This window comes from Hordeum vulgare, chromosome 7H (genome assembly GCF_904849725.1).
Source record: "Hordeum vulgare subsp. vulgare chromosome 7H, MorexV3_pseudomolecules_assembly, whole genome shotgun sequence".
In the NCBI taxonomy this organism is placed as follows: domain Eukaryota; kingdom Viridiplantae; phylum Streptophyta; class Magnoliopsida; order Poales; family Poaceae; genus Hordeum; species Hordeum vulgare.
In genome coordinates, this window is record NC_058524.1 from 566,940,404 (window position 1) to 567,012,492 (window position 72,089).

The following is a 72,089-nucleotide window of genomic DNA, read 5'->3' on the forward strand; positions in this document are numbered from 1 at the left end:
AATTTGTGATGGACTAGTTGGAGCACCCCTGCAGGGTTAAATCTTTCGGAAAGCCGTGCCCACGGTTATGTGGCAACGTGGAAACTTTGTTTAACACTGGTTCTAGATAACTTGAAGTTAACTTAATTAAAACATGCCAACTGTGTGCGCAACCGTGACTGTCTCTTTCGTGAGCTCCTGCTCCGATCGAGGACATGGTGGGGTTATGTCTGATGTAGGTAGGTGTTAGGATCATTCATTTGATCATCTATAGTTCACGTCCGCTATGCGTAGATCTTTCCCCTCTTATTTCTTGTACTCGTAAGTTTAGCCACCAAATAAATGCTTAGCCGCTGCTGCAACCTCACCAGTTAACCATACCTCACCCATTAAGCTTTGCTAGTCTTGATACCTTTGGAAATGAGATTGCTGAGTCCTGTGTGGCTCACAGATTACTACAACACCAGTTGTAGGTGCAGGTAAAGGTTACTTGACGCGAGCGCGTTGATTGTTCATTTGGAGTTGCTTCTTCTTCTTCTTCTTCATCGATCTAGGATGGGTTCCAGGCCGGCAGCCTGGGATAGCAAGGATGGACATTGTTCTTCTTTTCTCGTTTGTTTTCGTCCGTAGTCGGACCCTGCTCTTCTTCATGATGATTATGTATTGTACTGATATGACTCTGATATAGCTTGTGGCGAGTGTAAGCCAATTATATATATATATATCTCTTCTTTTCAGCACATGTACTTGTAATGATATCCATTCTTGCGACACGACGAGATGCGCTTCTATCCCTGACGAGGCCTTCGTGCCAAATTGAGGATAGGGTTGCATATTGGGTGTGACAAGTTGGTATCAGAGCAGTACCGACCTGGGAGCCCCCTTGATTGATCGAACTTGGCCGAGTCGAGTCTAGTGAAAAACTGCTTTGAGTCTAGTTATATATCGGAGAGTAGGATTCTTTTTTCTCCTCTTCTATGCTCTGGTGAGGAATCTTGACGTAATAATTTAATTCTACTCCTCTTCTCACTCAAATTTTTTTTAGGATCACGCGGATATTTTTGGAATCTATATGATGCCGATGTGACGGAGTTCTGTCTTGGTGCCTCCTATCTACTATGAGTTTCAAGGGAGTTGAGCTCCAGGGGATTCTTGAGCACATCGTTATCATTCAGATTTCTTAGTATCTCAGAACGAAGGATGTTCGTAATTGCTTCAATACTAGTAGTGGCGAGATAACCCCGATGTCCCCAGTACTGGTGCAGATTGTTCGGGAGTACTGCCATACTTTGTATCATTGTGATCACGAGGGTCTGTAGTAGATGAAGGTCCGAGATTCTGGTCGTGTATTAACGGATGTGATACAGGTGACGGGTTAGTATAGGAGTTGTGTGATATTACTCCGTGTATCCGTGTACCAGATTGCATGACCAGATATTTCGGGAATTCATAGGTGGGAATTCAAGTAGTTACTTATAGGATAATCTTCTAACAAATGCATGATGTTAGGTTGGGGTTCGACATCTAGTGGATTCCTGTCCACGAAAATATCGGACGGAATCTTTCTCAGGAGTTTGTTCTGGCTTGTTTCATAAGCCTCACCCTTTGTTTTGTTGGAATATGGTAATCCAAGTTGCTTCGATGTCAAGTGGTGTTTCAGATCTTTTCTAAGAGGTGTTCTCATATTTTTATGTGAGAGTGCAAATTCTTTTCCTCAATCAGTTGTCTTATCAATTCTTGTCAACCGGAGTCATCGTATCAATTCCATTCAACCGGTATGTTTCTCTCCATGTGAATTCATTCCTCTCCAATTTTGCAAGATCATTCTCTCATTTTATTCCGGAGTTCATCTCATCTAGCCCAAGTTGTATTTATTTTTTCCCCACCCTCCCGCCCTTTTTCTTAGTGATTCAATTTTTATCCAGGGGTTTTCTTTTCATTGTGCTTCTGCTGCTTGTTCTTTTCTCTCTTATCCGGTGATTCATTGTGAAGATTCTCAGGAGATTCATGTCATATTTGTTCATTCTTGTCTTCCTTATCAGTGAATTTAATTCAGTTATCCATGGTCATCATATCCTTTTCAAACATTAAATTCTTTCCTATGTTGGGAATTCTTATGAGCCTATCTTGTTATTCATTCCTCTCTCTTTCTATCCGGAGTGTTGAAGATATTTCAGAAGTCCTGATTCTTGATCCTTCAGTTATTTCGAGGTGCTAACCTCATCTAGTTCTCTTATACCGGTGCAATTTCTCTCCCTCTGAGCAATCTTTTCAACGATGGTTTCTTTGAGTGGGCCCATAACCCACATGTTTTTCCCAGGATCTTATATAGCTCTGTAATCTTTCCAGAGGTCTTTAATTCTTTTCAACTATGACGTAAGTATGAATTTCATCAGTCTTATTACTTCTTCAAGATCTATTTGTATTAATTCTCATATTGGCTCAACCTTTCATTCTTCTTTATTCCGGAGTGTCTCATTAATTCTTGGTGGTGTTGTTCTCGTCATCATTCTTAGCTTGCAATCCAAAGGAGTGTTTCTCTCGATTCTTTGTCCATTTTTGTAAAGACTAGCATCTCAGCTTCGTGTATCCTCTCATTTGTTGTCAATCATGAGTAATCCCTTTCGTGCTATCTGGTGCTTCTCTGAGTTGTTTTTATTTCTCGTTCCTCCAAAGGCCATCATTTTAGAAGATTCTTCGTTCTCAGCTTTCAGCTTTCATCCTCAAATCTTCTCAATTGTTGCCTCTTCGTTCGTCTCTCATTTCTACCGGTGCCTTATTCAAGTTTTCTGTTAGGTGGATCATGATCTCTTCATTCTCATGTGTTTCCATGCATTCTTGGAATTCCCATTCAATTGTGAATTCTTACCGGTGCTTTCTTCAATCATACTTCAAGTGGTGCTTATCTCCCTATCTCTTCAAGATTCTTTCAAGAGGAATAAGTGGTATGCTAAATCCGTTGCTTGTCATCAATTAAACTTGATGAAGGATAAGCATAACATAATTCTTATTCTTGTTCATAGTAATCTGAATTCTTCTTCCGGAGGGCTCATGATATCAATTCTTTTCTCAAGTGCCTATCTTTCTTTTCCGGAGTTCCAAGTTCTTTTAAGTATCTCTTTGTGAGGCTTCATCTAAATTTTGGCAAGGTCATAATATTATTCTTTTCTACCTTCATATCATTGCGTCATTCATTTGTATACGGAGGTCCTTCATGGTGGTTCATCAAGGTTTCAATTCATTCTCAAGTGTTCTTTAAGATTCTTGTTGGAGAACCTCAAGTATCCTTTCTCTTGCATTTCCAAGTGCATTTTTTCTTCCTTTATCCTTTGAGGTGGTATTATAGCATTCTTGTTAGTGTAGGAGCCTCGAAGAGATATCCTTTCAAGAATGAGATAATTAAACCCACCAATCCTTTGATCATGAGATTATTCTTAACCCATGATTCCTTCATTGAGCTATCTTGGTTTGGATTTTACCTAAAGCTTTTCCTATGGATTGTTGCTATTATGGTGCTTGTCTTTAATCTAAGTTCTCAATGTATCCTCTTGGTGTAAGAATTGCTCATATCTTGTTTCTCCCAATCAATCCTTGTTTCTTTTAGTGGTTGGTTGTCACCTCATATTTGTTGAGATGATTTTCACAAGCCCACTACTATCTTGTTCTTTTCGTTGTTGGTTTTCCAACTACTAAGTCAATTCTCTGTCCGGAGGCTCTTCAATTCTATTGTGATGATAGTTGTCATTCTTTTGCTTCATTCTCTTCTTCCGCTTGAGCTAGTTCATATTCTCTTGTTCCGGAGGCATTGTGTTGTTGCTGTTTTGGGTCTATTATGTTGTTCTATCAAGATCATGGTGTTCCCTTGCTCTATTTACTTGTTTGTTATGAATATTATCTAATTCTCCTATCTTTTCGAATTTTTTGTCCCTTTTTCCTACCGAGGTGCTGCCGAAATTTTCCGTGAATTCTTGCTTCTTTCTCATATCATTCCTCATCTCCTTGCAACCTTCAAGGATCGTTGGTTTCACTCGTTTGTCAAAGAAGAGATTAAGTTTTTACCTCTTGTTCTTTCTCATCCTCTCCCCCATTTCATTCTTGGATCTCGGGGCGAGATCCTCTTGTAGTGTAGGAGAGTTGTGAGAGCCCGAGACCGACGTTCCAGAAGATTCCCCCCTTTATTCCGTTTTCGTCGTGTGTCTATTTTCTTTTGTAGCATCATCATCGCATCATGCGCATCATCAACATTGCATCGGCACCCCGTTGCCGCCAGTTTTCAAAACTTGCATCGTTGTTAGTTGCCGGTTCTCGTCGTTGTTCGTTCTGAGCCCGTCCGCACACGCACGCGCCCACGACATCGTCAAAAGCCTGTTTTAAAAGTGTGTTGAAAACCTTCTCTGATCGGGGTGAAACTTGGCATGCGGTCGTAATTAGTTCTAGCTAGGCCGCGTGTCGAATTTCATCGCGATCGGAGTCCGTCTGGAACCCGAATGGTCGACCGTAGCGGCACCGTATTCGGTCTATCGTCGGACGTTTGCCGGTGTTTTAAAATACATTGCCGGGCCGCCCGTTTCCCTCTCATCTCCGGATAACTACTCTACACGGCCACTTAACCATTCCCGCGTTCGGAATTATTCGTATCCGACCGCGCGGTTGGATCCGGAACGAAATTTTGGTTAACCTAGCCCCCCTTTTGCCTATAAATAGACCCCCGTGCTTATTTTAGACAGCCCCTCCTTCCACCTCGGGATCCATGCCAACTACCCCCGAAACCCAAGCCTCCCGCACCCTCTCTCTCCTCCTCCTCGCGCCGCCGGGCCTGCCAGGCCCGAAGCCGGCCCTCCCAGGCCCGATCTGGGCCGAGCCTCGTCGGCGCCCGTGCCCTAGCGCCTCCTGCTGCCGCAACCAGGAGCGATCTCCGCTGCTCCTCGTCGCGCCTCCTCGTCGGAACGCCACCGGAGGGCCTCGCCGGAGTTTGACCCTGCCTGCCCTCGTCGCCCCGCCGCCGTCCCTGGCCTCGCCGGAGACCGCCGGCCAACTGCCGGCCTCGCCTTCCCGCGCTGCTCCCGGGGTCCTCGCGCCTTCCTGCTCTTCGCGCCGTCGCGCCTCACCTCCGAGCTCGCCGCTGCCTTGGCCTCGCCCATCCGGCGACCGGACCTCACCGGAGGCCGAGCACCCGCCAGATCCGGCCGGCCTCGCCTCGATCCGGCCACAGGAGCCGCTCACACCGAGCTCCCTCCTCGATCCCGATCTGGATCGGGAGGAGCGGCTCGCTCGCCCGCCCTAGCATCTCGCCCGTGGGCCTCCCACGTGGCCCAGTTGCTCTGCCTCACCCATGCCGAGCTGGCACAACACGCCATGGCCCAGTAGCCACCGCCTCGGCCCAGCTCCGCCCCCGCAGCCAGGCCGGCCTCCTCCTCCCTCGACCCAGCTGCCGGCCTGGAACCTCTTCACCACGCCGGCCCATAGCGAGGTGAGCCTATTTTCCCTCGCCCGAGGCGAACGTTAGCTAATATGCGCCCTAGTTTCGGCCCGATAGCAGATAGGCCCGGTAGGTTATTATTTTTAGGGATTTTCGGAATTAATTAAATTCCAGAAAAATAGACGAATATTATTTTGCCCGTATATTTTATTCCATAAGTCGGATCACGATGATTTAGATATGGATTTCGTGTATTTTCTCGCGTAGAATGCGATTCCACAACTTGTATATTTGTTTGACGACGTTGGGCGTGCCGTATGCATAGATTAACGTGATGTCCTAAGATGTTTGTGTCCTAAGAATCACGTGAACCTATTTGTTTTGCTGTTTAACAACCAATTAAATGTGTTAGTTCAGATCTGGACAGAATTGTAAATTAACATGTGAGGTCGTCTCGGAGGTGCTATATGTCATTTCCGACCTCATTTAAAATGCCTAGATAGGTAGATTAATTGTGCTTCACCTCTTGCCATGTTTAACCACATTTAATAGTGTCGTGTATCTAATCGGGATAGAACTAAATAATTAAACGTGGAGTTTCGTCAATATGCAACTCGTTGCATATTGAACTTCACTTAATGTGTAGTGTTTGTTTGTGTGAATTGTCATGCCGTGACTTGCATGTATTCAGCTGCTCATGCATCATTTGTGTTGTGCATCGTGTGGTGAATTTCGTGTGTTGATTCTTGTTTCCGGTTTCCTTCGTCTCGATAGAGTTCCGCAAGCGTGTCGGATGTGAGGACCCGTTCGACTACGTCGGTTCGTCTGCTTCACGGAGGCATTCTTCTTCCAAGCAGGATCTCAGGCAAGATGATCATTTCCCCACATACCATTACTATCATTGCCATGCTAGTATTACCGTTTCTATCGATTATGTCTCGTTGCCTACCACATGTTAAATATCAGCCTCTCAACAATGCCATGAATACCTTCAACCTGTTCAACCTAGCAAACCACTGATTGGCTATGTTACCGCTTGCTTAACCCTGTGTTAGCGTTGCTAGTTGCGGGTGCAGTTGCTTCCATGTGAAAACATGGGTTCCTTGTTCTATCACCCTATTAAATGCTATTTAACTTAATGCACCTATATACTTGGTAAAAGGTGGAAGGCTCGGCCTTTCTAGCCTGGTGTTTTGTTCCACCTTTGCCCCCTTAGTTTCGGCTACCGGTGTCATGTTCCATAATTGAGCGCTCCTAACACGATCGGGGTTGTTATGGGGACCCCCTTGATAATTCGTTTTAGATTAAAGCTGGTCTGGCAAGGCCCTACATTGGCACTATTTGCCCAACATAATAATTTGATAATACTGAAATGCATAGGGAGTTAGCGCTACCCGAGGAGTAATTCTACATAATACAAGGAGGGCCAGTGCTGATGGTGGTGGTCCAAAAACAGAGCACTGTGTGGGGCCACCGCGAGGAAACTCAAGGTTTGGCACTCATACGAGTAGCTTATCGGTCGTGTCTTGAGAACGAGATATGTGGCTCCTATCGGGATCGTCGACACGCCGGGCGATCTTGCTGGATTAGTTTTACCTTTGACGAGATATATTGTGCATCGGGATTCCGGTGATGCTTTGGGTAATCTCATAGTTGAGGTTTTCCACTAGGGAATCCGACGAGATCGCAAGCTTCGTGATTGAGGATTTCTATGCGGCTTGTGGTAATTTGTGATGGACTAGTTGGAGCACCCCTGCAGGGTTAAATCTTTCGGAAAGCCATGCCCGCAGTTATGTGGCAACGTGGAAACTTTGTTTAACACTGGTTCTATATTACTTGAAGTTAACTTAATTAAAACATGCCAATTGTGTGTGTAACCATGACTGTCTCTTTCGTGAGCTCCTGCTCTGATCGAGGACACGGTGGGGTTATGTCTGACGTAGGTAGGTGTTCAGGATCATTCATTTGATCATCTGTAGTTCACGTCCGCTATGCGTAGATCTTCCCCCTCTTATTTCTTGTACTCGTTAGTTTAGCCACCAAATAAATGCTTAGCCGCTGCTGCAACCTCACCACTTAACCATACCTCACCCATTAAGCTTTGCTAGTCTTGATACCTTTGGAAATGAGAATGCTGAGTCCCCTGTGGCTCACAGATTACTACAACACCAGTTGCAGGTACAGGTAAAGGTTACTTGACGCGAGCGCGTTGATTGTTCATTTGGAGTTGCTTCTTCTTCTTCTTCTTCGATCTAGGATGGGTTCCAGGCCGGCAGCCTGGGATAGCAAGGATGGATGTCGTTCTTCTTTTCTCGTTTGTTTTCGTCCGTAGTCGGACCCTGCTCTTCTTCATGATGATTATGTACTGTACTGCTGTGACTCTGATGTAGCTTGTGGCGAGTGTAAGCCAATTCTATATATATATATATATCTCTTGTTTTCAGTACATGTACTTGTAACGATATCCATTCTTGCGACACGACGAGATGAGCTTCTATCCCTAACGAGGCCTTCGTGCCAAATTGAGGATAGGGTCGCATCTTGGACCTGACAATTACCTTTATTGCCTACAGTCCTAGAGGTTATTTTTTGCTAAATTGCTTCAATTATAAAGCTTGGTCTGTCTTCACAGTCACCCTCCCGCCTGGTCACATCAAACAGCATCAATGTCGGCTGCTACAATTCTCGGGCTGCATGAATGTGGCGTGGGAAGCAACACATTCATTGGAGAGAAAGCTCGGGAGAGGCGGAAGAGGGTTTTGGGTGGGTCCGAGGTGTCGTCCACCTGCAAAGGTCCTGATTTTTTTGTCGTCCTGTTCTTCTCATCCTTTTGTAACATTTGTTACTTGTACGGTTTTTGGCCCGGTTTTCCTTATAAACTGGTCATCTTGTTTAGGTTTTTATCCGATTTCCTATAAACTGGATCACTCTCTTGGCATAATGGCCACTTTGAGTAATATATTCAGGTGGAGGGACTCCTCCCCTGGTGATTTATCAAAAAAATGGCATCAATTAAAATAGCACTCCGGCAGAACAATTTGTAGGCACTAGAGCATGCTTATAAAATTCCATACGCTAGAACAAAGGGAAACCGTTTTGTCAAAGAAATGGTGCAAAAGTTGTATTAGTTCATGGAGTAACCACAACAACATCCTATCAATCCATGAAGTAACCACAATAATAACATCCACTGAAGAATGGCTGGGCATGAAGCGATCTGAATAACCGAGAAAACAACATAAAGCTCTCTCGATACCCCACAAACAACTTTTATGGAACAAACATAATTAGAATTAGAAAAAACAAGGGAGCATAAAATTATGAAGCTAGATTTATGGGAAAGATACTAGATTAGAGCATTATTCGGACTCTACCAACATTGTTGCATTACAAATTCTCTGCAAAGTAGCAACTCTGCAAAAATTGACATCTGAATAAGCACGAAAATAATCGTATGACTAAGGACAGGTGCATGCCCCACATAATGAGGGCAGACTATATCAGCACACATAAACATACTCATCCAAACATGCAAATGAAAGAAACTAGACTCATGAAAGAAATACTGAGGAGCAGGAGTAGCATCTCGGCCCGTGTTACTTTCCATCTCAAGCTCCTTACATGTCATACCAAGATGGCCTAATGCTCCACACCTTTTGCATTTATGTTTTCTACCGATTCCACCTTCATTGTAATTCTTTATCCTCCTAGTTCTTGGACATCCAACACTCTTGGTAAGTTTGTGAGGGATCATATCATATCCAGGATTTTCCTTGGGCCATTGGGACATGCCCCTAATTGGCATGAGAATTCCCTCGTATGCTGCTCGAAACGTTGCCACTCAGAAGCACTCATCAACATAAACCTCTAGCTTAGCTTTTTGGAGAATATGAACCGATGAACATGTGTACATGGTTTACCACAAATCTGCCATCTCCTACAAGAGCACTCGTTTTTCTCCAAGTTAACGGTGTGCCTCCGTCCATTTCCTGAAATCTCAGCTATATATGGTGATGCTCTTGCTTCCAAATAATGCAACCCCTTGCTTTTTCAGATTCAATTCCTTTATCACACTAGGTAGTATGTAACCTAGGAAAGCTTTGGCAACGACTCTCCTCTTCTCGAACAATATCATTATCATTTCCCTAAGGTTGTCCAAAAGCTCAACAAGTGCAAGTTGTTTCACGTCCTTAATCCAATTGTTGAAGACCTATGCCAAATCTATACCTAATAATAAAGCGGCTATTGCTTCCGTCGGAAAACCCACCGCGGTATTTTTATAAAAAAAAAATCCTGTAGTTTTTGTTATTCAACCCGCGCTCCATCATTTATCTGCAACGTAAAAGGAAAAAATGATTCGCTGCAAAAATTATACCCGTACGCGTCGCCTCCTCCCGTCAACCTGGGCCACCCTGGCCTGTGCCTAGGCTGCCGCCACACCACTCGCCGCCGCGGCTGACCTCAACCGCCACCGCTGCCGATCTTAACCCACCCGCCTCCGCGGCCGTACCTCTCCCCGCTCACTGCCCCCGTTGTGACGCTCGAGCGCATCGCGTCGACCCTGGTCCACCCTGGCCTGTGCCCAGACCGCTGCCACAGCACTCGCCGCCGCGGCCGACCTCAACCACCACTGTTATCGATCTCAACCCACCCGCCTCCGCGGCCGTACCTCTGCCCGCTTGCTGCCCCCTTTTCGGCGCTCGAGCACAGCTTCTGGATCAAATCAACGCGACAGCTATAGTGAGTGGGGATGACGCGTCTGCTCGATGCAGAACGGTGGCGGCGCGGCGGAGCGAAGTACTTGCAGGTGGAGGCGGGCCTCCATGGCTCACACGGGGAACTCCAAGGTTATGGCACGGCAACGGCGACTCCTTAATTATGGCCAGATAGAGGCGCCTAACCCTTGCTCCCCTCATCGTATCCCCTCCTCCGGCAGGAACTCATCATCTGGTGAGATCCCCTCCCCATTCCTCCAACCGTGTGCCAAGCACCGGCAAGAAATTTTGTTTTGTGGGGATTTGTTTGCTGATGAATGAATGTATTGAATGTAAGATTGTATTGTTGTAGAGACAGAGAATGGAACACCACCTTCAGTTTGTCATCTGATCCCACATTCTCTACCCCATGAGTGAAATAAGATAACAGTTCATTGATCAATTCACGTAACCTCTTTGTTTTGCTTTGCTTGTCCCGCTCAATTTCTCATCATGATAGAATTAACAATGAACGGGTTGATTTCTCAACAAAATAGGATAGGACTGACTACATTAGTTAGTTAGCTTATTATTTTAATAAATCAAAATGATTATAAAAAGATTAAAAACATGTGGTATTTTTTTTCTCCTGTTGCAACGAACGGGCCCTTTTGCTAGTTATTGCTAACATACTCAACTTTTGTCATTGCTAAAAAATTACTTCTTGTCCACACATGGCCAATTTCATCTGCTTCATGAACCATACCCAAATTTCTGTATTTTCTTTCTCAAATATTCCAAATTTTAACGGAAACATCCAACTATGTCCATCTGCACCAATTGCGGCTGCCAATTGTCGGGTGTATTTCCCACTAAGAAAAGCTGCATCAACCGCCAAATATGATCTACACCCTGCTAAAAGCCCATCAATGCATGGCTTAAATGCAATGAACAACCTATCGAAAACATGCACAATTGCACCTTTACTATTGGTAGTTGTTTTTATGTCTATCTCAAATATACTTTCAGAATTGGCTGCCAACAATTCTGCTCTAAAGTTCCACAACAACTAAAAATTCTCCTTATATGTACCTCCTATGATCCGCATCATGTGCGAGGGGGTGTTGACAACTCAATTTTCACACCGAACCTTACTAGTTTTGTCTTAGAACGTCTATCAAACAACTCAACTATCTCTAATTCACACATCAATGCCATGGTTTTATCTCCCGCTCCATCCCAAATGGTCATCCTCGGATCAGTAGACCATTTGAATTTCTCCTCTTCAACCTCCTTCATCTGCGCCACAGGTAAGCCCGGATCGACCATGAAATCCCATATTTTGCTCCTTCTGTACACCTGTTTGTTGTCTACAATCGTCATGTAAGACTGGACATCTATTTCCACCTTGTATTCGCCCATTGAATCGTCTCTGAAACACACAAACACATCAATTTTTTAAAATTTGTTGCACTTGCAATGAAAATCATGGAAACAAGAGGGAAACCGTACCTTCTACTGTTGTGATGTGGTGGCAGCAAGGTGGTGCAGGTAGAGGAGTCGGGCACTGTCAAGGAGGTTAGGGCTCCTCCAACCGATGGCAATGGAGACGGGACAAGGCAGAGGAAGGCGATCCCCTCACCCACTCAGCGCCGGTCGTCATGGCCGCCGGAGATGAGAGGGCGAGGGGCCGGGGCGAGGGTGGAAGAAGGGGTCAGATAGAGGCGGCAGGAAGCCAATCTCAACAGAGAGGCCAGTCCAGAAAGTCTTAGCACGTGGAACTAAACTACATAGTCATACTGTTTGATTATGTGCCCATGACTACCTGTTGGGAGGATAGGGTTAGCTCCTGGCGGATAATTTTGGAATAAGTACTAACAGGCTGCCAACGGTTTGACTAACGGAAAAGGATTGACAACCACTCCCTCCGTCACGGTTTAGAAGACGTGCATGAAAATTCTCTAGAACCTAGGTGGTTATTAATTGACTGTGAAATGAATTAAAAAAATAGTATTCACACTACACATGCATATAAAAATAGTACAACGAAGTACTAATTACTCCCTTCGTCCCGAAATATATGACGTTAAAGGGTTTGCTGTGTAAATTTTTTAACACTACCAACATTTTCCACTTTCCAGAAATGCCCTCCCACCACCGCTCGCTTTCTCGTTCCCCTCGTTCACTCTCGTTCCCCTCTCACCCACCCCCTGTCGCTCCCTCCAGATCCACGCCGTCGCCGGCCTTCCCTCGCCGTCGTCGCTGTCCTCTCCTCTCAGTCGTCACCGGCCTCTCGTCACCTTCCTTTCCCCCAACCACCGCGCACCCTGTTTCCTCCCACCGTGCACCCCGTTTCCTCCCACTGCTCACCCTGGTCAAAAGTTTGATTTTTTAGGCGCCGACGACGAGCTTCTTCCTCGACGGAGTAGATGGCGGACGGTGCTGGTGGAGAAAGACTGCTAGCAGGAGGGGCACCTCGTTTCTTCCTCATCTTGAATCTAGCAGCAGGAGCAAGACTGCTGGTGGAGCAAGACTGTTTGCAGATCCGGAAGGCGGCGTGGCTTGCAAGAAGGTTGGTGGGAGGTTGATGGAGAGGCTGCTAGCACGAGGGTCCAGCGCGCGCTGCTGGTGCTGGGTCTGGTGAGGGTCCAGCGCGCGCTGCTGGGTCTGGAGCCGCAGTTTGACCGGCCGTACCTGTTGATGCCCGCCGTGCTCCGGCCGTGCGTGTACCGCCCCCCGCGCGCGCCTGGTCCCGGCCGTCGGGGTGCTCGCGGCGTTCGTGGTGTCCGGGCTTCTTCGCACTGCACGGCGGGCGAGGCACCCCATCAACAGCTGGTGGGCGAGGCACCAGGGGTGGTGGCGCCTGCCGCGGGTGGTTGCCACCCCATCAACAGCTTCCCCACACCGCAGGTGCAAAGCTCGCCCTAACTGAATTTTCATGCTTGCCCGTAACTGAATTTGCATGCTTGCCCGTAACTGAATTCCGTGTCTGAATTTGCATGCTTGCACCCCTCTCTTGTCAGCAGCCTCCGCGGCATCGTCGTTGTGATTTCTTCCCAGCAGCCTCCGCGGCATCGTCGGCTACCGGGTACGCTTGCACCCCTCTCTTGTCCTTGTGATTTCATCGTCGTTGCAACAAGGATTGATATGAATGGTGCATGTTAATTTTTGAGCTTAGCACATCAACACACTGCACACTGTACCTTGCTCGACAGCACACTGCCAATTGCTGATATGAATGTCCAGCTTAGCACATCATATAGTACAGTCTACCTTGCTCGACAGCTCGACAGCACACTGTACCTTGATTGATTTGGTAAGCTTACAATTTGAATGTCTAGCCCAAGAAGATTTGGTAAGGATTGATATGAATGCTCTTCGCTCCCAATTTGATGCATGCCCAGGAAAATTGTTGGAGGGCTCCTCTCTTTGCTGCATGTCTGAATTTGCTGCATGTGTGAATTTGGTAAATAAACCAACCATTTTGCTGCAGCAGTACTCCTCTCTTCTCTCCATACAACAGTAGTTGTAGACCTGTTTTGGAGTAGTGTAGGAGTAGTGTAAGAGTAGCTTAGTTCCTTATTTTCTCTTCTCTTATTTCCAAGTACCCCTCTTGTGCCCTCCATTATTTTAATTTTCTTTAATTAAAATTAAACTAGAAGATTTTCTTTAATTAAAATTAAAATTAAACTTGAAGAGTCCAAATGATCATAAAAATGAGAAAATTCAAAAACTTATCATACAAACAAGGAGTTATACACACGAGGAGTTCAAATGATCATACTCCACATGAGCTCATAATCACAAGGATGCAACACAACAAGAGAATGTCTCATCACAAAATACAACAAGGAATATAAATGATCACAACAAGCCTCATCTCACTCCTCAAGCATCTCAACAAGCCTCATCTCACTCCTCAAGCATCTCAAGAAGCCTCATCTCAAGCATCTGAACAAGCGTCATCTCACTCCCAAAGCATCTCAACAAGCCTCATCTCAAGCATCTCAACAAGCCTTGTCTCACTCCTCAAGCATCTGAACAAGCGTCATCTCACTCCTCAAGCATCTGAACAAGCGTCATCTCACTCCCAAAGCATCTCAACAAGCCTCATCTCAAGCATCTCAACAAGCCTCATCTCACTCCTCAAGCATCTCAACAAGCGTCATGTTAAGCACTAGTGAACTCTCTAAATTAGCCCTAAATTGTGTAGGGCATTTGCATACACCTCTCGAGGGCATGAAAGCCGTAGAGGTAGAATTCCAAGATTCTCCAACCTTTCTTTGTTCACATGGGGTATTTTATACTCATTGCCACCAGCATTGTTCAAGATCTCTATCATGCAAGCCTGTAGAGATAGGAAAACTCTGTTCAGTTTGTAAACCTCGTAGTCTTCAAATTCTCCAACACTCCATTAATTAGATCTTGAAGTGTTTTAGGGCTCAGGCAATCTGTCATAGATTGCAATGAGTTGAAAAACCCAAGGTCAAGCGCATTCAAGTCAGGACTGTTGGAGGGATGTTGTATTATTCTGACGTCCATTCCAGTTCTTGAAACGGCTTCTAAAAACTCTGGGTCAGTAGGCAGTATGTGGGGCTTAGCATTGTCCTGTTGTATATAGATTGTCTGCCCAACATCACTTTCAAGCCAAACAACTTCTATTGCTGCCAAGACGTTCTCTATCAAGAATTCCCGCATCACCTTTCTGTCGACTTTTATTGATTTTGTCTCTATTGTGCCTCTAGGTCTATTATCACTTTTCCTCTGAGCTGGAACTTCTTTCACGAATGGCCAAATACCAATTTTCCCAGAGAACATCACATTTCCTTCACTATCCCATCTTGGCCTAGCAACTGCCGTCAAGAACATGATTTTTCCAATACAGTTGCTGTTTTGTATAGTTCTTGTAGGCTCTTCCTCCCCATCCAAGAGATAATAGTTCTTGTTTCTCTTTGTCATATAAAACCATTTCTCATCAATATGGACAATGTTGTGCATAGATTTGAATTTAAGCCTTGGTGTTTCTATCGTTGTCTCATCAAGCATTGACAAACAGAATTTCATCCTACTAATCTTATTCTTGTCCTTCAGAACAGGCTTCACGGTATTTGTATGTCTCTTTATGAGCTTCAGCTTGAACTTCCTATGAAGTGTGCTAGGGCTGCAACCGAGTTGCCAAGCTAGTGATCTTATAGTCGACCTCTTGTTCAGTGGTATTGTTGGGATCTGCTCTAGGTTGATGTTCTTTGGCTTTCTTCCACATCTTCCCTTTTTTTTGTTGGAAACATCTACCTCCAAACCATATGCAATTTGCTTCATGGCCTTCTGCCAAACTCTTTGTATACTCCTCACATCTACCTTAAAAAATTGTGCAACGTCTTTCTTGTCATTTCTCTTGAACTTTCCGCCTCTACTCATACACAATGTATGCAGTGCTACATAAGCAGCATATTTTTCCTGGTCGCTGAGGGTTTTCCTTTTTGTAACTCCTTGCTCAACAACTGTAACAGCCAAGAAAAATATTAGTCCCACTGAAATTCTACTCTCCAAATGGTACCAGAATCATGCTACATAGCCAACGGGATGAATAGAAACAAAACAGACCAGCATTGACACTATGTCGTTCATTGACTAACGCCACATACCAGCATTGGATTTGCATAGTCAAGTGTAAATGAGTTCAGGCTTCAAACTAATCCAGTTCATGTTAATACGCCACAGCCCAGCATTGGATCTGTACCTTGCTCGACACCGACTGCATCATGACCGGGATCAATGCCCTCTTCTTCTTCTTCCATGTTGATACCATCTTGGAGTATGTCTTCTTCTTGGGCTGGAGTACAATTGAGATCAAACTCCATGCCTTTGCCCTGATTATGTCTCTGCTTTTTCAGCTGCTACCTCTTCTGGACCATGGAGTTGGACCTGCTGGACCTGGAGCCTGTTCATATACTGCCACAATGTAAGTTCATGCAACATCAAGAACTGTAGTACTCCAACATCATGTAACTGTACTCCTGTCATGAAAATGATGTTGCATGATGTTATACTCCACTGAGTAAAAGTGATTCTGTTCCTGTAGCACTGCATCATGTAACCATACTCCACATCATGTTACTCCAGTACTGCCTATGGAGCAGTAATGCACTGATTTTTGTCATGCTCCAACATCATGCAACTACTCCAACATCATGCTCCAGTACTAATTTTTGTGATGCTAAGATTTGTTGATACAGCCTCAACATCATGCTACTAAATTGCTCGTGAGCAGGACGTGGAGCCGGCGGTGATCTGCGGTACCTGGAGCTGGAGCTGGCGAGGCCCTAGGAAGGTGGAGGCGATCTGCAGCAGGGCGTTGGCCAGGAAACCTCGAGGACAGGAGGTGGCTTGGTGCTGGCCAGGTCCTCTCCGACACAGGGAGAGGCGATCTGCAGCACGGCGCTCGCGAGATGGGAGGGGGATATACTGGGCGGCGAGATGGGAGGGGGATATACTGGGCGGCGAGATGGGAGGGGATCTGTTGGGCGGAGGTGGGCGTTGGAGGTGGGCGGCGCTGGAGGTGTGCGCTGGAGGTGGGGGGCGCTGGAGGTGGGGGCGATGGAGGTGGGGGGCGATTCAAAATTGTTGTACAGTACGGTTTTTTTTTTAGTGTAACGATTCGCCCTGTAATGAATCTGAGGGGTAGACATGTCTTTTGGGCGATTTTGAGGGGATGTCTTAAAACTCCCCAGCGTCATATATTTCGGGACGGAGGGAGTGGAAGCTAGGAATAAATACAATGCACCTTAAACCTTGTCTTTTGTGGAAATGCACCTAAATTTAACTATGCCTTCTAAACCGTGACGGAGGTAGTAACATAAGTGCTATTTTGCCAATGAAAAATAAGTGACAGGTTGCGGTTTGACTAATGAAAAAGGATTGACAACCAACGGAAGTGTTATTTTGCCAATGAAAACAGAGAAGGAGTTCATTTTTTATAGTAGTACTTTGACAAGTTTGGTTTCTGGTAGTGGTATTTTGGCTACTGTCTCGTTGTATGACTAAGGACAGGTGTGGTATTTTGGCTACTGTCTCATTGTATGACTAAGGACAGGTGCATCCCCCCCACATAATGCAATCGCTCATACATCACTGCATACTGCCGAGGGCAGACTATATCAGCACACACAAACATACTCATTCAACATTCCTACCTACAAAAACATCCTCCTTTTGGGCCTCAGATACGTCAAACCTTTCTTCAGGCCCGGCATAGCAACCTGCTGCTGCTGCTGCTGCTGCTTGCCCCTCTTCTCCTCCCTCAACTTCTCTCTGCCTGCCGCCTCAGCTTGCTCCTGCCTCAACCTCTCCATCTCCTCTTCCATGGCCGTCTTCTCCTCATTATGCCACCTCCCGCGGTCGAGTAAGGAGGTGTCGCTGTCCTTCACAGAGAAGAACATGGGGCCCAACTCCGCCAGCCATTGCGGCTCAACTGCACTGACACACTGCATATAGTCCTTGGTTGTCAGGACAAGCTCGTGGTACACGATGTAGTCAGGGGTGTAGCCGAGACCGTAGAGGGCGCTGCTGGGATGCAGGTGGCACGGCACCCCATTCCGGCAATTGATATACTCTCCAACACCCTTCAACCTTGCAGAGTTCTGGAAGTACGCTGAGCAGATGGCCTTCCTCACCACGTCCCATTCCATATGGCATGATGTCAGTGGGATCTTCAAGGTCTTCAGTATGTCCAGCAGTTGAGATCTCACTTCCCGAGCCTTTTGAAGACCTTTGACATGGAGGAAGTGATCATTGCACCAGTCTCCCCTATACTGGTTCAATTCCCATTGCAGGTATACATTGAGGAGTGTCAGATGGTCAGACTCTGGGACAAAGAACTTCTCCCTTGCAGCGTCACTCTCCTCCTCTCGATCTTTTGGACGGAAGAATGCTGATGGCACTGAGAGCATGGATACAATTGTCAGTACTTCATCGATGCACCCCAGCTCGTTCCCCATGAGAAGCATCTTTGCTAAAGTTGGGTCCAATGGGAACTCCACCATCTTCCAGCCTAGATTTGTAAGGCCACCAACATTGTTCAAGGCGCCCAGCAGCCAGAGCTGGTACATGGAGTTGAGGATATTCTCCTGGGGGGGTGGGTCCATGAAGTCGAAATTGAGCAGGTTTTCGACTTTGAGGGATTTCAGTAAGAGAACCACGTTCGAAAGGTTGGTCCTTTGGATCTCTGGCACAGGGTTAGGGAGCATCTCATTCTGGTAAGCTGATTCGGTGAAGAGCCTGTAGCATGTGCCAGGACCAGTTCTTCCTGCACGCCCTGCACGCTGGTCTGCAGCTGCTTGACTACATGGAAAAACCTGAAGAGCATCCATGCCCATCCGTGGATTGTATACCTTCATCTTTCCATACCCAGTATCGATGACATAGAAGATACCATCCACTGTCAGGGACGTCTCAGCGATGTTGGTAGCAACAATGCATTTGCGAGTGCCCTCTCCTGCTTTCTGAAAGATCTTGGCCTGCAAGTCAGCAGGCAACTGCGAATAGATGGGCAAGATTGAGAGCTTCGGTACAGCCTTGGTGGATGAAGATATTAGCTGCTCCATGCGCTCAGCAAGCGCATGGCAAGCAGACTCAATCTCCTCCTGCCCGGTCATGAAGATGAGGATGTCACCAGGGCCACTTGTTATGTGGATTGCAATGGCCTGCTTCACTGCCGCTTCCACATAGTCTTCACATGGCATTTTGTTGAACAAGATATTTACTGGAAATGTCCTTCCAGGTATGTGAAATACGGGCGCGCCACCAAAGAATTTTGAGAATTTATCTGCATTTAGTGTTGCAGATGTGACAATTAGCTTAAAATCCCGTCGACGTGCAGCAACCTTCTTCAATATACCAAACAGAACATCAGTGTTCAATGATCTCTCATGTGCTTCATCCATGATGATAACCCGATATTTGTCCAGGTCAGAATCCTTCAAGGTTTCACGGAGAAGCACTCCGTCTGTCATGTACTTAATTTTTGTGTTAGGGCACGTGACATCCTCGAACCGAATGGCATATCCAACTTCATCTCCAAGAACAGTCTCCATTTCTTCGCTGACACGCTGAGCAACACTCATGGCAGCCACACGTCTTGGTTGAGTGCAGCCAACAAGGCCAGTTCTGGTGTATCCATCCTCATGCAGATACTGAGTCGGCTGGGTAGTCTTCCCAGAGCCAGTTTCACCAATGACCACAACCACTTGATTTTCCCGCACAACTCCTAGCAGGTCATCCCGGACAGTGTATATGGGGAGATATTGCCTTTGTTGAGAAAGAGATTTTGATTTTGCGAAATCACTGACAGCTTCTGCCTTTTCCTTCAAGTGTTGTGAAAATTTCAGCTTATGTTTGAAGTCAACATCACCTTGGTCACCAACAACTGCAGTATCAGCATCAATCTGCTCGGCGGTTTTCTCAACACCCAGAATACGTCCTAGCTTAGATCCGGCAAGCTCCCAGAAGCGTTGTCTTGACTTGTTCATACTCTTCTTTTCACGAAATTCCCTAACTAAAAGAGAACCCTTGCGTGCAATAATAGCCATGTCTGATGTTGGGTCCTTGAGTGGCATTACAGGCTCTGCTTGCTTTGTGAACACAACTCGTCCATCAAGGAATGGGGGTCTCGTGTCATGAACAAGCAGTATAACTCGACGCTCATCCTCATCATCAAATTCCATCTGCACCTCTGTTCTTCTAACAGCTCCAGATCTGAACAACTGCCTGTTCTCCCACTGAGCATTCTCAGCGGTTATCTGTGACAACTTTTTGCTCTGAGCAAGAGTCATCAGACTTCCATCTTGGCGAGTCAGCTTCTTGGCCAATTTTGTTTTCTTGTTTTGAAAGGAACCATCATCTCCTAGATAATTACCAGCGTTGGATATAGTGCTGTGTTCTTCGCAGTCATACCATGTGCGGTCAGCATTGTAATCCATCTCTTGCATCATCTCCTCAGTGATCTTATAATTTCTGTCAGCTGTTGAGGGCCTTGTCCCAGCTTCAGTGTCCTTGCATGAGCAAGAAGGACCTTTTGAGGAGCCAGAAGGGTGTACAGGGGCAGGAAAAGAATATGCATTATCCCAAGGGGATGCTGCAGAGCGTGGTGTAGTGTCACCCAGCCAAGGAGACAGTAATGGTGCATCAGGGGATGCTGCAGCCAGCATAGGAGATCGTGCCGGATGTTGCCATCGGGAGCCACGTCGATCGTAGCAGTACTCCTGACGAGGTGTATCATCCCACTCCCATCGACGACAACCAGCTGGATGCTCGTGCCTACTTCTCTTGTTGGGGGTGAATGCAGCCTCCACTTCCTTGTTGGGACGAGGCATGACCACGCTGCTGCCTTGTGATTCTCGTTTCCTCTTCGCAAGGACGTCCAAACCTACAGCGGAGCTCCTTGATCGACGCGGGTAGGTGACCCTATCCTGCTGTTTCCGCAAGATCAGACCACCCTGCATCGCGCTACTGCTATCCTCCTGCCCTAGGACAGTCACCATCCTCATCGCGCCCGCCTGAGGAGGCGCTGGGGGCATAATGCAGTGCATTTTCTTCCTGGAAATGAACTGCTGTCAGATCTGAGACCGGTTTGGAAGAAGAGGGATTCGATTGTTCTCGGCAGCGAAAACAACCGAACAAATGAATCCAAGCAAGCTAGGGCTTTCTCACCACCAAACAAAGTCAATCGCGTCCGGGACGGCCGATAGGAGGAGCGCGAAGACGAGTTGCCCCTGCGAACGCGGGCGAAACGGCTCCGGCGAAGACGGCGATGGCGACGGCGATGGCGACGGCGACGGCGACGGCGACGGATTTCGCGAGCTGGGATTGATTTTGGTGGGTTGGGGTTGGGGAGGGAGGGGGGGTTATTTGGGCCGGCTTGGCTGTAGCGTTACCGACTCGAACTCTTTATCGGAGCAGTTTCTTTTTCCATTTCGCACTCGGTAAGGTCTGAGTTTGTCTTAAAGAAAAAAAATCGGTAAGGTCCGAGGCTTTTCTTTTCTCCCACATAATAATTATTAAAATATTGGTGTTTTTTTTAGGACAGTACTCTACGTAGCGCGCCGACGTTAGGTTTGGTCGGTCGGCCCCGAGCCTTCCGATATTTCCTTGTTTTAGTCGTCTGATCGAGCTTTCCCACGCGTTCTTTTTTCCTCCTCGCGCAAAAATCTTGTAGTGTCTCATCGCCCTTCCTCCCCTGGCCTCCTGCTTGCAGCTCCGCCCACTGACTCGTTGTCGCCGCTCGCCGGAGCAGCTCGTTCGGCGCTTGCCGGAGCGTCTCGTCGGCGTGGCGGGTTGCCCCGTATGGCTCTTGTCGGTCGCCAGTCCTCGTCGCCCCTTCCTCCCCCGCAATGGATGAGCTCTCCGCGGCCCTTGAAGCTCGCCGCCGCTCGCCATGGAGCGGTTGAAAGAGGGGATGCAGCTCAGCATGTCGTCGGTTGTAGCAAAATGAAACATCGATTGTAGCGAAAATCGCGATGTCGTGTACGATGTAGCAAAATGCGACATCGATGATAGAAAAATGCGGTGTCGTCTGTAGCAAATTTCGATGTTGGTTGAAGCATGTAGCAAAATTACGTCTTCGGCCATGGACGCAACTTCGCCGGTCATGGCGCAGTTAAGAGAGGGATACAGCTCGCCATGTCATCAGTGGTAGCAAAATGAAACACCAGTTATAGCAAAAATCACGACGCCATGTGCGATGTAGCAAAATGCGACACCGGTGATAGCAAAATGCGGTGCCGATTGTAGCAAATTTCGACATCAGTTGTAACAAAAATGATGATGACCGTGGTGCCCGTGGTGACCATGCAGCTTCACCGGACCGTCGTTGCATCTCTCCTAGACGCATAGGCTGGGCGGCAAGCGCCGACGACGGCGAGCTCGCATAGGTTGGTGCAGACACGAGGGGAGGTTCCACATGGCCATGGCTCCCGATGTTGTGGGAATGACCGTGACAGTAGAGGAGTAGGCTGGTGCAGGCGCGAGGGGAGGTTCCTCGTACTAATACGTCTACTAGTAAGCATGCACGTGCAACGCACGAATAACCGTACATAAAAAATTCCTTGTTCATAATTAGCAAAAAAATCATACATCCAAGGCAATGAACATGGTGAATTTCTTCGTAAAGAACATATGAGATATTTATTGTATGTATATTCCCTCCGTTCCTAAATATAAGTCTTTTTAAAGAATTCTATGCACTACATACGGATGCATATACACATGTTTTAGAGCGTAGATTCACTCACTTTGACCTATATGTGATTTATATTAGAAATTTTAAAAACACTTATAATTAGGAATGGAGGGAGTAGTCTATATAGAATCATTTCCATAATGTTTATTTTTTCTAATGCAAATAAAAAATAGAAATTACATTTCCATAATCATCAACTCTTCAGGCCCATACATCAAGCCAGGGCAGGCCGACACCCACCCCCGAAGCCCACACCCACCCCCGAAGCCCACTACAGCCGTCCCAACAATCCTCCTCAAAATGACCAAACCACCCCCACCTCCAATACCCTCCACTACACGCACGCCCGTAATTACCTCGAACCTCCAGCCCCGTTTTCGTCATCACACCGGCACACTCCGCTGTCACATGCCGGCGGCTTCCACAACACTCACACCACACACACACTCGCACAGCAGCTTCCACAACGCAGCACTGGGCGGCGGCTAGGGTTCTACCACCTCCAGAGCCCCGATCCTTCCTCCAATCCAACCCAGCCCATCGTCCATGTCGGCGGCCTCCTCCTAGATCCGATCTCCGCGACGACGACCCCTCGCAGCTCCTCGTCGCCGCCGCCGCCGCCAAGAAGGCCGCCGAGCCCAAGGCCGTCGCCCCGTCCCTGGCCAAGCCGGCCTCCAAGCAGCCCGCCAAGACCCCGCCGCCCGGTGAGTGCACCTCGATTCGCCCTCTCTCCGATTCGATTGCTGGATTCATGTTTCGATGCGAGCTTCCATTTCTGTTGCTCATGGTGCGATGTGGTTTCTGTTGCAGCGGAGGACGCGAGGGGCAGCCGTGGGGATGTGGCCGGGCGCGGGTTCGGCCGGACCGGCCGGAGGCGCGACCATGGCGACGCCGACGCCAACGACTTCGAGGGCGGCTACTGTTTATGCAACTATATATATGGAAATGCTAAAAACATTTAGATGCCTAGGTTACCTTGCTAAAATATATGGAAATGCTAAAAACATGGTACACTTTCTGAGCTATGACATGCAACTCCTCACTGACATTGGGAAATAGAAAAGGAAAACAATGTTCAAAATTATTTACAAGAATATACGGGAAAAAATAGATTTGCATCTTACAACTGAGTATCAAGTGGGAAAATTGAGTATCAAGTAGTTATTTGTTTCAATGGCACTTGAGTTTGGATGTTGCACTATTATTCTAGGACGGTGTTCTCTTTTTTCATGATATGGTTTCCTTATGCAGGTGCACAAGAGAGTGCCGTGTGGTGTGCACAGTGGAGAAGTCGTCGCCCAACATCACCAGCAAGTCTGTCAGCATGCGGCCGACGCTCACTCTGACACTCACTCTGACACGGCCTGCCCTGCCCCTTTGGTGGCTTCTTCTTCGACTACATCATTGGTAAGCCATTGGTCCCCCATCAACGGATTTAATATGCTTGGTTTTGGTCTAGTTTTTTGAATCTTTGTGACACTTTTGTTTCAAACACCAATTGAATGCCAGTTAGTTGTATGCAATGGCATTGATTTTTTGAACGGCGGAGACACTTTCGTTGAACTGGTGGTTGAATGCCTGTGAGTGGCAGGCACAAAGGGTGTGGGTGACGGCTGTCGCAGCTGGTGTTTGCAGTGGTATAACCCTGCATGTTTCCTGTGTAGATGTCTTTGCACTTTTGGTGGTTTTGATAATTGGTTGTCCTCTTTATGTGCTGCCCGCCAAGCTTGAGTATTGATATGCTATCATGTTGTCATGAGGAGTCCATTGGAGACTCTAGAACCATAAGAGATCTTTCTTTCTCTCATGATTAGAAAACACAGTTATTACTAGTCATGTGTGATTGCATTTATGATGCATCGACTCAAGAAATAAAAGAGATCTTTCTATTTTCTGAAGTCAATCTCAATTGTTCACCTATCCTTTTATACATGAGTAGAAGTCCTAATAAGAGAAAACAAACTATGGTACCTAAACAGTAGTAGATATCAATATCAATATCTGAGCTATAACGATTACTTGATCTTTATGGCATGGACGATGTGTTTGACAACACTATTAACTTGTAAGGTCTGCTTGTTCTTGCTATATATTGCATGTGCTAGATAGCTCCTATCCAAACTTGTAGAAGTCTGCGTCAGTAGCACTTATACTTAATTTTTAAATTCTCTATTTTGTTATGTGGGTTGATGACACCAGTTAATCATGCTCTCTCTCTCTCTCTGTGTGTGTGTGTGTGTGCGCCCAGGAAGTGGCATGGACCCTCAGCTATCGCGAAGTTTGATCTTGTGGAGGGCGAGAATATCGATTGATGGATGTATGGAGCTTGTAGTGCCACTTGGTCCTAACTGGTAAGTTGGTGGTGTGGAGTGTTGTCTCATTAGTTGTTTGTTTTGGCACTATATAGTAGTGAACTCCAGTAGCACCCATACTTAACTTTTGAATTCTATTTGGTTTTTCTTTTATTGATGGGTTAAGGCCAGTAGTTGATCTTTGTTCTCTCTCTCCGCTCAGGTTGTGGTGTGGTTCAGCTCCGGCTACATCACCATAAAGGACATGGTGGTCACCGGCATGCCCATCAAGATCGTCGGCGTTGCCGCTCTCACGGTCCTGCTGCCAACGCTAGGTAAGTTTACCTGCTTACAACTTAGTACTAATTACTGTTGATTGACCCAAATCAAATTAATAAATCCTTCATTAACTTAGCACTAATTACTGTTGATTTATAGAAGATGATCCCATCAAGCTTTTTTTCTAGCTTGGTCCCTGCTAGTAGAAGTAGATCATAAGGTGTCTATCAGTCTGGAACATCAGCCCAGTAATTGCGTTTGAAACTACTCGCGTCACGTTGCAACTACATTGAGCAAATGGTACGCGTCCATGGTACGCACGCTGGTTAGCTTGCAGACTACCATATTGGTTGTGCATGCTACTTCTTTTAAACCGATGTGCATGCTACTTTGAACTCGCGTCGAGATTGAACTGATGCTAGTATAGACATTGCACTTACTGTTTGTTTCTAAGCCGCCGTTGTTTGGTCCAAAGAAACTTGCACTTACAGTTTGAAGGGTTCCCGCAGTTAAGATTGATGTAATTTATATCTGGTTTCATGGCATTATAGTAAAATAATTTCTGATTTTTTCAAACGGGTATAAAATGTTATCATGTCAGTAGAAATTACACAATACACACCAACAATGTACTTATCAGAAATTAGTAAGCATGCACATGCAACGCACGTCTCAAAAAAAAGGGTTCATATGGTATCATAGTAAAATAATTTCTGATTTTTTTCATACGGGTACAAAATGTTATTATGTCACTCAAATTGTATTTTCAAAATTGTGACATATTTGTGATCCAACACACCTATCATAATCTATAGTAAAACATATTTGAGTTTTTTATCGAGCAATTTATCGGTGTCTTATATAAAACAATATGATTTTTATATAAAACAATATGAGAACGTGCGTAACATACGATCCAGAAACATGTCTCCGCACAAAATTCACGACCACACAATAATTGTTCCAGAAATATATTTTAAAAACCAGGACTAAGCACGTCTTGATGGTCCATCTTTTGAAGCAATGAAAGTCCATCTATAGATGCGATCTATGATGCTTCCTTCAATGTATGGGATATTGTTTTGAGATTCATTTTCTTCATACTTTAAAATATGCACCAAAAAGCGCTTCCTCAGTTCAAAACAGTCCTACATCTGCATTAGACAACATTGTTATAACAAGTTTGTATGTGCAATGTGTATACAAATAAGCATGGTGTAAATACTCACCTGGGGTATAGGAAAATATAGCTTTCCATCGCACAATGAGTGCATGTAGTTAAAAACCAAATACCCCGACAAGGCACTACATGTATGAAATAAACACATAATGTGCGTTGAATGAATGAATTATTTAATATTATAATGCATTAGAAAGATTCATACCATTGTGAGTTTGTTGGAACAAGCGGAACTATACATTCCCGTTTAGAGATATCGTCCTTGAATGCAGGGATTGCAACTTGGAGTGCGAGGTTTAGGTTACTGACCACGGTTTTAAGTATATTCTTCCCCAAAGTAGGTATTGGTATCGGATCAAAAATTGAGATAACTTTTTTATCCAGACAAACAATAGAAACAACCCAAAAATATCCCAAGGCAATAAAATCTGCAATGATGCATACATTTATAAATACATCAAATATTAATTTAAACCAAATAAACCAGTGTTATAAATGAAAAATTAAAATCTTACCATATCACACAGTGAGATATGATACTCATTGCTGTCAGGCCAGCTATGAAGCAATCATTTAAACGTAGCACTGTCCATATTTTCATGATGACTTGGGTCTCGTGCATAGTGGAAAATGGACTAAAATAAAAATAAGAAAACAATAGTGCTATGAGAAAAAAATGTAAAACGCAATTATAGTAACTTACACAAAAGTTTAGATCCATGTAGTGAAATGGAATGTCTCTGAGAAGGTGGACTTCGTGGCGCGCTAGTATCCGCACAGCCATGTTAAAGCAATCAATATTCATATATTCATCATTGTTTAATATGTTTTTTATTTGTCTCAACTTTAAGCTGATAGGGTAAGGATCAGAGCTTTTCACCCATTCGCTCCTGTAAAATCAAAATTTTATCAATTATAATGACATCAGAGTAATTTATTAGAATACAAAATGAACTAAAAGAACATGGCTTACTCTAGTAAAGCGTCATCATCAACCATACTGATGAACAAGCACAGTTCGTCTATTAAGTCATCGTTTGTTGGGTTGACAGACGGTGAAAGGATATATGACTGTGAGATGAGCTCAACATCCAATGATGTATTCGATGTTTTGAGATTTTGAGGGGGTCCATCCAGAATCATACAATCCGTGGGATCTATATTGTTTTCGTCATCTTCCATGTCTCGATTTCTTATATTATCATCATTCAATTCCGAGTCCACTAAAATGACAGCTAGTTTTGTTCTAAAATCTGTCATATGATCCTATTAAAATAGAAATAAGAGTTAAGTAATGATACAACATAGAATAAGTATTACATAAATTTTACCTACGTAGGAGTGTCAGACAAATCATTTCCAGTGAAGTACTCCATAAAATTTATCATCCGGAGACCACAAGATGACCTATATATGATTATAGAAATTAAATATATCCAATATCTTTTTATCAACTTTATAAGTGTTTTATATAAAAATGATTTTATAGAAATTAAATTAAATTATAGATATTTAATAACTGTGGTTATCGTGCGACTAGATTTGGTTAGGGTGTGGTACTTATCCATCTGTTTTTCTCCATAAAGGCTGTGCCGTGCATTGCACTGAAGTTGACCCACCACAATGATAGCAAATGTCGTATGCTGCTGAGGTGCTTTCCTCTATGAGATGTTTGTTTGTTTGCAGGACATGCTTCCCTGTACCTAATAATAGTGTAAGTGTAGACTATTTATATAATGTCTGTGTCCTACACATGTCTACTCTTTTTAACAAAAACAATGTTTCCTCTGCTCAATGATCATCAGATTTTCCAACGCATACTCTATCTGGCTCTGAGAATGAGTTCAAGCAAGATGAGCGACCATTTGCACGGGTAATGGTGATTCTCCAAAACTGTCTTTTTATATGTTGTATTTAGAAATAGAGTTTAAGATATTCCTCATATATGTAAACATAGAATTCTCACTTCTACTAATTGTAGTTATTCTAGAACCTGAGACGACAAAGGATCACATTCTTACAACATATGTCTTAATATTAATGGTGCAGATATCGTGAAGGAGAAGGAGGTGCCGAAAGGGGATGGGAGCAACAAGTTTGATTCGAAAGAGGTATACCCATCTGTCTGCAGACTGCTCTTAATACATTCTTCCCTTGGCCATGCTGTAATGTTTACGTCTTTCCACTTATCAAATTTTAGTTCAATTTGAAGTGATGCATATTGGAATACATTTTCTAGTCTTTCAAACTGTTGCATGAATAAATGACAACGTATTAGCATCACAACCGAAGAATAACAGAAATCGTCTTATCAAAAGATGGTGCAGTGGGACTAATAACTAACCATATCAGTGAGGTCTTTGCGGTTCATTCCTGGGCCTAGCGAGTCGAGCACCTGGATACATCGCACCCCGGTATTTATAGCTGCTAGGTACCAATGAAAGTCTTTAATGTTTACTGGAACATATATATGTAAATAGAGTTTTTGTTAGTTTAGGTCCCATCTGTAGAAACATTCATCCATGATTGAATTCATAGTAATATGTAAGGAACTAAGACTCACCATATCATGTTCCAAATAAGTTGTAGCTCTGTCTAACACCCATCTTAGTGTGTCATCCCGTATAAACTTAAATTCCTTTATCAGCTTAGAGATGCATGCATTCTCTAAGAACACACTTCCACTTGTCCTCATCTTTAGATGCTCTTTAGCACTTATGCAATGTATGTATGCGTCTATGATCTGCAATATGAAGTGCACACCTTGGTTATAGGACAAAATAGAAACTCATGTTCAAATAGCATCGTCTCGTCATAAAGCTACATATACTTACTTCGTCGCCAAGAAATTCTCCGGGGAATAAAATACGTTCCAACTGTCTTCTTTGGAGATTTGAGTCGTCAATGCTCACTAAAGTTCTTTTATCATTTGGTTCAGACATGATATTTTCAATCAAGGACCAATCATCGCCGGTGCAGGCGTAATCTATCATGATGGAAGTAATAACATTTATTAATAACGAGGAAAACAAATATAGCAAAACCAGGGCATAGAAAGATTTGTCCGTGCCTTCTGGAGCCACCACGTAGTCTTGTGCCTTCTTAGGTTTGTTATGCAGTCGGATAGGCTTCCATGTCTGTGCGGGCATTGGCAGCTTGTCCCCTATAATTTCTGCCCCTTCCTTGTCGGACGTTTGTTCTAATTCTTCATCCCCACATGCCTCCATTTGTTTACTTGTTTCGTTGTCTGTTAATTCCTGAGAGCAACATTACAAAGAATCATTTGTATGCAAGATATAATAGAATTAGAATTAGAACTATTCGGGACATAGTTGGAATTGAAAAGATACCTCTATCACTTCGGAGAGTTCAGAATCAGTCGACTGCGTGCTCTTATTTTCCTCCAATTCATCTTTGCCGACTATTCCATTTGAATCTGCCAGCTTATCCCCTATAGTTTCTGCCCCTTCAGTGCCCCATGTGTGTGCTAATTCCTCGTCCTGAGCTTGATGCATTTGTTCACATGTTTCCTTGAAGGTTAATTCCTGAGAAAAGTTGACTTTCGCATTAGAACTATTTATTTAGGACATAGTTGAAAAAGAAAAGATGACTTTGCCACCTCGGAATGAGTGGACTGTGTGCTCTTTTTTTCTCCTCATCTTTGTCGGCTCATACATTTGAATCTCCCAAGTTGTCCCCTATAGTTTCCCCCCCTTCAGTGTCGAACGTTTGTGCTAATTCATTGTCTTGAGTAGGCTGCATTTGTTCACTTGTTCCCTTCCTTGTTAATTCCTGAGAGCAACATTACAAAGAGTAATCCCTATGCAGAATATAATATAATTAGATTAGAACTATTTGGGATACTTTGAAAAGAAAGCATGCATGTGTCACTTCGCAATCAGTGGCATGTGTGCTATTCTTTTTATCTACTTCATCTTTGTCATTTATTCCACTCGATTCTTCCTTGCTTAATAACTCAAACACACAATAATATAATATAATATTATGCAGTATGTAGTACATATAAAAGAGAGAATATTATGAAGGTGAGTAAACAGTTGTATATTTGATATCATAGCACAAGTTACATATTGTTTTGTCCCGCCAGAATAACAATAATAATGACATGTGAAAGTACAATAATGACCTCATTAATATGTATGTTTTCTGTATCATCCATGATGGCTTTTTGTTCTATTGTCTTTGATGACTCGGGGTTCACATCCTCGTCTTTGGTTATCATGCCTTCAATCTGCATATTTTCTGCATGCTCGTCCTTGCCTTCCTCGTCCATGTTTTCCTGAAAACCAAAGCATATATTAGTATTAGTTCCTCGTCCATGCTTTGTTTAGAAATGAATCGTCCGTGCTCACTAAATGTCTTTGTTTGCTTGGTTCGGTTTTGATATCTTCTATCACGGACCAACCATTGCCAGTGCAGGAATAATCTGTCACAATGCCCATAATAACATTTAATAAAAATAAAAATAATAATATTTAGCAATAGGACATTGAAGGTTTTGTTCTATGCCTTGGGGATAAACCACATAGTCTTGTGCCTTATTAGGCTTGTTATGCTGTCTAATATGTTTCTTTATCTGCATAGGCATTGTTAGCTCGTCCTCTATAATTATTTTTTCTGTGATTTTAAGCTAACACGATATTTTAAATAATAGAAACATTTGTACCAGCTGAAATATATGGATCTTCTATAATGGTATCATAGTGTCTTTTCGAAGACAGGGATTTGTATTAAACATGCTGTCATTTGGCACCAATTTTGCAGTGCATAAAGCCATTGGTAAGAATCCTAATGTGCAGTGTCTACTAATTTCTTGGATAAAACATGTGTGTTGTTACACGGTATCCTGTAGGTAACAAATTAGATTATAGGTCATGGTGTCCTATATGTAAAAAATTAGAGTTGTAACTCGACTTGTTTGGTGTTACTATTATTTAAATTCAATAGCTTAATATATGTGGTTATCCAGAAAAACTGATGGTGAGCTTATCTCAGAATTTGAATGCATGTATATAATATGAACCCGACCCGCATAGAGAACTACCGTTCCTATATTTTTGGGATATCTACATGTGTTTCAACGGATCCGTAGAAATCGGTCATTCTTTTGCATCACACGTAGTTAATGGCTAGCCAAATTTTGTGTATATATTAATGTATACAACATACTATTTTATGTATACTCCATACGTAATATCATTCTTTATATAGTATACACATACTACTTAGAGGTTGTACGTAAAGCTTGCCTTACATTTATTTGGTGGAGACCGGCTATCAGCGTATAAAAAATTTATGATATACTCCATCAATTATAATATATATAAAAAGTTTAATACTGTAGACTCCATACTAATTGAAAAGGGAAATACTCCATACTTTTTTGAAAATATATACACTGTACTCTCTAAAAAAGGACATCACATCCGTTTTATGGCCATACTACGTCTCTTTTTTCATATATTATGTGCCACTTTTTGAATATACTCTTTTTTGGATGAATATACTACTCATTTGGATCCAAAGAAAAAAGGTTATATGGTTTTTTGGAACTAATAAAATTGTATACTCTAGTTTCAAAAGGAAATACACATATACTCCATACTAAATTTTATAATATACTCCATACACTACAACTAAGAGCAGTATGTACTCTTCCTTACCTGTGTACTTGAGACGGTGCAGCCACCAGGGCAACGACGGTGTGGACACTGGAGCTAGGGCAGCGCACGGGGATGGGCCGATGTGTCCCCGTGAAGCCGCCACCGGTGCGACGACGGCGTGGACATCAGATTTAGGGCAGCTCGCCGGGACGGGCCGAGGTCTCCTCGAGACGGCACGAGCAGTGGGGGCAAGGACCAGGAGAGTGGAAGAGAGGTGGAGGAGAGAGATCCGAGAGAGGGAAGGTCCAGGAGGGGATCAGGGAATGAGATTGTGGACTGTCGCGTCGTGGGAAGGAGATCGTGGACTGCGGGATTGTAGGGAGGGAGATCCAAACTTGTTGGGACCGTGGACCTTTTTCTTTTTTTATACCCCATGCTTTTCCTTTTTCTTTTTTATTATACCCCACACATATAGAATTGATGGAGTTTTTTCGTAATACATTTTAATATAGTAATATTTGTTTCGGCTCATCGGATCGTTTCTTTGATTTTCTTATGTGCTCATTGTTATACATTTTTATATACAAAAAAATTATATTTTTTTATACAGAAATACAATTCTTGTATCATTTTGTCTTTGCCAGTTAGTTAATGGACCCTCAGTGGTCGTGCTGGACAGGAGTTTTCAGGGAAGTACTTTCGGTTGTTCGAGGAAAACGGAAACCATCAAGGTGAGTTTCGTAGCTATGTTTTATTATTATTGTTGCTGATCGTGTGTAAAAAGAAAAAAATGTAATTAGAAGAGATACCCAAATCGATCGCCGCTATGACTCTGGTGAAACATTTTCTTTAACGAGGGTACTTTGGGTTTCGCTTCGCCCTAAGTGACCATCACAACAGGAAAATGTGATGGCCCAAAATTGTAGCCGAAATCAGTTATACTAAAATCGAGCGCAATCGCTTGGTGATGGCCCAAATATAGATAATGAGCGAGTAAATAGCAAAAGCCAATAATTATGATATGTACATCATCTTATTAAGACCACAACATATTAACTTTGTGTGCCCCCTCTTCATGTGATGTGTTGTTTCTTTCTCCTCTTTCTCGCTTAATATGCACGTCGACGCTGAATCTGTCGTATACCTCTTCCATAATTGTTTTTCTTCAACTTGTCCGCTGACATCCCGAACTTCCCTGAAATATTTGAAAACATCAGCAGAACAACACCTTCTGCAAACAATAGATTAATTTTAACGCTCAAAAAGATGCACATCAGTTCAAAACCTCAGCGGAAGAACACAACATCATACATTTAGCTCATATTATCTAAAAAACATTTAGGTTGCGTTTGACAACAAGTTTTTTTTAAGTTTTCAGTGCATACTGCGTTTTTTTTAATATTTAGGATCATAATATACTTGTTGAACCAATCTGTTTGGCAGCATACATTTTTTCAACATTTAGGCTCATAATATACTTGTTGAACCAATCTGTTTGGCAGCAGGTTTTTTTTCAAGTTTTCAGAGCATATTGCTCAAAACAAATTCTCTGGTCAAAACTTTGATAGACAAATACCCATCAAACACATGTAAAAGCTCAAAAATATTGGTACCAAGCAACTGCAGTATTACTTGCCCGTCCATGAAAAAACTATGGTTCTTATAAACCACAGTTTTGTAAAAACTTTCCTGCCAAACTGAGCATTAGCTTATTTAATTCAAAAATTTGTGTAGCAGTTGAGAACATTAGCAGGAGAACATACTGCGTTTTTTTAAATATTTAGGCTCATAATATACTTGTTGAACCAATCTGTTTGGCAGCATACATTTTTTCAACATTTAGGCTCATAATATACTTGTTGAACCAATCTGTTTGGCAGCAAGGATTTTTTCAAGTTTTCTGAGCATACCGCTCAAAACAAATTTTGTGGTCAAAACTTTGGTAGACAAATACCCAGTAGCATACATTTATATCAGAGGGGGATCAGATGCATAAGCAGAGCAAGGCTCTTACCTTTTGCTGGATGGAAGAAGATACTCTTGTGTTACCTGATGGGGAACGTCGCATGGGAAACAAAATTTTCCTACGCGCACGAAGACCTATCATGGTGATGTCCATCTACGAGAGGGGATTTTCGATCTACGTACCCTTGTAGATCGCACAGCAGAAGCGTTAAGAAACACGGTTGATGTAGTGCAACGTCCTCACGTCCCTCGATCCGCCCCGCGAACCGTCCCACGAACCGTCCCGCGATCCGTCCCACGATCCGCTCCGATCTAGTGCCGAACGGACGGCACCTCCGCGTTCAGCACACGTACAGCTCGACGATGATCTCGGCCTTCTTGATCCAACAAGAGAGACGGAGAGGTAGATGGGTTATCCGACAGCGTGACGGCGCTCCGGAGGTTGGTGGTGATCTAATCTCAGCAGGGCTTCGCCCGAGCTCCGCAGAAACGCGATCTAGAGGTGAAACCGTGGAGATATGTGGTCGGGCTGCCGTGGCAAAGTTGTGTCAAATCAGCCCTAAAACCTCCGTACATATACGGGGAAGAGGGGGAGCCTTGCCTTGGGGTCCAAGGACCCCCAAGGACTTCGGCCGAGCCAAGGGGGGCAACCCTCCCCTTTCAAACCGAGTCCAACTAGGTTTGGAAGGAGGAGTCCTTCCCCCTTTTCCCACCTCCTCTTTTTTTTTTTCTCTTTGATTTTCTTCCTATGGCGCATAGGGCCTTCTTCAACTGTCCCACCAGCCCACTAAGGGTTGGTGCGCCACCCCCAAGGCCTATGGGCTTCCCCGGGGTGGGTTGCCCCCCCGGTGAACTCCCGGAACCCATTCGTCATTCCCGGTACATTCCCGGTAACTCCGAAAACCTTCCGGTAATCAAATGAGGCCATCCTATATATCAATCTTCGTTTCCGGACCATTCCGGAAACCCTCGTGACGTCCGTGGTCTCATCCGGGACTCCGAACAACATTCGGTAACCAACCATGTAACTCAAATACGCATAAAACAACGTCTAACCTTAAGTGTGCAGACCCTGCGGGTTCGAGAACTATGTAGACATGACCCGAGAGACTCCTCGGTCAATATCCAATAGCGGGGCCTGGATGCCCATATTGGATCCTACATATTCTACGAAGATCTTATCGTTTGAACCTCAGTGCCAAGGATTCATATAATCACGTATGTCATTCCCTTTGTCCTTCGGTATGTTACTTGCCCGAGATTCGATCGTCAGTATCTGCATACCTATTTCAATCTCGTTTACCGGCAAGTCTCTTTACTTGTTCCGTAATACAAGATCACGCAACTTACACTAAGTCACATTGCTTGCAAGGCTTGTGTGTGATGTTGTATTACCAAGTGGGCCCCGAGATACCTCTCCGTCACACGGAGTGACAAATCCCAGTCTCGATCCATACTAACTCAACGAACACCTTCGGAGATACCTGTAGAGCATCTTTATAGTCACCAAGTTACGTTGCGACGTTTGATACACACAAAGCATTCCTCCGGTGTCAGTGAGTTATATGATCTCATGGTCATAGGAACAAATACTTGACACGCAGAAAACAGTAGCAACAAAATGACACGATCAACATGCTACGTCTATTAGTTTGGGTCTAGTCCATCACATGATTCTGCTAATGATGTGATCCCGTTATCAAGTGACAACACTTTCCTATGGTCAGGAAACCTTGACCATCTTTGATCAACGAGCTAGTCAACTAGAGGCCTACTAGGGACAGTGTTTTGTCTATGTATCCACACATGCACTGTGTTTCCAATCAATACAATTATATCATGGATAATAAACGATTATCATGAACAAAGAAATATAATAATAACTAATTTATTATTGCCTCTAGGGCATATTTCCAACAGTCTCCCACTCGCACTAGAGTCAATAATCTAGTTCACATCACCATGTGATTCCAACGAATCCAACACCCATATAGTTATGGGGTGTGATCACGTCTTGCTCGTGAGAGAGGTTTTAGTCAACGGTTCTGAAACTTTCAGATCTGTGTGTTCTTTACAAATCTTTATGTCATCTTATAGATGCTGCTACTATGTGCTATTCGGAAATACTCCAAATATCTACTCTACTATACGAATCCGTTTCACTACTCATAGTTATTTGGATTAGTGTCAAAGCTTGCATCGACGTAACCCTTTACGACGAACTTTTTAACCACCTCCATAATCGAGAAAAATTCCTTAGTCCATCAGTTACTAAGGATAAATTTTGACCGCTGCTAGTGATTCAATCATGGATCACTCTCTATACCTCTCAACAGACCTTGAGCCAAGGCACACATCAAGTGCGGTACCCAGCATGGCATACTTCAGATTCTACGGCCAAGGCATAGAAGACGACCTTCGTCTATTCTCTTTATTCTGCGGGGGTCAGGTTTTGAGTCTTACTCTAATTCACACCTCACAACGCAACCAAGAACTCCTTCTTTGCTGATCTATTTTGAACTCCTTCAAAAACTTGTCAAGGCATGCATCTTGTTGAAACTTCCATTAAGCGCTTTCGATCTATCTCCATAGATCTTTGATGCTCAACGTTCAAGTAGCGCAATCCAGGTACTCCTTTGAAAACTCCTTTCAAACAACCTTGTATGCTTTACAGAAATTCTACATTACTTATGATCCACAATATGTCAACCACATATACTTATCAGAAATTCTATAGTGCTCCCACTCACTTCTTTGGAAATACAAGTTTCTCATAAACCTTGTACAAACCCAAAATCTTTGATCACCTCATCGAAGTGTATATTCCAACTCCGAGATGCTTGCACCAGTCCATTGAAGGATCACTGGAGCTTGCATACTTGTTAGTATCTTTAGGATCGACAAAACCTTCTGGTTGTATCACATACAATGTTTGCTCAAGGAAACCGTCGAGGAAACAATGTTTTGACATCCTATGTGCAATATTTCAAAAAATAATGCAACAACTACTAACATAATTCTAACAGACTTTTAGCATCGCTACGAGTGAGAAAGTCTCACCATAGTCAACTGTTTGATCATGTCGGAAACATCTTTGCGACAAGTCGAGCTTTTCTTAATAGTGACTGATCACCATCATCGTCTGTCTTCCTTTTAAAGATCCATCTTTACTCAACAGTCCTATGACCATCAAGTAGTTATTCCAAAGTCTACACTTTGTTTTCATACATGGATCCTCTCTCGGATTTCATGGCTTCCAGCCATTTGTCGGAATCCGGGCCCACCATTGCTTTCTCCATAACTCGTAGGTTCACTGTTGCTTAACAACATGACCTCCAAGACAGGGTTACCGTACCACTCTGCAGCAGTACGCGACCTTGTCAACCTACGAGGCTTGCAGTAACTTGATCCGATGCTCGATGATCACCATCATCAGCTTTCACTTCAATTGGTATAGGCGCCACAGGAACAACTTCCTGTGCCCTGCTACACACTGGTTGAAGTGATGGTTCAATAACCTCATCAAGTTCTACCACCCTCCCACTCAATTCTTTCGAGAGAAACCTTTCCTCGAGAAAGGATCCGTTTCTAGAAACAAACACTTTGCTTTCGGATCTGCGATAGGAGATGTACCCAACTGTTTTGGATATCCTATGAAGATGCATTTATCCACTTTGGGTTCGAGCTTATGAGACTGAAACTTTTTCACATAAGTGTCGAAGCCCCAGACTTTCAAGAAACGACAGTTTAGATTTCTCCAAACCTCAGTCTATACTGTGTCATCTCAACGGAAATACGCGGTGCCCTATTTAAAGTGAATGCGGTTGTCTCTAATGCATAACCCGTAAACGATAGTGGTAATTCGATAAAAGACATCATAGCATGCACCATACCAAATAGTGCGTGGCTATGACATTCAGACACATCATCACACTATGATGTTCCAGGTGGCATGAACTGCGAAACAATTCCCACATTGTCTTAACTGCGTACCAAAACTCGTAACTCAGATATTCATTTATATGATCATATCGTAGACAGTCTATCCTCTTGTTACGACGAACTTCACTCCGAAACAGAATTGAACTCTTTCAATATTTCAGACTTGTGATTCATTAAGTAAATACTCCTGTATCTACTCAAATCATCAGTGAAATAAGAACATAATGATATCCACTGCGTGACTTAGCACTTATTGGACTGCACACATAAAAAATGTATCACTTCCAACAAGTTACTATCTTGTTTCATCTCAATGAAAACAAGGCCTTGCTCATGTGGTATGATTTGCATGTCACTAGTGATTCAAAATCAAGTGAGTATAAAGATCCATCAGCATGGAGCCTCTTCATGCAATTTATACCAACATGACTCAAGCGGTAGTGCCACAAGTAAGTGGTACTATCATCATTACCTCGTATCTTTTGGCACCAATATCATGAACATGTGTAACACTACGATCGAGATTCAATAAACCATTGAAGGTGATTATTCAAGAAAATAGAGTAACCATTATTCTCTTTAAATGAATAATCGTATTGCAATAAACACGATCCAATCATGTTCATGCTTAACGCAAGCACCAAATAACAATTATTTAGGTTTAACACCAATCCCGATGGTAGAGGGAGCGGGCGACGTTTTGATCATATCAATCTTGGAAACACTTCCAACACGTATCGTCACCTCGCCTTTAGCTAGTCTCTGTTTATGTCGTAGCTATCATTTCGTGTTACTAATCTCTTAGCAACCGAACCGGTATCCAATACCCTCGTGCTACTAGGAGTACTAATAAAGTACACATCATGTATATCAAATATACTTCTTTCGACTTTTGCCAGCCTACTTATCTACCAAGTATCTAGAGTTGCTCCGCCTCAGTGACTGTTCCCCTCATTACAGAAGCACTTAGTCTCAGGTTTGGGTTTAATCTTGGGTCTCTTCATTAGTGCAGCAACTGTTTTGCCATTTCACGAAGTATCCCTTCTAGCCCATGCCTTTCTCGAAACTTAGTGTTTTACTAACCATCAACTATTGACGCTCCTTCTTGATTTCAACTTTCGCAGTGTCAAACATCGCGAATCACTCAAAGATCATTGTATCTATCCTTGATATGTTATAGTTCATCACGAAGCTCTCACAGCTTGGTGGTAGTGACTTTGGAGAACTATCACTATCTCATCTGGAAGATTAACTCCCACTTGATTCAAGCGATTGTCGTACTCAGACAATCTGAGCACATGCTCAACGATTGAGCTTTTCTCCTTTACTTTGTGGACAAAGAATCTTGTCGGAGGTCTCGTACCCCTTAACAAGGGCACGAGCATGAAATCACAATTTCATCTCTTTAGAACATCACTTATGTTCCGTGACGTTTCAAAACTTCTTCGGCGCCTTGCTTCTAAGCCATTAAGTATTTTGCACTGAACTATCGTGTAGTCATCATAAACGTGTATGTCGGATGTTCACAGCATCCACAGACGACGCTCGAGGTGCAGCACACTGAGTGGTGCATTAAGGACGTAAGCCTTCTGCGCAGCAACGAGGACAATCCTCTTCAAAGTTTGCTACTATCAACTTTCAACTAAATTTTCTCTAGGAACATATAAAAACAGTAGAGCTATAGCGCAAGCTACATCGTAATTCGTAAAGACCATTAGACTATGTTCATGACAATTAGTTCAATTAATCATATTACTTAAGAACTCCCACTCAAAAAGTACATCTCTCTAGTCATTTGAGTGGTACATGATCCAAATCCACTATCTCAAGTCCGATCATCACGTGAGTCGAGAATAGTTTCAGTGGTAAGCATCTCTATGCTAATCATATCAACTATACAATTCATGCTCGACCTTTCGGTCTCATGTGTTCCGAGGCCATGTCTGCACATGCTAGGCTTGTCAAGCTTAACCCGAGTGTTCCGCGTGTGCAACTGTTTTGCACCCGTTGTATGTGAACGTTGAGTCTTTCACACCCGATCATCACGTGGTGTCTCGAAACGAAGAACTGTCCCAATGGTGCACAGTCAGGGAGAACACAATTTCGTCTTGAAATTTTAGTGAGAGATCACCTCATAATGCTACCGTCGTTCTAAGCAAGATAAGGTGCATAAAAGGATTAACATCACATGCAATTCATAAGTGACATGATATGGACATCATCACGTGCTCCTTGATCTCCATCACCAAAGCACCGGCACGATCTTCTTGTCACCGGCGCCACACCATGATCTCCATCAACGTGTCGCCATCGGGGTAGTCGTGCTACTCATGCTATTACTACTAAAGCTACGTCCTAGCAATATAGTAAACGCATCTGCAAGCACAAACGTTAGTTTAATGACAACCCTATGGCTCCTGCCGGTTGCCGTACCATCGACGTGCAAGTCGATATTAACTATTACAATATGATCATCTCATACATCCAATATATCACATCACATCGTTGGCCATATCACATCACAAGCATACCCTACAAAAACAAGTTAGACGTCCTCTAATTTTGTTGCTGCATGTTTTACGTGGTGACCATGGGTATCTAGTAGGATCGCATCTTACTTACGCAAACACCACAACGGAGATATTTGAATTGCTATTTAACCTCATCCAAGGACCTCCCCGGTCAAATCCGATTCAACTAAAGTTGGAGAAACTGACACTTGCCAATCATCTTTGAGCAACGGGGTTACTCGTAGTGATGAAACCAGTCTCTCGTAAGCGTACGAGTAATGTCGGTCCAAACCGCTTCAATCCAACAATACCGCGGAATCAAGAAAAGACTAAGGAGGGCAGCAAAACGCACATCACCGCCCACAAAAACTTTTGTGTTCTACTCGAGATTACATCTACGCATGAACCTAGCTCATGATGCCACTGATGGGGAACGTCGCATGGGAAACAAAAATTTTCCTACGCGCACGAAGACCTATCATGGTGATGTCCATCTACGAGAGGGGATTTCCGATCTACGTACCCTTGTAGATTGCACAGCAGAAGCGTTAAGAAACGCGGTTGATGTAGTGGAACGTCCTCACGTCCCTCGATCCGCCCCGCGAACCGTCCCACGAACCGTCCCGCGATCCGTCCCACGATCCGCTCCGATCTAGTGCCGAACGGACGGCACCTCCGCGTTCAGCACACGTACAGCTCGACGATGAACTCGGCCTTCTTGATCCATCAAGAGAGACGGAGAGGTAGATGAGTTCTCCGGCAGCGTGACGGCGCTCTGGAGGTTGGTGGTGATCTAATCTCAGCAGGGCTCCGCCCGAGCTCCGCAGAAACGTGATCTAGAGGTGAAACCGTGGAGATATGTGGTCGGGCTGCCGTGGCAAAGTTGTGTCAAAACAGCCCTAAAACCTCCGTATATATAGGGGGAAGAGGGGGAGCCTTGCCTTGGGGTCCAAGGACCCCCAAGGACTTCGGCCGAGCCAAGGGGGGCAACCCTCCCCTTCCAAACCGAGTCCAACTAGGTTTGGAAGGAGGAGTCCTTCCCCCTTTTCCCACCTCCTCTTTTTTTCTTTTATCTTTGATTTTCTTCCTATGGCGCATAGGGCCTTCTTGGGCTGTCCCACCAGCCCACTAAGAGCTGGTGCACCACCCCCAAGGCCTATGGGCTTCCCCGGGGTGGGTTGCCCCCCCCCCCCCGGTGAACTCCCGGAACCCATTCGTCATTCCCGGTACATTCCCGGTAACTCCGAAAACCTTACGGTAATCAAATGAGGTCATCCTATATATCAATCTTCGTTTCCGGACCATTCCGGAAACCCTCGTGACGTCCGTGATCTCATCCAGGACTCCGAACAACATTCGGTAACCAACCATATAACTCAAATACGCATAAAACAACGTCTAACCTTAAGTGTGCAGACCCTGCGGGTTCGAGAACTATGTAGACATGACCCGAGAGACTCCTCGGTCAATATCCAATAGCGGGACCTGGATGCCCATATTGGATCCTACATATTCTACGAAGATCTAATCGTTTGAACCTCAGTGCCAAGGATTCATATAATCCCGTATGTCATTCCCTTTGTCCTTCGGTATGTTACTTGCCCGAGATTCGATCGTCAGTATCCGCATACCTATTTCAATCTCGTTTACCGGCAAGTCTCTTTACTCGTTCCATAATACAAGATCCCGCAACTTACACTAAGTCACATTGCTTGCAAGGCTTGTGTGTGATGTTGTATTACCGAGTGGGCCCCGAGATACCTCTCCGTCACACGAAGTGACAAATCCCAGTCTCGATCCATACTAACTCAACGAACACCTTCGGAGATACCTGTAGAGCATCTTTATAGTCACCCAGTTACGTTGCGACGTTTGATACACACAAAGCATTCCTCCGGTGTCAGTGAGTTATATGATCTCATGGTCCTAGGAACAAATACTTGACACGCAGAAAACAGTAGCAACAAAATGACACGATCAACATGCTACATCTATTAGTTTGGGTCTAGTCCATCACATGATTCTGCTAATGATGTGATCCCGTTATCAAGTGACAACACTTGCCTATGGTCAGGAAACCTTGACCATCTTTGATCAACGAGCTAGTCAACTAGAGGCCTACTAGGGACAGTGTTTTGTCTATGTATCCACACATGCACTGTGTTTCCAATCAATACAATTATAGCATGGATAATAAACGATTATCATGAACAAAGAAATATAATAATAACTAATTTATTATTGCCCTAGGGCATATTTCCAACATTACCCGCTCACCCGCTTCTTCTTCTCATTCAGTAAGCCTGCAAATGAAAAACAATTAATGTTAAATGGAGGAGTAGTTACATATACAATAACATATTCATATATGCAAATAAATGATGGAATAACGCACCTCCCTCATCTCTCTAAACATCTCTATAGACAATGTTCTTGGTGCTTTTCCCAGATTTATCAACCTCCTTGTTTGGCTTGGCCAAAATCCGTGTCGTCTCCCTCGACACCCCCCTTGACAATGCAACATATAGCTGACCATGTGAGAATACTGGCTCAGGAAGGTAAATACCGACATTTGGGATTGTTTGACCCTGCGCCTTGTTAATTGTCATTGCAAAACTCAGGCGGATGGGGAACTTTTTTCTTTTAAGTTTGAAAGGAAGTGAGATGTCCTCCGAGGGCGACATAGGGATCCTAGGTATGAACACCCTCTTTCCAGCATGCTGACCACCAACAATCTCTGCGTCGATTGCATTATCCTGGTAGGCTCTAATCATAAGTCGTGTTCCATTGCATAGGCTATTATATGGGTCGAGGTTCCGTAGCAGAATGACCGGACAATTGACCTTTAATCTCAATACATTTGGGGGCAAGCCATTTGGTGTGATCGAGTTTAGAAAATCAATCGTGTAATTATTCTGCAAGTCATCCTCGATTGAGTCGAAACTATGGTATAGCTTTTCTTCGCCCGGAAACCTGGAGATCATTTTGTCATTCAGGTCATCGACATGATCGTTCTTGGTCGAAAGAATAGCACGTGTGCTCATGTACTCTCTCGATTTAGCATTGGCATGCAACGATGGGAAGACATCTTCGATGAGCTTGTTGATAGCTTTCTCATATCCTCGGTATAGCCAATCACAATGTCGTTAGGGAGAGCACATAGTCGTCACCAATTGGCTCTTCTGTACCATTGCCGATCCTCACGAGGTATTCGGAGAACCAAGGATCAGCCTGTGCCTGCATATTGCGCGTGAGGCGTATCTTGCGGATCTTCTCCCACAGATAGGATCTTAGAAGTGTAGCATCTATGATTTGTGCTCTTGTCCCACGTGTCACAACAGGAAGGACCTGCCTGAAATCCTCACCAAAGACTACAACCTTTCCCCCAAATAGCAAAGGACATCCCATTATATCCTGAAGTGATCTATCAAGCGTCTCAAGTGCTTGACGTTTTTTCATAGCAACCTTGTCCCAAATAATCAATGACACCTGTTTAAGCAACTCCGTTGTACCACTCTGCTTAGTGAAACTACACATGCTGTTGTCGGTGAGCTTGATTGGAATTTTGAACCTGGAGTGTGCAGTCTGTCCTCCGGGCATTATCGACGCCGCTATCCCTGATGTAGCAGTTGCGATCGCTATCTGGCCCATCGAACGCACCTTCGCAAGCAATGCCTTGTATAAGTATGTGTTGCCAGTGCCTCCTGGAACGTCAACAAAGAATATCTGACTTTTTTGTTTCATCACATGATCCATTATGTCATTGTAACCAGCAAGCTACTCATTGTTCAAACTGCTAAATATATCTAGGTGTTCTTTGTCCACACTGATTTCCCTCTCCTCTGTTACCTCTTTGTACTCACCGTCATAAGAACCATTAGTGTCAAGCAAATTCGGAAGTCCATAGCCTACAATATCCTTCCCCATGGATTGCAACATATCCCTATCTCTGAGGACCATCTGCTCAAGTGCTGCATCATTGGATTGATTACGACGGTAATTCTCAGACATCGATGCTAGATGTTTGTCCCATAGCTGTCGGATTTGTGTTACCTCACAAAACACCAGTATAGTTGCAAATAACCGTCTCAGGGCAGAAGGCATGTGAAATGTGGCTGCCTCCGTCATGCAATCATCGAGAGTTCTATCGTGCTCAATCAGGCCTAAGTGCTCACATGCCTCCCTGAAGGAACTGCATGGATTGCCATCTACAGTTTTTAAAGCATCAAATGAAGTGGCACCTCAGACATGACTTAGGAGCACACGCAAGTAGTATCTTTCTCCTTCAACAGGTGTGCATACACAAGCCTTCCAATTTGTAATCTCTTAGTTTTTCTATTCTGCCACTTTTTTTTCCAGGTATCCATCTATAATGTTCTCGAAACTCTCTGTACAATAAGTTCCGTGCTACTGGAAACTTCTGGTTCATCTCAAAGTATTCTGTAAGCATGGACTTGGAAGAAGACGGTCGTGCTACAACATCTTCCAGATTTTCACAAGCTTTAAATGCAATTGTATGCATATTTGGCAAATGAAGCTCGAGTTGCAGCACAGATGGACTGACACCAAACAGTTTAAAACGAAAAATCCTGTATATAGCCTCTGGAGGAGATACATAGCGTGCATCCCTATATTGTCGGATTTCATTGATGATTCCACCATCATTGATGACATCTTGCTCGCATGCAAAGGATGTACGATCATGCCCTTTATAGATGTACTTAAAAAAGTACTTAACTGCCTTGATGCTGGAGCATGCTTCTACATTAATGTGGCAGTTGTATCGCATAAGCAGAGAAGGGTTGTAAGGGACCACCCACCTATTGTCCAAATCTGCTCCTCGGATCCTAATTCGCTGCCCATCGTCCCTCCTCCTGTAGATGGGATATGAGTCTTTCCCTTGTTGCGTGGCATCACAAAAATCTCAGGGGTAATGGAACCGACATTGTCCATCAATCATGCAGGGGCAACTTTTTTTCAACTCACCACATGGTCCGTGCAACATGTGTTTGACGACCAAATCATGTAGAATGGGGTGTTTCTGTTTGTCAGGTATCTCTGCACATATCACCCGATCATAGTCATCTGGTGTCGCTAACTTGCTTTTTTGCTTTCATGATTAGAAGTATATGCTCATGCGGGAGACCTCGCTTTTGAAACTCGATGACATGTACATAGGCTGCGACTTCTCCGAAATGCTTCCCCTTAGTTAGTAAGTTCATCATATCTCGCTGTTTAGCACTGTATACTCTTGCCACCAGGTCTGGACGGTCCTGCGGCATTTGTCCAGGCAACAGTTCCTCGGTTATCTCCTCTCAATATGGATTGCAAGTCATCATGATAAAATAATCCGGTTTACCCGACCGCTGCACTATTGCCATAGCATCCAAGAACCTCCGCTGCATGTCACGATCACCACCAGGAAATGTCTCTGGAAGCATGATTCTTTTGCCAATTCGATCACCGCGTGACTCACCGGCAACGACGGTGTCAACAAGACCCTGTAATAGCATACCAGGTTATACTCAAAGCATGGAACATCCACCACATAGTTGTATTATGATGTATTACAATAAACACAAGCACATTATCTGGTAGAGGTCAGCGCGGATGACCTTCTGATTTTCCGGCTTTGAGTACCAGTCAAGCCGCATAGTCCCAATCTTAATATACATGTCAATAGCCCATTGTTGGAAAAGGCGCCCCCCGAAGAAGACGATGTTAAAAAGCTTCCTCCTGACTTGTAGCTTGAAGCAGTAGTATTCCCTTGCACTAACAAATTTCCTTGATTGTGTTCCATTGACTTCATTGTCAGCAAAATCCTCATCTGGGTTATCCTCATTGTCATCTATAAGATTAAGAACATAAATATCAGTATGGTGGTTTTACCTGTAATGGTCGACAACATACAAATTGGATATTTAGCAATGATGAATGATACGTGAAGGTAAATCATGGGCCGTGGCTTCATGCGGTGTAAAATTCCCATATCGTTCTATTTCTCTATTTAAGTTCCCCTCTGATAGGTGTTGATGAAAACACAACTTATGACCGTCATTCAGAAATACACCAGTATATAAATTAATAGTGAACATCATACCTGTATATAAATCAGGGGCTTGGTTTACATGTGGCATAGGATTATCCGCTTCTCGCGATGCACCATTCCCATCTTGTTCTCTTTCTCTAATCAAGTCTTTGTCTGATAGATATATGCATGAAAACATTAGGTTTCTTCATCATTTGACAAAAGTAGGTATTTATATAAATTAGGAGCGAGCATCATACCCATATGTAAATCAGAGGCTTGGTTTCCTTGGGTTGCAGACATATGCATGGAATTTTGGGTCGTGTCATCCTGTTGCGGAATATATGGAATGCAACGATTCCAACCAGTCTCTCCACGTGGGAAGAATAGTGGATATGACAATGGGTCGTAGCACCCATAGTATGCTCTAATATATAGTGGCCGGTTTCCTTTTTTCGCATGCACGACAACACTCCTGTCGAAGTAATTTTGTGGGTCACTCCCTTCAACCCATATGGCTGCCACTCGGGAGGTCGTTGGGGCATTGTACCTTCGCTGATCCAACTTGATATCCGTGTTTAGTGAGATTTTGTACTCATCTAGATTTGGAACCGACCCAAGGCTTCTGAAAGTTTGTGCATACGGGTTACGCTCTAGTATTCCCAGAATCTTTCGTATGAGGTCTATATTAAGATCTGGAGACCTATTAGTCCTGTGAACCAAGTTTTGATCTGTATCATAAATATAGAGTTGCAAATGCCGAGGGCCATTATCACCCGGCACCAGATCGTCAAGAGCGTGGTACAACCCACCACACGCACGGAATGTATATACGCCAGTTCCTGCTGCAGTGCTTACTCGACGATCAAGGGTGACTCCTAGACTTGTGAATGAGAAGTGCGAGTTGAAATACCGTATATGCTCTCTAAAATATTTAGCATCCTCATCATCTTGACTTGTGAACAACCGTTTCAATTCTTCTAGAACATCTGGAGTAAATAATCCGACTTTTCCTTTTCTGCAACAAAATGTCGGGCCCTCGAATGGAAACCGCAATGCCCCACAGTGGCGAAAGTCCGCAACCTTTCTTAGGACATGGTTCTTTGTAGGTAGGTTTCGGTATATGAATTCATCAGTACTTGCTACGGGTACTGCTCGTTTAGTATGACGTCCATCTTGGAACGATTCAAAAGCAACATCTAGAACAGAAGACACAAGTATCACATCATTAGTAAACACTTATAAAATTCACACTTGAGGGTGCTAAACAATAAGGAAATACATAATGGACACACCTTGACCCATATAAATTCTAGCTTCTTCATCAGGCTCATGGTATGCACGTTCTCCAGTATGCAATGGTTCCAAGCAGTCTAGCAGGGAATATATTGGTCAGACAGAAGTATCTAACTTATGGTTGACGACCTTTATATGTGAACGCAAGTATGTGTTTTACCTTGTAAACTGATATGTTCAACAACGGGCTCAAAATTCCATATGGATCATCATTCTGGTCCTCACCTGGTAGAAAATCACAAGATCATTAGAGCATAAGAATGTCGCGATATCCCATTACAGGTTATTAGTGTTTTGAGTACCACGCGAAGCCGGTTCAGCAGGTCTTCTCGTATCATTAGACGGCCTATTTACAGGTTGATTGGATCCGTTTGAAGGTTGTATACCTGAATATACGATAGAGAACCCAGATTTACGCCAAAATAAATCATGTTGGCCACATGCAAAATGATTATATCTCTGAACTAACCCGCATATTCGATTGTGGAATCTTTACCATGTAGTATGCTCAATTGGGGTACATGAACCCCTGAATTTTGGGTGAGAGGCCCTGCATGCACAATAAATTTTCATCCAGAAGATGATTACAGCCACGATCTAATCGAAAGCCAAAATGTCATGAACAACATAACAAAACCAGTTAAATATACCTTGTGCAATATCTCTGATGATGCTCCTAGTTGGTTGAATTAGCCGGCCTAGAGGCACAACAATAGCTATTTCTGAGCTTCCATGTCGTTGTTGCCTCTGATACGCATCATTCCTACGCAACCAATTGGAATCTTCCTCGTTTGTTAAATTAATCTCTTGGTTATGAGGGACGCGTTCCTGAGATGAATTTTGCATACTTGATAAGCCTGCGAGAAAATTTCAGCACGACATCAGTAAACATTGGTTTGGACATGTTCGATGAGCCAAGAACACACAATCAATATTACATGGTAACCCACAAACCTATAACATCACATGTCAGCCTTTGTAGTTGGGTGACACCGGTTTGACCTGTAGATGGTGTGTGTGTGACACAGTGGTATCATCGTTCAGGAGTCGACTTGCAGTCTTCCTCTTTTCACGGGATATGCGTTGTCGTTTTAATATCTCACCACTGTTTCGTGCATATCGCTCCCTGTCCCTTTGCCTCCTCAACTCCTTAGAGTCTGCATACAAAGGTAATTAGTATGAACACATAGGATTGTATCTACTGTTTTGAGCATCATTACCAATGGGCATGGCAACTGGGTTTGTGTTTCATTTTCTTGTTCAGCTTGAAGTTGTCCACTGAATGCATCATCCACATTGTGCGAATAATGTTCGCCAACCATTTGCCCCTGCAGCTCAATCGGGTCCACATCTATGGCACCTTAGTGTTAGTTTGGTGCATGACATCTCATCAGTTATATGAACAAAACATAGGCATGCAATATGAGGGCATTTTTACCTCGGGACATAGACACGGGCGTATTTGTTTCATTTTGCTGGTCAGTAAGCATTGGTGTTGAACCAGGTTTCTTATCATGGGCCTCACGACGTCTCTTAAGAATGTCATCTTTATTGCGTGCATAATACTCTCTCTTCCTCTGCCTCTTTAATTCTTTAGGGTCTGCATAAATACACACCGCAAGTTGGGACATAAGCAACAATAATAACATTATTAGAATTTAGAAAAGGTTGATGATAGTTACCCAAATTTTGGTTGTTACTTATGTCCTGAAATGGGGTGCGCGCCCCCGCACCGTTGGAATCTGACATATCTTAGCCTTCATATGAATATTGATGTCATTTAATTTTGAGAAGCATGATTAAAGTTGTTAGATAATTGCAGTAGCCAAAACAGTAACCATAAACAACATGAAATTACTATGGTCTAATTTAAAAATATAATAATCATGCCACAAATTGTTTGGATTGTGGCTTTAATAAAAATAATGATCCGAAATCAATGGATATTACTTCTTTTGGCCCTAATCACCTGAACTGTATGAGAGCTGAGACTTCAGAAGTTAGGACATTGCTTGCAGATCTTTCTAGAAGAAAGTAACACTGAAAAAGAAAAGATAATCAGGTGATCACCGTTTTTTAATATTTTTTTATCAAACCCTTGTGTTTATAAGACTGGGCGAGATGGATGTACCAGAAAGTTCTTCACAGGGTCTCTCTGTTCGAGCTTTTTTTGTATTGTAATCCGTGCCTTCTGGAGCGTACACAAAATAACCTGCTACAAAATGTTTTATTATAGATTATGATACGTGCGTTGTATTGCAACAGTTGTCCATGCAAAGGATCTAAAAGCTGGGAAAAATTAACCTGAAGAAGTTTCTATCAAAATTAACTACAACGATGACACAAGAAAGGTAAGCTGCTACAAAACACAGATAGTTCCAAAAACCAGTGTATCCCTATCGGATACCGTATCCGATACTGATTCTTTCCCCGGTGCTCCCACTCCCTTGACCCCCACTATCCTGTACAATTCTATCTAATTGAAGGCTGCTGATACCCTTTGGCTCTTGGTTCTTGCTTTTGTTAGAATCATGGATAAGAGTCAATAAGCAGTTATATTAGGATCATTCTTCTCTTTTCCATGTTGTAACATTTAGATCATTTCACTTATCGGATTTTAATTCCATGTGCTTGGATGCATATTTGAATAAATCCTCCAGTCCTTGTAGCTGTTGCACAAGCGACGAATAATAAAAATAAATCTTATGAAAAACTACTAACAGTTGCAGCGTGGGTCCTTGTGGTGCATTGCCGTGCCTAGTGAGTCAAGCACATGGATTATACTTCCATGGTCTTGTTGTGCTTTCGGGTGTTTCATAGTTCAGTTTCTTGATAGTTGGGCATTGAAGTAACGGGATCTATAATTTATATTCTTATAGATCGTCTTGTGTTAATGGTTTCAGCTTGCAAACCCAAGGTTTCTGATTTCTCTCACCTTTTGTTCTGTCGAATTATGCAGGAAATCAATGATATATTGATGTCCATGAATGTTCAAAAGGTCGAGATTAAAATGGCTAATTTCTTGCAATCATGGGCTGGAGCCATCACTCTGTTGGTTACTGGCCTAGCGCAATTGAAAGGCTACCCTTCACGCAAGAGTTTCTCCCATAGTATCATTCTTGCTCCTCAGATCAAACCACATGGATTTTATGTAGACAGTGACATCTTTCAGCTCATCTGTGATGAGTATGATGAGCATTACCAAAATTACGGTTATGCTAACCAATTTCCCCAGATGGTTGCTCATAATACTATGACCGAAACAGGTACCGCTTCCTGGCACCTCTCTACATGAAAACTGCTCTATGATATATTTTCAGTAAATCAACTTCATTTCGGTTCTTCTTTATCTATGTAAAGTTCATTTAGAAGCTGGATCAATACTCCTCTCTACATAATCCTACTTTCTTCATTTATTTCTAGTTCATCGGTGTATTCTTCTGCATTATTTATTGAGAAGAAGTTTGTTACAACTGTAGCCATGGTCAAAATGATAACCATTTTGTTTGTTGGTATCTTTGCAAATAAAAAAATGCGTTCCTTTAATTTGGTATACTTGTTTTTCTGTAACCTATCATCATTTGTTTCTCTGTTCGTACCAAAAAATGCAAGATAACTCAAACTGTGCACCTGTGCTTCCTTTTTGAATCTGTAGCCGCGTTTCGTCGCCTAGCGTCCCTGTTGTCTACCTGGCGGATGGACTCCAGGCTGCTCGCGGCAACAGTTGGCGATGGCGACGCTGCTCGCGGCAACAGTTCGCGACGGCGACGGAGGCGGAGGCGGAGGGGGAGGGGGAGGCGGAGGCGGAGGCGACGGCGATGGTGCAGGACAGGGCGGGTGGCTGCGGCGTATGGTGTGAGGAGGACGTGTTAGTTGCCGTTAATTGTGGCTAAATTTCTGTAGTTGATTGGCTCGATTTTTTTTTTGCGGGGAGGTGCAATTGTTGGATCTATTTTTGTTTGCTCGCTGTAGGATGGATGGTGGAGGTGGAGCACGGTCAGCCTTTGGTGAATTTGCTAACTGCACACCATCGTGGTGCATGGATGGTGGAAGGCCGTTAGATTGCAATTTGTTGACTAATTGTGTGGGGGTGATTGATGTTTGTTTTTTTGGATTTAATAAGTGTGTGTATTTAGAAAAGTTCTCGTTTACTTCTTTATTAATAGTATAGATGCAACGGACTATACCTCGAAGGGAAGTACCATGCATGCACCACGGTCGGTATCCATATGCTCCCCCTGGTTTCTCAGCCTATCCCCAGCCAACACAACATGCCTACGGAATCATGCTACTGGACATGCACATAAATCTGAATCTGATGGTGCAAAAACCGGACAGAAACAACACGGTTAACTACGCGGCAGGTACTATTACCATGCATGGGCTTAATCCTTAATACAATACTTCGTATAAATATAATACAACACGCACCCCGACACTGACAGCGCAGCCAGGATCCATCATCGTAGCCCGCCTTGCATTGTGATTTGAGGCACTGTGGCAATTATTTAGACCATGGTTAATAGTACAGCCAGCTGCTGGATATATGATATTGACATATCATCTATAGCCAAGTTTATAGCCTACAAGTACAATAGGTAGATGTAAATAAGTGCTACTTTATTGATACAAGGCCCATCATCCTCTCCCACAAAGTGTCTAGGAGCACGTGTTACAGCCGGTTGTTAGTTTGTATTCCGCTTCTCTTCTCTCTCCTCTTCTCTCTCTTCCAACTCATCATAAATATATTATTTTAAGTCTTACAGCCCGCCTACGTCATCCTATTGTACTTGCTCTTAGTGCATCGATCCGTGATGCTGATGATAGGGGTGCTGCGGCGACGTCATGCTGCTGTGCTGGTGCTTGTGCTGCTGGGAGGGCAGCGCGCCGTAGCCGGCGAAGGTCACCTGGCCCTGCTGCATGGAGTGGGACATCTGGGAGAGGTCGTCCGGGAAGCCGCCACCATGGAAGGAGGCCGCAGGGTTGCTGTGGTGGTGGTGATTCCTGGTGACGCCGCTGCACTGGTCGAGGTGCGAGTCGCAGGGCTCGGAGCGCTTGCCGCTGTGCTGCTGCTGCTGCTGCGACGAGGGCCGGTGAGCCTGGCCGTGGACGCCGTGCTGGCTGCCCTTGTCGTGCGGCGAGTGCTTATGGACCTGCCTCATCTCCAGGTTGTGAATCTCCTTCATCGTTGGCTTCCAGAGCCTCACCCTCGCGTTGATGAACAATATTGGCAGCAACACATAACTCCCTCCTATGTGCATGCATGGTACTTCCCTCTGAGACATAGTCCGTTGCATGTACTAGTGATTAAGCGCCAAGCCGTACGGCGTTGCTGGCTGTAGTAGAAACGCCAGCCACACTGGTGTTTATGACCTGGCTGGAAACGCAATGGTAGACTAGGGTTGCGGTGATGGCCCGAAACGTCACAATAGTATGGCGTTTTACAGTACACCTGTAGCGCCACGGTTTCTGACGTTTTTGAAAAGGATCAGATCGTGAAATCTTTTCAGACCGAGTTCGTTCTGTGAATTATTTACGTAGTTAGGGTCGGAACAGTGAATTTGTCCTGCTTACTACACCACCTAAAAGGCGTGCCATATCGTTGTTGTTGTCGGAAGGAAGCTGGGGAATCTGGATGGTGGCGTTTGCCAAGAGCAAGTACAATAGAGCTGAGTCAGCTGGCTATAAGGAATAAACTAATATATTTTTGTTTAGTTAGAGAAAAGAGAAGAGGAGAGAGAAGGTAAGCGGGCTCTTAGCTAAGAACCAGCTCTAGCACGTGCTTCTAGACCTTTTGTGAGCATGAAAGATGGACCATATAATAAAAAAGTAGTATATTTTTTACAATGAACTATTATACATGTTGGCTATAAAATGGGCTATAAATGACATGACAATGGCTTATAACCAGCAGCTGGCTATACTATTATACTTACTCTAAGTGAAACCGTAACACTAAAATTGGCTGCTTGGTATGCAAAGAAAAACTTTGGATGGAACTGGGTGTTGTCTCTGGCACGGGAACAACTATTTATAGACGATAGGTTCGATCTATCCATGTAATGCTATTATTATTTTATTCGTTCTCACATGTAGATAAACGTCGGCAAATTAGTTACTTGTGAAAATGCCCACTTGAACTCATATAAGATTGCATGCATACGTATAGAATGGTACAGACCTAAACTTATACAGGATTGCAGGCATGCGTCCACACACGTGCATACTCTAGGCATATAGCCGTGACGGAAATTAAATGTCTCTTGAAACGTGTGCATGTCTCGTTGTGTCAGAGCATGTATAATAGGTCCTAGTCAGCTGGCTGTAAGCTATTCCACGTCATTAAAATCTTAGCTGGAAGGAAGAGAAGTTACAGCTATTCCACGTCATTAAAATCTTAGCTGGAAGGAAGAGAAGGGAGGAGACAAAAGCCAACGGGCGCTTTAGAGCAAGTATAATAGTATAGCCAGCTGCTGGCTATAAGCCATTGTCATGTCATCTATAACCCACCTTATAGTCAACATGTACAATAGTTCATTGTAAAAGTGTACTACTTCTTTATTATATGGTCCACCTTTCATAAACACAAAATGCCTAGGAGCACGTGCTAGAGCTGGCTCTTAGCTAAGAGCCCGCTTACCTTCTCTCTTCTTTTCTCTTTCCTCTAACTAAACAAAAATATATTAGTTTATTCTCTATAGCCAGTTGATTCAACTTTATTATACTTGCTCTTATATACAGCCCGGCTACAACATAGTAAACAAGAAGTAAGAGCCTGCATGCAGCCCGAGTGATAGCTTTAGGCTAGCGTTTCCTTCTCCCATCCAATCACGTTAGCTTTTTCTATCTTTACTCAACTTTGTAATTAATCTGAAGCCAATCTATTGTACGAGTCTACATTTGTGAAGGTTTTCAGTGCCATACATGGCACTGCAATAGAGCCGGCGATGGGCTCTTCTATTAGAGCATGGTTAATAGTATAGCCAACTGCTGGCTATAAGCATTTTTATAGCTCACCTTATAGCTAGCTTGTACAATAGTTAGCTGTAATCAGAAGACCCTGACTATCTTTGATCAACTGGCTAGCCAACTAGAGGCTTGCTAGGGACAGTGTTTTGTCTATGTATCCACACATGTATATAAGTCTTCATTCAATACAATTATATCATGGATAATAAACGATTATCTTGATACAGGAATTATAATAATAACTATATTTATTATTGCCTCTAGGGCATAATTCCAACAGTCTCCCACTTGCACCAGAGTCAATAATCTAGCCCTCACATCATCATGTGAATTACATTGTAATAAATCTAACACCCATACAGTTCTGGTGTTGATCATGCTTTGCTCGTGGAAGAGGTTTAGTCAGCGGGTCTGCTACATTCAGATCCGTGTGCACTTTGCATATATTTACGTCCTCCCCTTCGACGTAGTCGTGGATGAGGTTGAAGCGTCGCTTGATGTGTCTGAACTTCTTGTGAAACCGTGGTTCCTTTGCTAAGGCAATGGCACCCGTGTTGTCATAGAACAAGGTTATTGGATTCAGTGCACTTGGCACCACTCCAAGATCCGTCGTGAACTGCTTCATCCAGACACCCTCCTTAGCCGCCTCCGAGGCAGCCATGTACTCCGCTGCACATGTAGAATTTGCTACGACGCTTTGCTTGGTACTGCACCAGCTTACCACACCCCCATTAAGAATAAATACGTATCCGGTCTGCGACTTAGAGTCGTCCGGATCTGTGTCAAAGCTTGCATCGACGTAACCCTTTACGGCGAGCTCTTTGTCACCTCCATACACGAGAAACATCTCCTTAGTCCTTTTCAGGTACTTCAGGATATTCTTGACCGTCGTCCAGTGATCCACTCCTGGATTACTCTCGAACCTGCCTACCATACTTATGGCCAGGCTAACGTCCGGTCTAGTGCACAACATTGCATACATGAGAGAACCTATGGCTGAAGCATAGGGGACGGTGCTCATATGCTCTCTATCCTTATCAGTTGCTGGGCACTGAGTCTTACTCAATCTCGTACCTTGTGAAACTGGCAAGAACCCTTTCTTGGACTGTTCCATTTTGAACCTCCTCAAAACTTTATCAAGGTATGTGCTTTGTGAAAGTCCTATCAGGCGTTTTGATCTATCCCTGTAGATCTTAATGCCTAGAATGTAAGCAGCTTCTCCTAGGTCCTTGATAGAGAAACTTTTATTCAAGTAATCCTTTATGCTCTCCAAAAACTCTACGTTGTTTCCAATCAGCAATATGTCATCCACATATAATATTAGAAACGCCACAGAGCTCCCACTCACTTTCTTGTAAATACAAGATTCTCCAACCACTTGTATAAACCCAAATGCTTTGATCACCTCATCAAAGCGTTTGTTCCAACTCCTAGATGCTTGCACCAGTCCATAAATGGATCGCTGGAGCTTGCACACCTTGTCAGCATTCTTAGGATCGACAAAACCTTCGGGTTGCATCATATACAACTCTTTCTTAAGGAAACCGTTAAGGAACGCCGTTTTGACATCCATCTGCCAGATTCATAATCGAAAAATGCAACTATTGCTAACATGATTCTGACGGACTTAAGCATCGCTACGGGTGAGAATGTCTCATCGTAGTCAACTCCTTGAACTTGTGAAAAACCCTTTGCCACAAGTCGAGCTTTATAAACGGTCATATTGCCGTTAGCGTCCGTCTTCTTCTTAAAGATCCATTTGTTCTGAATAGCCTTGCGGCCCTCAGGTAGTACTTCCAAAGTCCACACTTCGTTTTCATACATGGATCCTATCTCGGAATTCATGGCCTCTAGCCATTGGTTGGAATCTGGGCCCACTATTGCTTCTTCATAATTTGCAGGTTCATTGTTGTCTAACAACATGGTTGATAAAACGGGATTACCGTACCACTCAGGAGCAACACGTGGTCTCGTCGACCTGTGTGGTTCGACAGGAACTTGAACCGGAGTTTCATGATCATCATCATTAACTTCCTCCTCAACCGGCGTCGCAACGACAGAGGTTTCCCCTTGCCCTGCACCACCATCTAGAGGGATGAGAGGTTCGACAACCTCATCAAGTTCTATCTTCCTCCCACTCAATTCTCTCGAGAGAAACTCCTTCTCGAGAAAAGCTCCGTTTTTAGCAACAAACACTTTGCCCTCGGATTTGAGATAGAAGGTGTACCCAACTGTCTCTTTTGGGTAACCTATGAAGATGCACTTTTCCGCTTTGGGTTCCAGCATTTCAGGCTGAAGCTTTTTGACCTAAGCATCACATCCCCAAACTTTAAGAAACGACAACTTTGGCCTTTTGCCATACCACAGTTCGTATGGTGTCGTCTCAACGGATTTTGATGGTGCCCTATTTAAAGTGAATGCAGCTGTGTCTAATGCATAACCCCAAAACGATAACGGCAAATCGGTAAGAGACATCATAGATCGCACCATCTCTAATAAAGTACGATTACGACGTTCGGACACACCATTACGCTGTGGTGTTCCAGGCGGTGTCAACTGTGAAACAATTCCACATTGTCTTAAGTGAGCACCAAACTCGAAACTCAGATATTCACCCCCACGATCAGACCGTAGGAACTTGATCTTCTTGTTACGATGATTTTCAACTTCACTCTAAAATTGCTTGAACTTTTCAAATGTTTCAGACTTGTGCTTCATCAAGTAGACATAACCATATCTACTCAAATCGTCAGTGAAGGTGAGAAAATAACGATATCCGCCGCGTGCCTCTACGCTCATCGGACCGCACACATAGGTATGTATGATTTTCAACAAGTCACTGGACCGCTCCATTGTTCCGTAGAACGGAGTTTTAGTCATCTTGCCCATGAGGCATGGTTCGCACGTGTCAAGTGAATCAAAGTCAAGTGACTCCAAAAGTCCATCGGCATGGAGTTTCTTCATGGGCTTTACACCAATATGACCTAAGCGGCAGTGCCACAAAAATATGGCGCTATCATTGTTAACTCTAACTCTTTTGCTCTCAATGTTATGTATGTGTTTATCACTATCAAGATTCAATATGAACAATCCTCTCACATTGGGTGCATGACCATAAAAGATGTTACTCATAGAAATAGAACAACCATTATTCTCTGACTTAAAAGAGTAACCGTCTCGCAATAAACAAGATCCAGATATAATGTTCATGCTCAACGCAGGCACTAAATAACAATTATTCAAGTTCATAACTAATCCTGATGGTAACTGAAGTGAAACTGTGCCGACGGTGATTGCATCAACCTTGGAACCATTTCCTACGCGCATCGTCACTTCATCTTTCACCAGCCTTCGCTTATTCCGCAGTTCCTGTTTCGAGTTGCAAATATGAGCAACAGAACCGGTATCGAATACCCAGGCACTACTACGAGAGCCGGTTAAGTACACATCAATAACATGTATATCAAATATACCTGATTTTTCTTTGGCCGCCTTCTTATCAGCCAGATACTTGGGGCAGTTGCGCTTCCAGTGACCCATACCCTTGCAATAGTAACACTCTGTTTCAGGCTTAGGTCCAGCTTTGGGTTTCTTCGTCGGATTGGCAACAGGCTTGCCGCTCTTCTTTGAATTACCCTTCTTGCCTTTGCCGTTTCTCTTGAAACTAGTGGTCTTATTCGCCATCAACACTTGATGCTCTTTACGGAGTTCAGACTCTGCGACTTTCAGCATCGCAAACAACTCGCCGGGTGACTTGTTCATCCCTTGCATGTTGTAGTTCAACACAAAGCCCTTATAGCTTGGCGGCAGTGATTGAAGGATTCTGTCAATGATAGCCTCTTGCGGGAGTTCCATCCCCAGCTCAGCTAGACGGTTTGAGTACCCAGACATTTTGAGCACATGTTCACTGACACACGAATTCTCCTCCATCTTGCAAGCATAGAATTTATCGGAGGTCTCATACCTCTCGATCCGGGCGTTCTTCTGAAAGATAAACTTCAACTCTTGGAACATCTCATATGCTCCATGACGCTCAAAGCGACGTTGAAGTCCCGGTTCTAAGCCATACAAGACTGCACATTGAACTACTGAGTAGTCCTCCTTACGTGTTAACCAAGCGTTCTTAACATCCTGGTCAGCCGTAGCGGGTGGTTCATCTCCTAGCACAGCATTAAGGATATAATACTTCTTCCGAGCTTGTAAGATTAGCTTAAGATTACGAGCCCAGTCTACAAAGTTGCTTCCATCATCTTTCAACTTATCTTTCTCTAGGAACGTATTAAAATTCAGGGTGACTGTCGTGTGAGCCATGATCTACAACACAAATATATTCAAAGTGGACTTAGACTATGTTCAAGATAATTAGAGTTTAACTTAATCAAATTACTTGCTAAACTCCCACTCAAAAGTACATCTCTCTAGTCATTTGAGTGGTTCATAACCCACTTACACTAGCTCAAGTCCGATCATCACGTGAGTTGAGTATAGTTTCAGTGGTAAGCATCCCTATGCTAATCATATCATCTATATGATTCATGATCGACCTTTCGGTCTCATGTGTTCCGAGGCCATGTCTGCACATGCTAGGCTCGTCAAGCTTAACCCGAGTGTTCCGCGTGTGCAACTGTTTTACACCCGTTGTATGTGAACGTTGAGTCTATCACACCCGATCATCATGTGGTGTCTCGAAACGACGAACTGTAGCAACGGTGCACAGTCGGGGAGAACACAATTTCGTCTTGAAATTTTAGTGAGAGATCACCTCATAATGCTACCATCGTTCTAAGCAAAATAAGGTGCATAAAAGGATTAACATCGCATGCAATTCATAAGTGACATGATATGGCCATCATCACGTGCTCCTTGATCTCCATCACCAAAGCACCGGCACGATCTTCTTGTCACCGGCGCCACACCATGATCTCCATCAACGTGTCACCATCGGGGTTGTCGTGCTACTCATGCCATTACTACTAAAGCTACATTCTAGCAAAATAGTAAACGTATCTGCAAGCACAAACGTTAGTTTAAAGACAACCCTATGGCTCCTGCCGGTTGCCGTACCATCGACGTGCAAGTCGATATTATCTATTACAACATGATCATCTCATACATCCAATATATCACATCACATCGTTGGCCATATCACATCACAAGCATACCCTGCAAAAACAAGTTAGACGTCCTCTAATTTTGTTGTTGCATGTTTTACGTGGTGACCAAGGGTATCTAGTAGGATCGCATCTTACTTACGCAAATACGACAACGGAGATATATGAATTGCGATTTAACCTTATACAAGGACCTCCTCGGTCAAATCCGATTCAACTAAAGTTGGAGAAACTGACACTTGCCAGTCATCTTTGAGCAACGGGGTTACTCGTAGCGATGAAACCAGTCTCTCGTAAGCGTACGAGTAATGTCGGTCCAAGCCGCTTCAATCCAACAATACCGCGGAATCAAGAAAAGACTAAGGAGGGCAGCAAAACGCACATCACCGCCCACAAAAACTTTTGTGTTCTACTCGAGAAGACATCTACGCATGAACCTAGCTCATGATGCCACTGTTGGGGAACGTCGCATGGGAAACAAAAATTTTCCTACGCGCACGAAGACCTCTCATGGTGATGTCCATCTACGAGAGGGGATTTCCGATCTACGTAAACTTGTAGATCGCACATTAGAAGTGTTAAGAAACGCGGTTGATGTGGTGGAACGTCCTCACGTCCCTCGATCTGCCCCGCGAACCGTCCCGCGATCCGTCCCACGATCTAGTGCCGAACGGACGGCACCTCCGCGTTCAGCACACGTACAGCTCGACGATGATCTCGGCCTTCGTGATCCAGCAAGAGAGACGGAGAGATAGATGAGTTCTCCGGCAGCGTGACGGCGCTCCAGAGGCTGGTGGTGATCTTATCTCAACAAGGCTCCGCCCGAGCTCCGCCGAAACGCGATCTAGTGGTAAAACCGTGGAGATATGTGGTCGGGCTGCCGTGGCAAAAATTCTCTCAAATCAGCCCTAAAACCTCCGTATATATAGGGGGAAAAGGGGGAGCCTTGCCTTGGGGTCCAAGGACCCCCAAGGGGTTCGGCCGAGCCAAGGGGGGTGAGTCCTCCCCTTCCAAACCGAATCCAACTAGATTTGGAAAGAGGAGTCCTTCCCCCTTTTCCCACCTCCTCTTTTTTTTCTCTTTGATTTTCTTCCTATGGCGCATAGGGCCTTCTTGGGTTGTCCCACCAGCCCACTAAGGGCTGGTGCGCCACCCCCAAGGCCTATGGGCTTCCCCGGGGTGGGTTGCCCCCCCGGTGAACTCCCGGAACCCATTCGTCATTCCCGGTACATTCCCGGTAACTCCGAAAACCTTCCGGTAATCAAATGAGGTCATCCTATATATCAATCTTTGTTTCCGGACCATTCCGGAAACCCTCGTGACGTCCGTGATCTCATCCGGAACTCCGAACAACATTCGGTAACCAACCATATAACTCAAATACGCATAAAACAACGTCGAACCTTAAGTGTGCAGACCGTGCGGGTTCGAGAACTATGTAGACATGACCCGAGAGACTCCTCGGTCAATATCCAATAGCGGGACCTGGATGCCCATATTAGATCCTACATATCCTACGAATATCTTCTCGTTTGAACCTCAGTGCCAAGGATTCATATAATCCCGTATGTCATTCCCTTTGTCCTTCGGTATGTTACTTGCCCGAGATTCGATCGTCAGTATCCGCATACCTATTTCATTCTCGTTTACCGGCAAGTCTCTTTACTCATTCCGTAATACAAGATCCCGCAACTTACACTAAGTCACATTGCTTGCTAGGCTTGTGTGTGATGTTGTATTACCGAGTGGGCCCCGAGATACCTCTTCGTCACACGGAGTGACAAATCCCAGTCTTGATCCATACTAACTCAACGAACACCTTTGGAGATACCTCTAGAGCATCTTTATAGTCACCCAGTTACGTTGCGACGTTTGATACACACAAAGCACTCCTCCGGTGTCAATGAGTTATATGATCTCATGGTCATAGGAACAAATACTTGACACGCAGAAAACAGTAGCAACAAAATGACACGATCAACATGCTACGTCTATTAGTTTGGGTCTAGTCCATCACGGGATTCTCCTAATAACATGATCCAGTTATCAAACAACAACACCTTGTATATAATCAGAAGACCCTGACTATCTTTGATCAACTGGCTAGCCAACTAGAGGCTTGCTAGGGACAGTGTTTTGTCTATGTATCCACACATGTATATAAGTCTTCATTCAATACAATTATAGCATGGATAATAAACAAGTATCCTGATACAGGAATTATAATAATAACTATATTTATTATTGCCTCTAGGGCATAATTCCAACAGACTGTACCTTATTATACTTGCTCTTAGCCATGCTCTCATATAGCTCCGTGCGAGAAAATTTAGAATCCCTTGAAACGTGTGCATGACTCAGTCCAAGCTTAGTAATTACACGGTCCGATAGCAGCCGTGCCAGAAAATTAAGAATCCCTTAAAACATACGCGTTGTTGAGTAAATATGCAATTTTCGGAGTAGATTACACTATAGGAATCAGCTATTTTGCCTACAGGTATAATCTTTGCCGTCAGCAAATCCTCGGGGTTGACGGCAAATGGTTACTTTGTCGTCATGGGCAGCCGGCAAAAAAATACTATCGTCAAAAATAAAAAAAAGTAGACGGCAAAAAAATACACACGGCAAAATAAAGGTTTGCCGTCAATTATTTGGCCAGATGACGGCAAATGTAGCATTTTTGTCGTCTTCTTACGCGCGGGCTGACGGCAAAAGTTTGTGCACGTCTGCGTTTAACGGGCCTAAACGGACACATGATTTGTTGTCTTTTATTTGGGCCAGCTGACGGCAACGAGTGAAAACAATAAATCTTTGTCGTCTCGTGCTCTCCTCCGAAGACGGCAACGAGTGAAAAAAATAAAAAATACCAGCCACCCCAGCCGAGATCGAAAACTGCTCCCGCACCTCACCCCTCGTGACACCCCTCAAAAAAAAACCTCACATCTCGGGACTTATCCTCTCGCGCACAGGTACCACCACTGGAGGTCACCACCGCCGGCCTCCCTTGTCGCCGCCACTGGACTCCCCGGCGGTCGCCACCTCCGGCCTCCCTAATGGCCGTCGCCGACGTTCTCTGCTCCCTTCCCGCCCCACCGTGAGTGAGGGGACCGGCCAGTTCGCGCCTCCCCGCCGGTCGCAGCCCGGTCCTCTCCTCCCCGCCGGTCGCAGCCCGGCAATCTCCTCTCCTCTCCAATCGCCGCGAGCCTCTCAATCGCCGCCGGTGACCTCCCCGGCTGCCGCCGCCTCCCTGCCAGTCGTCCCACCGCCAGCCACCGGTCGCCGTGCCCCCAAGGATCCAGGCCGGGGCTGCGGTCTCCCCATTCTCACGTTGCAGGTCAGTCCAGTCCAATTGGATTCTCGCATTGTTATTTTCATAGAAAGAAAGTGCGTCTTTTTTTGAGAAAGAGAGAGAGCATGGTGTACTGGTGCATGCGATACGGATCGACTGGGATGGGCTTCATCGTTTTGTCAGTCCCCGCTTAGAGAACGGTGCCTAGCAGCAGGAACTCATGGACCCGAATATACAAAATGTGATGATCGACTAGTCCCACTCGTTTTTCTTCGCGCTCTCTTTTTCTAGCGCACGCTTGACTCCAGCTAAGCCATCAACATCATATGCATACCTGTACAAATCACTTTGCGCAAAATCAAGGTAGGGCGTGCGCCCTGCCTCGCCCTACCGGAAGCTCCGCCTGTGAGGTCAATGGAAGGGAAAACATAGGTTTAGTGTTCTTCTACACCTGCATGTTGAGAGGAATGCAGTAGGAAATCAGACCACATAGGAAAACATAGGTGCTATTCAGGTCAATGCAGTAGGAAAACATAGGTGCTATTCGCCTCCATGCTCAGTTGCTATCCATCACATGAAAAAATACCCCACTTCATCGGACCTTCTGTTTATTGATGTGGCTTGGACAAATCACTTCATCGGAACTAGAATGTAAGCATCATTTTTGTTGGTTTTCTGCCAAGTATTCTGCAATCTTTAATTGATGGCCAACACCTGAATCATCAAATATAGAAACTAAGTATACACTCCTCTTCATATTTCCTTGTGAATGTCCCATGCTACCGAATTCATGTCATACAAATAGTTTGGCGTTCCTAAATGGTGGTGCTTATTTTAACATTGGAAGACATGACACTCCAAATTGTGCCGTATTTCTCTAAAGTACTTACACAATTGGTGGTGCTTATTTCCTGCAGTACAATAATATTGTAATGAGAAAAGCAAAACAGAATATCTAAAACTTTCTAGCATATAGTCTATATTTACCTAAAAATTTCTAGCATATAGAATATAGTCTAAAACTTTCCTGCAGTACAATAATATTGTAATGAGAAAAGCAAAACAGATAGCACATAGTCAGAAAAAACACCAAGCCCTCATCAGAATGGAATTTAGCTAATTTCAGCAACTTCTCCTTACCAAAACAGATAACACAACAGGATTATGTCTTGGTGGAGGTCTTGATGCATTTTTACTACCACTTAAACTGTTGGTGGTGTCAGCCACCAGGGTGGTGGTTGACATCTCTTGAGTTTTTTTATCAATTAAATGTCTGTCATCTATCAGATCATTGAAATACTAGCTGTAAAAAATTCAAATAAAAGTATGCTACTTGCAGTGTGCTAACACACAAATACTAGTTACAGAAGATTTGATTAGAACAAATTATGCTAGCAGTAGCAGCTTGCTATGTCTGCAAACAAGTATTAGTACTCTATTCTCAAATCCTAGAAAATGACCTACTGGTAGTGTGTCACATTAATCCTAACAAACTTGATTAGAACAAAATACATGCCTCATAAAAGTAGGAGTACTATACTATCACGAATTCCATATGTGCATTTGATATGGCATGAATCAAAACCAGAACCAGAAATTCAGAAGAAACAAATTCATAGCATGAGATGAATGGGTCAGTTCATGAAGAACAAACCTAGTTTCAGAGTTGGGGATGAAGAATTGACGGGTGAGGCTCATGCAGACCTATAGTGTTGAGTACGGGAGCGACTAGTGTCCAGCGACGTTGGTAGCCTGGCCGGCCGGCGGTGGCGGCGGTGCAGCAGCGGACCCGGGCGCATGGTGGACTCTGCGGAGCAATGTAGGTCGAGCGTCACAGCAGGCGGAGGCCGAGGGGACGATGTTGTTTCGTCTCCCATTTAATCGCTCTCATTTAATCACTCGATTTTATTTTAATTACTAGAAAATTGCTCCTTGACGCATGCACTGCCTTCTTTCTCCTTTTTGGGTTTTGCAAGGGAGTGGGGGCAGCAGGCCAAGGCCGACCTGGGGCCATGTTGGGGGAGTACTAGACATGTAAGGCAGGATTAGAAATTGAGTGGGGTCCTGGGCCCCCACTCACTTGAACGTGCGTCCGCCCCTGTGTTTAGGGAAGAAATATTATGTGTAAATATTGTCCAGAGTTACCTTTTACAGCTTTTTCCCATGTTCTTTTCCAATAATATACCATGGTATCATGTGCAACAGTAATAATGAAGTAAGAATATATATTTCTCTTTAATTAATGCTTCTAGTAGTTACCTATTGATGAAAAACATTTGTTTGTATAGTTCAATAACAACATTAAGCACTTCAATAGAAAAGAAAGAAAAGAATAAACAAATCAAATGTCTCCTTCGATTTCATTGGTACCTTGTATGCGTCCAGTTTTATAAACTCATGCATGGACAAAATGATGTAAAAATGGAACCTATCACTTTGTTTTATGCAATTTGACATGCTCATTCTAGACTATTGAGTCATGGCTCGATGAATTGTGAGTACAACGACAACTGCACAGATTCGGACACTTGAAAAATACTTGATAATCAGGCGAATTTCTGAAGGAGAATGATCATGTACACATATATGCATGCATCAATGACGTGGATGATGGTTATATATAGTATGGACATGGATCTGAGCCAATTGTCTGCAGTTGAAGCTGCTTATATGCTCTCCCAGCTAGTACTGCATATAAATGTTCAAAATCATTATCAATCTATTCCTACTTGTAATGAAACATGTCCGATCAACATGCAGTTGTCAGTTATGTTTTTTATTTGTGAGTCTCCCTGCTTGAAGATTTTCTATGTGTTCCTTAAATTTTATTGTGTGCCAAGAACTGGATAACCTTTATTTATTGTGTGCCAAAATCTGACATATGTACATGACTTCATCTTGTAGGTTATCATACGGATGTTCTTTGGACTACGATATTGACATGAAGACATTTATCGTAATGCCAAATTTTATGTAGTAATGCCAAATATTATGACATGGATTATATATATGATGTATATATATGTAGTAATGCCAAATATTATGACATGGATTATGGATGTTATATATATGATGTATGGATTATGGATGTGTTATATGCTGCATGGATTAAGGATGTTATATATATGATGTATGGATTATGGATGTTATATATATGATGTATGGATTATGGATGTTATATATATGATGTATGGATTATGGATGTTATATATATATATATATATATATATATATATATATATATATATATATATATATATATATATATACTGTATCGAATATTGCTTTTGGCTCCCGAGCTCACTAGAGGCCTTTAAATTCAAACTTCAAATTCAGTGAAAATTTGTATTTTAATGTTTCAATTTTTTTTGAAAAAATACATAGATAAATGAAGGTATAATACACAAGTGTGTAAATTTTCAGAACAAAATACGTTGAAATGAGGGCTGTGCAAAAAAGACAAATCTAAAGCTGTTTAACACATGTTACTATTCATCATTTCAGACCATGAATTTGTCTTTTTTGTACAGATCATGTTTTAAAGTATTTTGACCTAAAATTTTACACACATGTTGGTTACATCCTTACATACATGCATATTTTTTCAGAATCTTTTGAACCATAAAATTTTGAATTTGAAATTTTCAAAAATAAAGGCCTCCATGGCTCCCGGGAGCCAAAACGTCATTCTCTATACTATATGGATTATGTTATATATATACATATGCTGTATGGATTATGTTATATATATATATATATGCTGTATGAATTATGTCTATTTTGCTGTCATGTACAGGCTAGGAAGACGGCAAAAAATAGACCATATTTTGCTGTCATGTATAGGATAGGAAGACGGCAAAAAATAGACCATATTTTCCTGTCATGTATAGGTTAGGAAGACGGCAAAAAAATGCCATATTTTGCTATCATGTATAGGTTAGGAAGACGGCAAAAAAATGCCATATTTTGCTGTCATGTATAGGTTAGGAAGACGGCAAAAAAGCTAACGTCGTCCGTTAGTTAGGTTGTTCCGTCTTCTGACCATTTTTTTGCCGTCTACCAAAAGTAGCTGAAGGCAACATAATTCCACTAACGGCAAACATTTTGCCGTCTACTGTCCCGGTCGCTGACGGCAAACACGCCCTTTGCGGGCACATGGTCTGACGACATTATTTGCCGTCATGGGCTGACGGCAAAAATTTTGCCGGCTGTAATTCGCTCTTTGCCGTCTGTAGCGTCCTGACGGCAAAATGCTCGATTCCTGTAGTGTTAATCCATGAAATAATTATTAACATGGCATTGACTAGGTTCATGACATACTGATCACGGAGTATACTAGCAAGTACTACGCATATAGCAGAAACATCTGCGTATATAGGCAGTACTACTAGTGCAGACAGAAACAGGAGAGAGATAAACATATCATACCCTCCGATCGGCCAATTGGCCGTAGCAGCAGCGGTGGCGGCGGTAGCATCCTCTGCCGCCTTCTTCTCGGCTTCGGCCTTCTCGCGGACGAGACAGTCAGCTTCGCTTGGTGAAGACATGACGATGACGAGGGCGACGCGGACGTAGATGAAGCAGACGGACGGAGGCGAGCAGTCGCGTGATCGCTCCCCAAAAACCTAATCGCCCCTCTCCCGTACAGGAACCGGAGAGGCGGGGTTTCGGAGGCCTGCTCTCTCGTCGACCGTGTACGCGGTAAACGGGATGGAGTCGCCGGCGGCAGCAGCAACAAAAGGAACGAACGTGTGAGGCAGATGTGATCTGATTCTCGTGACGGCTAGGGTAGGCGTTAGCCTGCTTATAAAGGCGGCTGGGCGGAGAGACGTGGGCCGAACCCACGTCCGAGTCAGTAACAGCCCACGATCCGACGTCTCAGATCGTGCCGCGTCCGTTACGTATTCTCCGTTCCTGACCGACAAAAATAAGCGCGTAGGTATGAGCTCGGCTCGGCTCATTCCCGCAACCCGCGGCGCGTCGTGGCGAGGCGGGCGGCGGAGGAGGAGTGCGCGAGGGCACCTTCTCTTCTCACTCTCCAATAGCATGTGGAAGAGAGACCCTTATAAAGGGGTCTAACTTCTCCTCCACTAACAGGGTGGGACTAAACTTCCCACCACCTTGTCATGCCACCACCTACATGGGCCCTTGGAGATTTTCTGAAATTCTCTAATGGGCCTAAGGCCCACTACTAATTTCAACAATCCTCCATCAGATCTCAAGGGCACATCGTGTTCCTTCGTTCCAATCACTGTTTTAATATACCAGCATTTCAGTGAAGACCTGTTAAGGTTGAGCTTCACCTAGAGCAAGCAGCTACACTCCTTTACAACTGAACAATGGACTATGCCTTGAATTGTCAGTTTGGCGTAAAGGAGCTTCACCACAAGTCTTACTAGTACTAGGATGCCGAAGATGACCCCTCGGGTGGAGCATATTAGTCACACTCATGTCCTATTCATGAGTTTACTAGAGATCACCCAAATCTCATAGACTGTGACCAGCAGTCAAGCTCATATAGGTGTGTTCCTCCAAAGATCGCTCTGTAGGACAGCATCTTGCTTACACATAAGCTTCAGAACACATTAAGACAGTAGTCATCCTACCATACAGTATCCGAGAGCATTACATCTCCAACGGAGCGGGTTAGTAAAGTTACTCTCCTCAGTTCACCACTGGCTTGTTTTCCCAGGTCCTACTTCACGGGATCTCCGATCATATAGGTTGGGTTACTGCCATGGCAACTCATGTGGGTCCCATACCCATCTCCCTCGATGCACTATCTATCACAACACGTGATAGCCCTTTAGTAAAGGGATCTGCCAGATTCTTAGCCGTTTGGATGTAATCCAACGCTATCACTACGGAGTTTCTCAAACGTCTGATAGACTTCAATCTCATTCTTATATGTTTGTTGGACTTCATATTGTCCTTTGAACTCTTCACTTTGACAATAACCGTCTGATTATCGCAGTTCATAAGGATAGCCGGAATCGGCTTCTCAACCACAGGTAAGTCCATCAAAAGATCTCGAAGAAATTCTGCTTCGACACCAGATGTGTCTAATGCTATTAATTCTGCTTCCATTGTCGATCTCGTTAAGATCGTTTCCTTGCAAGACTTCCAGGAAACAGCACCACCCCCAAGAGTAAACATATACCCATTAGTGGCCTTCATCTCATCAGCATCAGAGATCCAATTCACATCACTATACCCTTCAAGTACCGATGGGTATCCCGTATAGTGAAGTTCGTGGTTGACAGTACCTTTCAGGTAGCGCATAATTCTTTCAACACCACGCCAATGAACATCGCCCGGGTTTGCAACAAACTGGCTAAGCTTGCTCACAGCAAACGCGATGTCAGACCTCGTTGCGCTAGCTAGGTACATAAGCAAACCGATAATTTGAGAGAATCTCAATTGATCTATAGTTGTGCCTTTAAACTTTCAAATAAGCACACTAGGATCATATGGTGTTTGAGAAATTTTGCATTCTGAATATCCAAAGCGACTCAAAATCTTCTCAACATAGTGGGATTGCAGAAGTGTAATCTCACCCTCATCATCTCTCAACAGCTTGATGTTCAAGATAACATCAGCCACCCCAAGGTCCTTCATCTCAAAGTTTTGAGACACAAAAGATTTAACCTCCTTAATTACTTTGAGGTTGGTTCCAAAAATCAGTATGTCATCAACATACAAGCACAATATAACTCCTTCGCCCCCACTATGGCGATAGTATACACATTTGTCAGCTTCATTAACAACGAAGCCAACAGATGTCAGAGTTGTATTAAACTTCTCATGCCATTGCTTAGGTGCTTGTCTCAGGCCATATAAAGATTTCAGCAACTTACACACCTTCCCTTCCTGACCTTCTATCACAAAGCCATCTGGCTGTTGCATATAGATTTCCTCATTTAGCTCTCCATTCAGGAAAGCCGTCTTAACGTCCATTTGATGAACGAGAAGACCATGAGAGGCCGCAAATGAGAGTAGTACTCGAATGGTGGTCAGTCTAGCCACAGGTGAGTAAGTATCAAAGAAATCTTCTTCTTCTTTCTGGGCATAGCCCTTGGCCACAAGCCTAGCCTTGTACTTTTCAATCGTACCATCGGGCCTAAGATTCCTTTTGAACACCCACTTGCATCCCAATGGTTTACAACCATAGGGACGATCAGTGATTTCCCATGTCCCGTTAGCCATGATGGAATCCATCTCGCTACGGACCGCAGCTTTCCAGTAATCAGCATCTGGAGAAGCATACGCTTCTGAAATAGAAGTGGGATTATCATCCACGAGGTATATGAAGAAATCATCACCAAAGGTCTTTGCAGTCCTTTGTCTCTTGCCCCTACCACGGGCTTCCTCGTCATCCTCCTCAGGATTTTCATCATGTGTTTGTTCATAGTATTCCATAAGAATGGCAGGCTCAGGAGTTATCTCAGATTCCTGTCTAGAAGTGCTTTGCATATCTATCATGGGAAATATAACCTCAAAGAATGTAGCATCCCTCGACTCCATTGTTGTACCGACCTTCACGTCAGGTACCTCAGATTTCACTACTAGAAATCTATAGCCTACGCTATTCTTAGCGTATCCTAAATTAACGCAGTCCACAGTCTTTGGTCCAAGCTTACACTTCTTGGGGATCGGTACATTGACTTTCGCCAAGCAACCCCAAGTACGTAAGTACGAGAGCGTCGTCCTTCTCTTTGACCACTCCTCGTAAGGAGTGACTTCATTATCTTTTGTAGGAACCTTATTCAGGACATGACACGCGGTCAATATAGCCTCCCCCACCATGCCTTGGATAAACCCGATGTATCTAATATGGCGTTAACCAAATCAGTTAGAGTATGGTTTTTCCGCTCGGCAACCCCGTTTGACTGGGGTGAATAGGGAGGCGTCCTCCCATGAATAATGCCGTGTTCCGCACAAAAGGAATCAAACTCGTTTGAGAAGTAGTCTCCACCACGGTCAGACCAGACTCGTTTAATTTTCTTTTCAAGTTGATTCTCAACTTCTGCCTTATAGATTTTAAAGTAGTGTAGAGCCTCATCTTTAGTATTTAATAGATACACATAGCAATATCTAGTGGAATCATCTATCAATGTCATGAAATATTTCTTTCCACCTTTAGTCAACACACCATTCATCTCACAAAGATCAGAATGTATGAGTTCTAATGGTGCCAAGTGTCTCTCCTCTACAGCCTTGTGAGGCTTGCGAGGTTGCTTTCCTTGCACACACGACTGGCAATTGGAACCTTTGGCTAAAGTGAAAGTCGGGATTAAATTCAGTTTTGCTAGCCGCGACATAACACCGAAACTTATGTGACAAAGACGTGAATGCCAAACTTCAGATTCATTAACACTCGAATGAATATTGTTCACGACTTTATTAAAAAATCTGCGAGGGAAAGGCGGAACAGACCTCCGCACTCATAACCTTTTCCAACAAAAAGTCCATATTTCGTAACTACTACTTTATTAGACTCGAATACCAACTTAAACCCTTCTCTACGCAGAAGGGAACCACTAACGAGGTTCTTCTTGATGGCGGGGACATGCTGCACGTTCTTCAGCTGCACGATCCTTCCCGAAGTAAACTTTAGATCGACCGTGCCAACACCAAGAACAGAAGCACTCGCGCCAGTCCCCATCAATACGGACCCGCGACCGGTGGCCTGATAAGAAGAGAACAATGATAAGTCAGCACACACATGAATATTTGCACCCGTGTCCACCCACCAATCGGTGGACTGACAAACTGTAAATACAGTAAGTAAATCACCGTACCCAGATGCACCACTTTGATTGTTGCCCACAATCATATTGGCAGACTTGGAGTCCTGCGCCGGCTTCTTGTACTTGTTTGGGCATTTGTTCGCCCAATGTTCCTCTGAACCACAAGTATAGGAGCCATCTCCCTTCTTATTCTTCTTGAAGGGCTTATTTCCCTTCTTCTTGAAGTCGGTATTCTGTTGGACCAAATTCTTTCCCTTGGGCTTTTGGGAATTGAGGTTCCACTGATGTACCATATTGGCAGCAGAAGAGCTTTCCACCGCTTTTCCATTGGAGTCCTTTGCTCTCGAGTTCTGCTCAACACTCAGATGGCCGATGATGTCCTCTACTGAGAACTCACGCCTCTTATGTTTCAGAGTAGTAGCAAAGTTCCTCCAGGAATTAGGGAGCTTAGCAATTATACAACCCACGACAAACTTGCCCGGAAATTGCACTTAAGAACCTCAAGTTCTTTAGCTATGCATATTATCT

At 43.8% G+C, this 72,089-nt stretch overlaps 1 protein-coding gene across 1 annotated transcript; it reads right to left on the bottom strand.

Annotated features, from left to right (window-relative positions):
* Window positions 1-17,032: 17,032 nt before the first annotated feature.
* LOC123412136 (pre-mRNA-splicing factor ATP-dependent RNA helicase DEAH7-like) lies at window positions 17,033-21,009 on the bottom strand. Its single transcript, XM_045105086.1, has 2 exons — window positions 20,800-21,009; window positions 17,033-20,685 (listed from the first exon to the last, which is right to left on the bottom strand). Exon 2 carries the CDS (start codon window positions 20,676-20,678, stop codon window positions 17,286-17,288), a length of 3,393 nt encoding a protein of 1,130 aa, XP_044961021.1. The 5' UTR covers window positions 20,679-20,685; window positions 20,800-21,009; the 3' UTR covers window positions 17,033-17,285.
* Between the last annotated feature and the right edge of the window lie 51,080 nt (window positions 21,010-72,089).

Bases quoted from the DNA above. Each gene is read 5' to 3' on its own strand.
- LOC123412136 (XM_045105086.1), bottom strand. From the start codon at position 20,678: ATGCACTGCATTATGCCCCCAGCGCCTCCTCAGGCGGGCGCGATGAGG.